General features: G+C 40.0%; 4 protein-coding genes and 1 non-coding gene across 5 annotated transcripts; 1 reads left to right on the top strand and 4 right to left on the bottom strand.

The window, feature by feature from the left end:
* Positions 1 to 19,421: 19,421 nt before the first annotated feature.
* On the bottom strand, positions 19,422 to 21,256 carry LOC133833840 (structural maintenance of chromosomes protein 4-like). Its single transcript, XM_062263467.1, has 3 exons — positions 21,206 to 21,256; positions 20,000 to 20,130; positions 19,422 to 19,910 (listed from the first exon to the last, which is right to left on the bottom strand). The coding sequence occupies exons 1-3, from the start codon at positions 21,249 to 21,251 to the stop codon at positions 19,614 to 19,616; spliced, it is 474 nt and encodes a 157-aa protein (XP_062119451.1). The 5' UTR covers positions 21,252 to 21,256; the 3' UTR covers positions 19,422 to 19,613.
* A 2,130-nt stretch (positions 21,257 to 23,386) lies between these two features.
* Positions 23,387 to 24,628, bottom strand: LOC133779700 (importin subunit alpha-4-like). The gene is made up of 3 exons (XM_062219629.1): positions 24,569 to 24,628; positions 24,002 to 24,129; positions 23,387 to 23,768 (listed from the first exon to the last, which is right to left on the bottom strand). The coding sequence occupies exons 1-3, from the start codon at positions 24,626 to 24,628 to the stop codon at positions 23,387 to 23,389; spliced, it is 570 nt and encodes a 189-aa protein (XP_062075613.1).
* An 8,982-nt stretch (positions 24,629 to 33,610) lies between these two features.
* LOC133779699 (histone deacetylase HDT2-like) lies at positions 33,611 to 36,265 on the bottom strand (the record flags this gene model as incomplete). The annotated part of the gene is made up of 8 exons (XM_062219628.1): positions 33,611 to 34,127; positions 34,222 to 34,347; positions 34,488 to 34,773; positions 34,867 to 34,996; positions 35,326 to 35,413; positions 35,526 to 35,588; positions 35,760 to 35,947; positions 36,052 to 36,265. Coding segments are annotated over 6 exons (720 nt in total), but the record flags the coding sequence as incomplete, so codon positions are not given.
* Positions 36,266 to 68,015: 31,750 nt separating this feature from the next.
* On the top strand, positions 68,016 to 69,302 carry LOC133779698 (uncharacterized). The gene is made up of 2 exons (XM_062219626.1): positions 68,016 to 68,459; positions 68,502 to 69,302. The coding sequence occupies exons 1-2, from the start codon at positions 68,016 to 68,018 to the stop codon at positions 69,300 to 69,302; spliced, it is 1,245 nt and encodes a 414-aa protein (XP_062075610.1).
* Positions 68,244 to 68,350, bottom strand: LOC133780841 (small nucleolar RNA R71). The gene has a single exon (XR_009869651.1). It is a non-coding gene; the product is annotated as a small nucleolar RNA R71 (small nucleolar RNA).
* Positions 69,303 to 72,089: the final 2,787 nt, after the last annotated feature.

Here is a 72,089-nt window from a genome sequence, read left to right as displayed (position 1 = left end):
TCATTTTGAGTTTCAGAAAATCATCGTTTGACTTGTTGTGGAACCCGATCATTGTGGTATAAATTCTTTGACCTATATTGCTATTGATTCGAGTAATTTTTATTATGTGTATTTATAATATATAATTATATATTCTAGATATATTAAATATTTTTCTGTAATTATACTGGCTGTCTAGGATTATATGTATTTCTGATACAGGTTTTGATTTTGGGATTGTCCATTTTATAGTCGTTATGCTGTCCAACTTTCTAGAAAATATTAGATATTAAATAAATTATAAAAATACATATTTAATTGATTTTCTATTAATATGGAAATTATTATGATTAATTAATTTTAATTATTATTGTTATTGTTTTGTTAAGTAAATCAAGAATATAGTTTCATGTAAATATATATATATATATATGAAAAGTGTGATTTATAGTAAACCTATTATTTAACAATTATTATTGTATATTAATATTTTAATATTAAAATAATATCAAATATTAGTTTCTTACAGTTATTGATATTTGTAAGACCAGTGAATTTTGGAGAAAGTATATTTATTATATCACTGGGATTGATATTATGATTACTTAATAATAATATAAATATTTATATTATTATGATTATATTGATTATTACAATTTTATGTTAAAAATATGATTTCTTTTATAAAATGACTATTTGAATATATACATTCACATACGTATTGTTATTGAGGTATTTTGTTATTAATATTGAAATAAGTTTATTTATAGACGATAATTATTATTGTTGTTGTGATTATTATTATTATTATTATTATTATTATTATTATTATTATTATTATTATTATTATTATCATAAGAGTACATTATCTTATGAGCAAGGTTTAAAGCATGGTTGTATATGAAGAGTTATTTGCATTACGTTGATAATAATTATTATTATCATTTATATAGTTTCTGGTATTATTAATATACACTATCAATAGTATATATTTACGATTTTGATAGAATTTAATAAATGATGTGCCTTGAATAGAATTTGTATGGATTTGATTGATTGACTCTTGGTGAGTAGTTTTAAAATAAGCTAAGGACCTAAGGTAAGTAAATCTCACCTTTTGTGCTTAAGTGTAAGATGCATGACTACATTGATTATGTATATCTGATGAGTAAGTATGGGATGATGATGATGCATATGATAAGTATGTGAAGAATGGTTATATAATTATCATAATGGTGTTGTGTGATATATAATTGATGAATTTCGTGATATGTGAAAGGTGTCTTACTTGGTTAAGATTGATAATTATGTGCAAGTATGTGTTCTTATGTTGATGAATATGTGTATTACTTTTATGTTCATAATTTTGTTATATGTTATGATATATGAAGCATTTAAGTTTTTAGGCTAGAAACCTTAGACCTGAGCCATAGCTCTACGTTAAGGTATAACAACGCCACCAACCCAAAGCTTCATGTATTATGACTAAAGATGTTTTGAGTTATATGAGATGTGATACAATGCCTTGATTGAATACCATCAAACATGAATCATGAACATGAACATTGGCATTTCAGCATCAGCATGTATGCATGGCATGTATAGTTATGTGATACATTATTATGTGATATAAGACCATGCATATGAATATGAGAAAAATTGTGAAATGCCTTGAAAAGTATTATGTAAAGTTAAATATTTTAATGACAACAAGGCTTAAGCAATGTGATAATAAGATGTTGAAAAGGGTGCCACTGTTTCGAGGAAGCAATTAAGTAAGTTTAGTAAAGAAGACGGAGGTCTATAAGACTTATAGTGGCTGCCCACTAGTGTGGGCTAGGTTAGAGTTGACCATTCAGATATGTTTGCCATGTTCCCATCTTTCTCCTCCATATGTGTAATAAGTATGGCAGCTATGGCAACGATGAAATGAGTGTTATGATGAGCCTAGCTGTGATGATGGCTAGCCGGAGGAGAACCCATGGGATTCTATATGATATGTGTAACAAGCCCTGCAGGCATTGGCCGAATCAAACAGTGTGCACAAGTGAAATTGGGCCCATAAAAATGTGAAAGTAAAAGAAAGAGCATTAAAGTAAAGTTTGAAAGTGCATGAGCAATAAATGTTATGCATAAGTATATAAGTCAGCATATTAGTATATGTGTACTTCAAACTCACGACATTCATGTGTATGTGTATGCATGAGATTTGCTTACTAAGCGTTAGCTCATTATGTTATTTTCCAGCATTTTTCCAGGTGTGACTTTAGATGTTGCAACTTGTGGAGCACGGACTCAGATGCAATAGTGGTTTAGGGTTTTCATATGGCTGCATTAAATTTAAAGTATTCATACGTGTAATAATTTCTATTAATAAGTTTAAATAAAAGTTTTAAATTTTTATGTATTTCTTAGTATCATTTTATTTAATTCATTTGGTCAAGTGCCTAACATACCCGTAAACCCTGGAATTATGAGTATGTGGCAGACGTACCCTGTCTTAGGGGTGTCACAATCACTTCCCTCGTTCAAACATCTAATCTGTAAGTATTTCTATAACCTGTTTGAATTTGAGCCTCTTATTTTTTAATAAGTTTCTTACTTTGGCCATTTCGAGTTTAATATGTGTTTTTGATAGGCCGAAACAATAGTAATAGGTCTTATTAGAAATAATGTGCATAAAATACAGGTAATTTTTTGGTTTTTGAAAGAGGATCGCCTGTGTATGTGTAGAAATTTGACGGTGTTTAGATTCAGTTCTAGGTAGCTTAAGGGTTACGATTCCCCGAGTGGTTTTGCAATAAATCGCCTTCAAATAGGTATTGTGTCTGACACGTGAATCCCAAAGTATTTGTGGGATTTCCTGATTTTACAGCGCGTGGGTACTGAACGCACGTGGACACATGCATTGTTGCTAGGAGATATCTTAGCTCGTGTGTTTCTTAGGTCGAATAAATCAAATTCAAACCCTCGGGTCGCCTTACCTTTATCGCCACAACAAGGTTTTATGACAGGTCGCCTCTAATAGGAGGCTTTGTCGTTAGGCAAGCTAGATCATGGCCCATCAGAAGAAGTCAGTCATGAGCTCCTCTACCCAAAGCAAGAGTAAGGGCCAATAAATTACATCTAAGACCCATATTCCCCACTTCGGCGTAGTAGTTGATAGGGAGATCGTAGTTGACCCCAAAGACTTTTTTGAGCCACGGGATCAAATTAGGGTCTAAGGGCCTTGTTTCCCAACCTCCGTTGGTAGGAGAGCGGTGTTGCACTCTACTTCAGGGCGACATCAGGGCCTAAAGTGATGAGCATCTAAAGATAGGTGCCTTTCTACCTTTGGACCAGTACTTCGTGGATTTTCTGAAATATGTTGAACTGGCGCCATTCTTGCTTCCCCAAAATTCATATCGGCTTTTGGAGGGGCTAAAATATTTATTTTTGAAACACAAATGGGAGGTCCTCATCCCTGTCGACATCATGTACTTCTTCTGTCTCAAAGACAACCCCGAACAGAAGGGGCGAGGTGACAACTTCTACTACCTCACAAGATTCCCTAATACGGCCTCCGTCATCGACCTCCCAAGCCACCTGAATGACAACAAGAATCAATTCTTTATTTCATACGGGTTCAAGAACTGCACCGATCAGTATTTCAACCATCCTTGTAAGTTTCTTAGCTCTTTGAACTTTGTACTTGAATTCCTTTTTAATCAAGTTTAAACATATTATGATTGAGTTGTTACTTTGTGAAGCTAAATACAAGAGAATGGAGCAATCAAAAACTCGTGGAGGTCAATATGAGACAATGTCTCGTATTCTTGCCAAGGAGGAGTTCCGGATGGTAGTTAATGATGCTACCATGGTGGCCTGCAAACTAATCTGGAAAGATCAAATTTGGCCATTAGAGCTCGAGGTCCTCCCCCCGAGATCCCTCCTTCTCAAGAAGTTATCCATGTCGTTGAAGACACTAAAGAGGAAGAAGAGGTCGTGCAACTAATGGGCAAGAGAAAGGTCCCTGAAGATGGACAACATCTTGACCCAGACTGAGCTGAATCGAGTGTAGCAGCTGACACTTACGACCAAGGTAGCCATTATAGAGAATTAAACCAAGTTTTTGCCACTTTTAGGCTAGTTCGATTCAAGCCACGACAGCTCATGAATCGACATCTGGTTGATCCCGACTTGAACGTGACCCTTCTCCAGTGTGTGGATCACTTGGTTGTACGCTAGGACCATAGCTATCTCTGGTGTACCATAGCGAAAGATAACACCCTTCACTCTAGGTCCACCATTGTTTAGGAGTACGGTTCAAATCTTTTGTCATGGCCTTCCCTACTTCACAGTGTTTTTTCCCCAGGTATTAGGTAGGTTGCGCATGAATTTAGTTCGGATGAAGAGCCTAAACCCCGTAGGACCTAAAACATAATAATATTAGAGCCCCTCCGTAACCCAAAGTCGATCATAGTAGTTTCCTCTTCTAGCTCGAAGGGTAGGGTTCTTACTCTATTCTTTTCCTTGCATTACCTTGACTAATCATTTCATGGATCTGAGTTTTCTGCTCGTACTTTTGAAGGCAAAGATATGGACCTGAAGGGTGCCTTCAAATCTGGTGGGGCTGGCACTGGCCCTGTAGTCAAGAAATCGAGAATATCAAAGAAGAGTGCCCCCAAATCTGGAGCTGCCACCGAATCTCCTAAAAGGATAAAGGTGCCAGCTCCACTTAGAAATAGCAGTGACAAACACAACCACCAGCTCTAGTAACTACAATTACCATTCTTGAGGCTCCTCATCCTCGTCCTTGTCCTTGCGATGAACCTGATGTGGGTCCCCAAGTTGTTCAGGGCGAAGCCCCATCTGTTCAGCTACCAGTCAAGCCCCTCGAGGTGGCAAGGATCCCAGAAGTGCTTCAAGGGACCATCCATGACATGGTGAACCACATGTTGGGTCACGCAAACCAAGAAAACATCAAGGACCTGAGGGCCATAGAGAACCGTTCCCCAGGGGATGTCATGGAGTCTACCTTGGGAATGAACTTGACTATGAGTTTTCTTTCTTCCCCCTAGAGTATTTCCTTTTTTTCTTTTTTAGTTTTGTGAGCTAATCCTGTGTTGTGTCTTTATTTTGTTGTCTGTTTTAGCTCAAATCTGTGGCATCGCCTGATCTGAGCTCAAAGAGAAGAGCCCAAGGCCGCCCTGGCTGCCTCCCAGGAGAACGAGCGAATAGCCAAGGACCAAGTTGTTGAGGTGAGCTAACGACAAGATCAACTGTAAGCCAAGATCGATAACCTCAACAAGAAACTTTAGGAGGTCGATTTTCTAAAAAATAAGCTATCTGAGGTCGAGGCCAAAGCCATGGACGATGCTGAGAAGGAAAAGCAAGATGTCGAGAAGGCGAAGCAGATTGCTGAACAAGCGAAGCTAGATGTTGCAGAAGCAACGAATGCCCTTGAGGAGATGATTTATCACTGTTGGGAATACAATCAGGAAGAGGATTTCTCCTTTCTGGATGCAGAGCTTTGGGGACGTTATCTAGCCAAGTTCTAGAGCCAACTCTCGCAAGAGCCCTCCGAGACCGCAGATGCTTCTGGAGCTGATGAGGGGGATGGGGATGAGGTGTCATCACATGGGTGGATTACAAGAGCTCAGTGATGTTTTAGTGCAACCTTGTCTCTCTTTTTCTTATTCTTTATATATATATATATCACTTGTATCTATGCTTTCATAAGCTGAAACAATCGCTTTTGGGCTTAGTTCGAGGTTCTTTTTCCTCGTGATATTTATATACTTGTTTTAGTCTATTTTCATTACTTTATGATCTATTTTAGTTCCCCTTTCTATAATATCTTGCTCTGCTTATGAATTTCAAATTCTTGCACACTCGCAATTATAGGGGTTATCTTTAGATCGAGATGGGTTTCTGATGGCTTGACCAATCAATTCTGGTTGATATCTTGATTATACCCTAGAATATGCCCGCCAAACAACATTATACATGTTAGGAATCAGGTCTCAAATTTGGTTATGTCTAGGGCTTTGTCTGCTTAACAACATTATACCTATTAGGAATCAGGTCTCAGACATGGTTATGTCCAAGAGTTTGTCTGCTTAACAACATTATACTTGTTAGGAATCAAGACTCGGACCTTGTTATGTCAAGGAGTTTGTCTGCTTAACAACATTATACATGTTAGGAATCAGGTCTTGCACCTAGTTATATCGAGGAGTTTGTAGTTGAATTTTGTTTAACTTAATTCGTATTTGGAATTTCTTCAAAAATTCAATCCACCTATAAAATGCTGTTGAAAAATTAATTTTCCAAATTCTAAGTTTTAAAATTTTTTTTTTTAATCACACTAAATATTTTTAAACTCATTGAGGGTTATATGCCCCCCAAGTGATAAGAATTTATGAATAGTCTAGGTCACTTTTATAAAATGAGTACGTGATACATTGCGAGAATAAGATAAACACATAGCCATACTATGTCATTTAAATAGAATGGATTTTATATACAAGCCTTACATGAAAAAATCATAGAAACATCAAAAGCTAACAGAACTGTCTTATTACTAATAATATTTTTTAAGATGAAGAGAATTCCAAGTCCGTGGTACCAACTCTCCACTTAACTGAGCTAATTTGAATGACCATTCACGTAAAATCTCCACGATCGGGTATGGTCCTTCCCAGTTTAGCCCCAATACACCATCTTTAGGATCCTTACTCTCCAAAAACATTCTTCGAAGCACCAGGTCACCCAGTTTGAGTCTATCTCCTTTTACCTTTGAGTTAAAGTAATGCATAATTCTTTGCTGATAATGGGCAAGCTGTAATTGTGATTCTTCCCGCTTTTCTTTGATTAGATCTAGGGATGCATTGAGAAATTTGTGGTTTTGATTTTGATCGAAGGTTTTTTGTCTATGTTTCATCACTATTTCTTTAATTGGGAGCATAGCCTCACTTCCAAAGGTTAAAGAGAAGGGAGCTGCTCAGGCCATAATCCCTTGGCTTCATCTATTCTTTTTTTAGCTCACCTTTATGGTTTTATTTATAGCCTCGGCCTGCCCATTAGCTTGCATATAAGCCACTGAAGAGAATCTCTTGATTGTGTCGTACTTCTGACAAAATTTTGAGAAAAGATCACTATCGAATTGAATTCCGTTATCAAACACGATCTTCTTCAGAAGCCTAAAACAACACAAGATGCTCTTCACGACAAAATCCAGGACACTCTTCGAGGTTATAGTCGCCAGAGGCTCGGCCTCGACCCAATTCATAAAGTAAACGATGGCCACAACTGCATAGCGAACTCCTTCTTTCCCTGTTGGTAATGAACCAATCAGGTCGATCCCCCATACTACAAATGACTAGGAGGATGAGATCATGCTCAACTCAATGGGTGCTGCCCAAGAAATTTTGGCGAAGCGTTGGCACTTGTCGCATTTTTGTACGTACTAGGCCGAATCCTTTTTGAGTGTAGGCCAAAAATAACCCTGTCTCAATATCTTTAGAGATAAGTTTTGGCCCTCAGCGTGGTCTCCGCAGAAGCCTTCATGTATCTCTTGTAGGATGGTCTATGCTTCTTCGATTAGAACACACCACAGGAGAGGTAGCGAATGCCCTCGTCGGTATAGAAAGCCCTTAACCATAACATACCGTGGGACTTGATATAATAATTTTCTTGTGTCCTTTCGATCATCTGGTAGTTTACCGGTTGTGAGGTATTCCTCTATGGGGGTTATCCAGGTCCGTTTTTAGTCAATCACTCTGACCTCAATCGGTTCTTCCATTATGCTTGGTTTTTCTATGAAATCCAATTGGACTATGTTTAGTGTATTCGCCTCTTTGGTGGTGGCAAGTCAGGCTTAAGCATCTGCATTAGAGTTTTTCTCGCGGGGTTCCTACTTAATGGAGTAAGACTCAAACTCAGACAACTCATCTTTAACCTTAGCTAGGTAAACCGCCATTTTGATACCTTGAGCTCAATACTCCCCTATTATATTATTAACCACGAGTTGGGAATCACTATAACATTGTATCACCTCTGCTTTCAGTTCTTTTGCCACCCTTATACCTGCCAATAGAGCTTCGTACTCTGCTTCATTTTTGGATATTTTGAACTTGAACCTTAGGGTTGTATGGAATCGATGTCCCTTAGGTGATATCATAATTATCCCAGCTCCAGCTCCGTTCTCGTTAGATGATCCATCAACGAAGAGTTTCCACAACTCTTACACTAGTTCTACTATTGGCTCGTCCAGAAAACCTATACATTCGACCACAAAGTCAAACGAGCGGTTGACTCTTGATTGTTGTGTGTGGCATATACAATATCTCGACTGGCTAAGTTTGATGGACTACTTAAGCAAACATCTCGATGATTCAGCCTTTCGCAAGACATGCCTTAAAGGTTGATCGGTTAAGTCGTAGATGGTGTGGGACTGGAAGTACGACCTGAGTTTTCTTGAGGCCAAGATCAAGCAGAACGCGAGTTTTTCTATTAAAAGATTTCAAGACTTATCTCCCACAAGTACTTTGGGCCTATAAGACCTCACATCGCACCTCCAAACTCGTCGATCGAATTTGGAAAATTGATTATTCAGCGACTTTTTATAGCTGGATCGAATTTTCAAAGAAATCCCAAATATGAACTAAGTTAAACAAAACTCAACTATAAACTACTGGATATAAGCAAGTCCAAGACCTTATTCCTGATAAGTATAATGTTGTTAAGCAGACAAAGTCCTGGACATAACTAGGTCTGAGACCTGAATCCTAACAGGTATAATGCTGTTAAGCAGACAAACTCCTGGACATAACCAGGTCTGAAACCAAATTTGTTATAGGTATAATGATGTTAAGTAGACAAACTCCTGGACATAACCATGTCCGAGACCTGATTCCTAACAGGTATAATTCTATTAGGTAGGAAAATTCCATGGTATAACCAGGATATCGACCAGAATTAATTGGTCAACCAATCAGAAACCTATCTCAATCTAAAGATAACCCATATAATTGTGAGTGTGCAAGAATATGAAATTCATAAGCATAGCAAGATAATAGATTAAGGGGAACAAAAATAGATCATAAAGTAACGAAAATACACTAAAACAAGTATATGAATATCACCAGGAAAAATAACCTCGAACTAAGCTCGAAGGCGATTGTTTCAGCTTGTGAAAACATAGTTACACAGGATATATATATACAGAATAAGAAAGAGAGAGATTAGGTCACCCTAAAACATCACTGAGCTCCAGTAACTTGACCATGTGATGACACCTCATCGCCACCCCCCTCAGTAGCCCAAGAAGCATCCACTATCTTAGAGGGATCTTGCGAGAGTCGGCTCTGAAACTTGGCAAGAGAACGTTCCCAAAGCTCCACATCGAGAAAGGAGACATACCATTTCTGGTTGTATGCCCATCACTGATAAAGCATCTCCTGATGGTGGGCCCCTTGAAGAGCTTCTGGGAACCATGCCACGTCGAGGGGCTTGATTGGGAGCTGAACAGATGGGACTTCACCTTAAACAACTTTGGGAACTGGAACAGGTTCATCGCGTGGACGAGGAGGATGAGCCTCAAGAATGGTAACTGTAGTTACTAGAGGTGGTGGTTGTGTTTGGTGCTATCGTTTTCGAGTGGAGCTGGCACCTTTATCCTTTGCATGAGATTCTGTGGCAGCGCCGGATTTGGGGGCACTCTTCTTTGATATTCTTGTCTTCTTGACTACTGGTCCAGTTCTGGCCCCACTAGGTTTGAAGGCGCCCTTCAGGTCCATATCTTTGCCTGCAAAAGGACGAGCAGAAAATTCAGATCCAAGAAATGATTAGTCAGGGTATTGCAAGGAAAAGAATAGAGTAAGAACCCTACCCTCCGAGTAAGAGGAGGAAACTACTATGATCGGCTTTGGGTTACAAACTGGACTGGTTAAAAGCTCTAACTCTTTACCTATCAAAGGAGAGGGGACTCTAATATTATTACGTTTTGGGTCCTACGGGGTTCAGGCTCTTCATCTGAACTAGATTCGTGCGCGACTTGCCTAATACCCAGGGGAAAAAACATCCTGACAGAGGGAAGGCCACGAAAAATGATTTGAACCGTACTCCTAAAATATGGTGGACCTAATGTGAAGGGTGTTATCTACCACTATAGTACACCAGGGATAGTTAGGGCCATAATGTACAACCAAGTGATCCACACACTAGAGGAAGGACATGTTCAGGTCCGGATCAACCGGATGTCGACTCACGAGCTTTCGTGGGTTGAATCGAACTAGCCTAAAGTTGCAGCAGCTCAGTTTAATTCTCTATATGGGTTACCATGGCCAGAAGTGATGGCTGCTGGCCCCATTCAGCTCGGTTTGGGTTAGGATATTGTCCATTTTCAGGGACCTTTCTCTTGCACACTAGCTGTGTGACCTCTTCTTCCTCTTTAGTGTCTTCAACGACAGGGATGGATTTTTGAGGAGGAGGGAGCTCGGGGGGAGGACCTCGAGATCTAATGGACGGTGTCTGATCTGTCTATATCAATTTGCAGGCCACCATGGTAGTGTTATTAACTACCATCAAAAAGTCCTTCTCCTTAATAAGAATACGTGAGAACATCTTATATTGACCTCCAATGGTCTCTAACTGCCTCGTCTTCTTGTATATAGCTGCACAAAGTAACAACTCAATCAGAATATGTTTAACTTGATCAAAAAGGACTTCAAGTACAAACTTTAAAGAGCTAAGAAACTTACGAGGATTGTTGAAATACCGATGGATGCAGTTCTTAACCCGTTTGTCATGAAGAATTGATCCTTGTATTCATTCGCGTGGCTAGGGAGGGCGATGACGGAGGCCGTATTAGGGAATCTGGTGAGGTATTATAAGTCATCACCTCGCCCCTTCTGTTTGGGGTTGGCTTTGAGATAAAAGAAGTACATGATGGTAGTAGGGATGGGGACGTCCCACTCATGTTTCAAAAATAATTATTTCAGCCTTGCCAAAAGCCGATATGAATTGGGGGGAAGCTAGAATTGCTCCAGTTTGACGTAGCTCAAAAAATCGATGAAGTACTGGTCCAAAGGGAGAAAGGCACCTGCCTTCAGATGCTAGTCATTCTAGGCTAGGAAGTCATCCTAAAGTGGAGTACAGTTCCGCTCTCCTTCCAACGAAGGTCAGGAAACAAGGCCTTCAGACACCAATTTGATCTCGTGGCTCAGCAAAATTTTATTCACCTTGCCCTGAGTCATTATTTGGGATTTGATGTGCTCAGCCTCAAAACAGGCATTCGAATCAACTACAATCTCCCTATCCACTACCAGGTTGAAGTGGGGAATATGAGTCTCATATGCAATCTATTGGCCCTTACTCTTGCTTTGGGAAGAGGAGCTTGCGACTGACTTCTTCTGATGGTCCATAATCTAGCTCGCTTGACAATAAAGCGGTTTGTTAGAGGCAACCTATGATAAAACCTTGCAACGACGATAAAGGTACGACGACCCGAGGGTTTGAATTTGATTTATTCGACCTAAGATACACACATGCTAAGATATCTCCTAACAGCAATGCATGTGTCCACGCATGTTCAGTAACCACGCACTGTAAACTCGGGAAAACCCCTGATACTTTGAGATTCGCATGTCAGACACAATACCTTTTTGAAGACAGTTTAATGAAAAACCACTCAGGGAATTTTCACCCTTAAGCTACCTAGAACTGAACCTAAAAACCCTCAATTTTTTATGCATACATAGGCGATACTCTTTTGAAACCTAGAAAATTACTCGTTTTTTATGCACATTATTTCTAATCAGGCCTAGTACTATTGTTTTGTCATATCAAAAACCCCTATTAATCTCGAACATTGTCGAAGTAAGAAACTATACTGGAAAATTACGTAAAACTTATTGAAAAAAAGAGTGTGAAATTTAAACCGGGCATAAAAATGCTTACAGATAAGATGTTCGATCAAGGGATGTGATGATAGATCTAAAGATAGTAGCTTGAAAGCTTATGGAGAATGAGAGAATGCCAAATGTTTCTTGAGGTAGTCTGAGAAGGAAAGGGAAAAAATTTTAATGCAAAGGTTGTGAGGCTCAGGTTTGTGTCTCCTATTTATACGTAAACTTCATTAACCAATCTGGGCCACTCGATTGGGTTAGTTCGGGATCCAAGGGCCTAAATTAAATAACCCCTGCCTAGGAAAAAAGTTGACAAGATAGTTGTCATAGTACTCAAAACCTGAACAGGCACCTATTACAGGCTGACACATGTTTAACACTTGAATAGTTGGTGGCACAATTTCACATAACAAAAGCTTAAAAGCCCCTGTTGTGCTTGTCAGATGTGACATCATGCACGAGAAGGAGCTTTGGGGGCAAATGTTGTGCCCCAAAATAAATACGAACTGAATCACTCAGCCTGGAGTACAACTGGCAGATAAGCGTATGGACAAAGTGTACAGGTAGAAAATTTAGCTAACTCTAGTGTGAGCAGCTCGAGTCAAACTTGATAGTACGACAACCAGATAATCTCTAGATCACCTCTTGCATCAACATCCTAGTTCAAGATGCGTGATGGCAAGATCGCCTTCTGGACTTAACTTGGCCCGTGTCAAGTTAGGTTATCTCTTCGACATCCAGCTCGAAGGAAGTGTTCTGCTCGTGGAAGCCTGATCATGACGCATAGTGAAGGATTCCAAAAGACTCGGAGATTCCTTATACACTCATTAATGCCCAGATTTTATTACATGTTTGTTACCCGAGATAGCAGTTGTAAATTCCATAGGCAATCATATCCCTATTTAAACAAGAGATTATTCTAATTTATTATTTACCATATTTATGCACACTGTTACCCAAAGCTGTCCAAGAAAATCCTCTATAAATAGTAGGGGAATGAATAGAAAAAGGGGTTGCTTCTTGATAGATAGAAACTCTGCTAAAATTGTAAGAAATTTTTTTACCCAGAGCCATAAAGAGATTAATAAGATTGTCTCGTGGACTAGGTTGATTTTAATCACTGAACCACGTTAAACGGTAAGTGTTTGTGATATTGATCATCTGTCTAATCACTGTTTAGTAAGAAAGCCTAATCTCTCTGTTGTCGAATTTCTTAATCAACTCTTGGTGAAAAACCAGTTTAAAAAAATAATAATTGACAAGAGTGAAATAGTAATAGTACTTACTACTTTTTTCTAAAGTGTAATTGATTTAATATAGCTTCAAAATAAAAAATAAAAAAGACCAAAAAAATTGTAAAATCATATTTTTTTTTCTAAATTTCAAATAAAAATTGAATAAAAAATTACAAAACTACATTAGAAAATATTCTTAGTAAAATACTTTTTAAAAAAATGGTTTAGCAAAATAATTTTTTTTTATTTTTTAAATATTATGCTAAAACAACAAAATTTAAAATTACAAAACTACATTAGAAATTAATACATCTTAATTATGCAAAAACCTATGATATATTTTAGAAATTGTACATTTACATTAGATATAAAAAGCCATAGAAACATTAACAAAGTGAAATTCCCATATAAATAAGTAAATGGTAAAATATGTCATATATAGTGTAAATTTCTCTTAAATGTTCATGCATAGACACGACCCAATTCGTAATAGTGATTGGGCTAACACATTAACACAAGTATGCCATGTGGCATGATATGTACAATGAATAAATTTTATTTATAAATATATATAAATTAACTGCGGATGCCAAAACTTTGAGTTTACAAATGCCTCCACCTCGTATCACTCAAAATATAAACTCGGGATTGAAACTACCAAACATAGTCTCGCACCGAGTATCTTGCAGGGGCATACACCTTGCCTCGCGAAGCCTGTGTCTCACACTAATAGAGGTGCCTCGCGCCCAAGAGGGGTGCGCCTCACACTTGCATCTCGCACTTGTGTTGCACCCAGGAAGGGCATGCCTCGCAAAGCGTACGTCTCGCACCCAGTATGGGCACACCTCGCATAGCCTCACTCCTACCTCTCACGCCTAGGAGGGGTGCGCCTCGCGAAGCATACATCTCGCACCCAGGAGGGGCGTACCTCGCATAGGCTCGCGCCTAAGCCCCCGCTAGACGGCTGCACACCCAACCTTACCAAGGCACAACCTCACGCCTGAGAACCTGTGACACAGCCTCACACCAGGGCACCTGTGAGATGGCCTCGCTCCTGACAACCCCGTGTGACCTCTCACTTCTCGCCCCTATAATCCAACTCGCAATGTCATTTTTTCCCAAGACTTTTTAAAACACGCACCTTGCAAACAAGGCCCTACCCTATTTTCTAAGGTAGGTGCAACCAGTGGGGCATGTCTCCCATACATGCCACACTCAAGGCCACAAGTTTTTTGATACTTAGCATAACACAAAGACGCTTGAGGCCTAAGCATCGCTAGGAAAGGTAAGAGCATATATCAAGTACGTGGTATACGTGTAGGTACAAAATGTATGTCCCAATCAAAGGGGTTCTTAGTATAGGGACAACATCCATGCCACACAATTAGTTGTTGTACAAGAATGGTACGTGGTAAGAATTCCCCTTGCATGCCTATACGGTTCGACATGGGACCATGGTAGGAGTACTTTTGCAGACCCGTCACATGTACTAGGACTGACCACCACTCTTCTAGCAGCATTACCTCTTGCTCTGCGTGTGCCTGCAGTCTGCTGATGAGTCCTACTGTCCCTTCGGGACCACCATGTGTTTGAAGCCAATAGTGCTCACCTATAAATAAGACCTTCCTGTACCTGAGATAGGGGTTGGAAAATTCTTGTAACAACAAACTATTCTAAGAGCAATACACAAGTTTTCTTCCATTGTTCTTCTACAATTTTTCTCTAAGTTTCTATAAGATTTTCTAAGTTCATAAGTTTCTTACTAATTCTTTGAGTTTTCTAACCTTAATTCGTTGATGAGTTCTCACTATCAACAATTTCGCGCTATCTGTGGGAAGGACAACTATCAAACCTCTATTCTTCCATAAATTCCGACAAGAAGAAATTCCACGACGTTCAAGATGCCTATAGGAATCTTATGGTGTTGAGATCCACCTTGGCAGAGACCAAATAAGAGCCTCCAGAAGAGACCTTCCACCACCTAAGATAGGAGGTATGCCAAAGGAAAATCTAGCCCCTAGAGAGAAGAAAGATAATCATCCCCAGTTGTCCAACCTAACGGAGGTCATCAAAAACCATCTTCCGCCCCCGTGGGTGGCCTGGGTATGCACCCTCCCCCTTGACCACCAACTGCATCGCACTCCAGCTACCTGGGTACAGGTCTTTCTACACGCAGGCCCAATGAGAGTCTGTGGGCACACTCTGGGAGCACCAGCTCTAGAACTCGCCTTTGTGAAGATGAGATATGTGAGTTGCACAAATAGAATCAAAGGTTGGAAACCACCCAGGAGAACATGCAGGAGGTGTTGAATGGCCTACTGCAAGGGAAGTCAAGCACGCCCCTTCCCAAGCATAGGGAGAATGAGCTTAGGAAAGGAAAGATGTCCATCTCCATGGATGATGGGAGGACCCAACTTTCCACTAGCAACACTCTTTGTAACAAGCACAATGAAGGCCTTGTCCCAGCAAAATATCCCCAAGAGCAAAGGAGGAGGGACGACGCTGGTCGTAGAAGTGAACTCGAGGTCACCTCTATGGAGACACCCCTTAACCTAAGAGAAAAGCTCAATAGTAGAAGGCTAGATGTAAGGACAACACCCCATAGGGCCCCTCTGAAGAAGAAGAGGAAAGGAAAGGCCAGCCCTTTATACTTGAGGGACTCCTTGAATAAAAGGAAGCAAGAGATAGACACTAAGATGAGGAACCTTTGAAGCAAAATAGTCACCACGTTTGGAGGGGAATATTATTGATGATGAGTTCGACTACGAGTTACCTATCACAAGAGAGATTCAAGTTCAACGACTCCTAGCCAACTTCAAAGAGCCTCGCATGACCCATTATGAGGGCAGTACGGACCCAAAGTACCATCTTGATGCCTTCAACAACTTGATGAAGTTGAGGGGAATCAATAGTAGGGCAAGGTGCCATTGCTTCGCCATCACACTGAAGGGAGCTGCATACAAGCGGTTTAAGATACTAAGGCCAGGAACCATAAAGTCATAGAATAATATTCTGGTGAATTCCTTCAGCAACACCACGTAGTACACGATTATACCATGCCAGGCACCAGACTTGCTAACGTAAAGTAAGGTGAAGGTGAAAGCTTAAAAGGCTATATTCACATATTTAACATGGAAGTGGCTAAAGGTAGGAAGCCTCACTGGAGGAGAACTGAAAATGGCAATCATGGCTGGAGTGCACCCAAGCAGCAAGCTATGGGATAATATGCTCAAAAGAGAGGTCACTAACTTAGATGACTTCTATGAAAGGGCACAAAAATACATTTGCATCAAAGATGGCCATGAGAACCTTAAGGTGGGAAGAAGTGAACTCTTATCTAAGCCCTCGACCCATGATGGCTCGAATGCTGCAAAGAAGAAAAGAACGTATGAAGGGCCAAAGGATGACCAACAGAGAAAACACAAGCATGGAGGTGAACCCAGGAAAACGCCATACACCTTCTATATAGAGCAGACAGATACCAGGGAACATATCTTCCTCACAAATAAAGATCAGGTCCCCTTCAAGAGACCCCTGCCAATGAAGAGAGACCGATCCAAAAGGGACCCCAGTAAGTATTGCCAATACTACAAGAATATTGGCCACACCATCACAGAGTGTACCCATTTGAAAGTGTAAATCGAGGAACTCATACGCAGGGGCAACTAGGCAGGTACGTCAGGATAGGCCAGCCTTATTGCGAACCCAAGGACATGCCCCAGAAGTGGAGGGAGAGGTAAGAACAGTCTTTGAAGGATCATGATTTGGAGGAGCGTCAAGGAATAGACGACATAGATATGCCAATGAAGCTAGACGAAGTCTACCCCCATGCACCATGAGCTTGGAGCAGCGAACCCCAAAGAGCCTTAAAGGGGAAAATGATTCGATAACATTCACGGAGGAAGATACATGAGGGGTGAATTTCCCCCATAGCGACCCCCTACTGCTAACCATCCAATTAGCTGATATGGGAGTGCATCGGGTCCTCGTGGACGATGGTAGTTCTGTAGATATCATATATCGCCCAGCATTGGAGAAGATGGGCTTCGGCATCAGGAACTTGAAACCCTGTCATACCACCTTATACGGATTAACTTGGGACTTGATGCAACCAATATAAACAATTGAGTTAGCCCTCACCATGGAAGAGCAACCTAGGAAAACCACCATCATGGTAAACTTTGTTGTAGTAGATTGTACTTTGGCTTTCAATACGGTATTAGGGAGACCCTCCTTGAGAGAATTGAAGGCAGTGACCTCAATATATCACTTTTCTATTAAATTCCCCACCCCATGACGAGTGGCAATCTTGAAAGGAGAACATGGAGAAGCCATGGAGTTTACAACACCTCCCTCAAAACAGCCGCCAAATCATAGGAATCTATGGCAATGATGATCCATGGGGAACTAAACCCCCAAAAATTAGACCCCAAAGTAATTGAGGAACTCAAAACTCGAGCCTATGATAGAGAGAGATAGATGAACTACGCACTAAAAACTAGAAGTTTGAAGAAACGGTGCAAAAAAATTTAGAGGTGCTTAATTGAATGGTACAAGCAAAGTCCGATGTACCTTTCGCAAACTATGTGAGGGAAGAGCAGGGAGGAAAGGAAATGAACATTCCCATTGGCAATGGAAGAATCCAACGTTCAAGGGACCACCCCCCATGCTTAGAGCCCCGTTGGAGTTCTATATCAAAAATGCGGCCAAGAAAGTGGGACTCGACACATGGTGCAAACACCCTTATACTACAAGAAAAAATGCTTTTAATAACACCGAAAACTTGTTATCAAAACATACCATAACACTTTTTGATGTGTTAAGACCAACTATGTTATCGTAGGTCAGGGTACTTTACATAACACTTTATCATTGTTATACAAATGTGTTATTATACTGTCAACGATAACACAATTTCTGTGTTATTTTAATAAATAGATAAGTGTTTAATTATGTTATTTATAGTCGATTATATAACACATTTCAATACTTATAAATTTGTGTTATACTACACTTTAGTATAACACTTTTTTTGTGTTATACTACACTTTAGTATAACACATGTGTTATATTAGCTTAGAGAAACATAATCTTTTTTTACTTACACATAACTAGGAAAACAAATATGAAAGTTGAAGCCAAATAAAATAACATAAATAGATTTTTATTAATTACTCAAATGTAATTACAATATTTAGTCTACTAGTCTAGGCTTAAGAAATCATATTACAACATAATTTATGCCCAATTCAGATTCCTTTATCACTAAATACAAAACAAGAAATGTATACAAAAATTAGTGAAATACATTCTTCCATTCTAAAGGCCTCAACTACAAATGTTGTCAAGAATTACTCCAAAGAAATCATCTCAATATACATGCACATTGTAAAAAAAAAAAGTCCTATTATTATTAAGAACATAAGACTTAAGCTAGTTTCCACCTATAAGCATATAAAGTTTAAATTAAATTTGTAATAACTCCAAAACTTGACGAAACAGCAGGGTATAGCAAGATGTACTACCATGCAAAACAACGATTGAAGCAAAAAAACATGCAACTTCAAACAAGGCTTGTGAAATGTATCAAGATAATCAAAAAGTATGTGAGTTCTAGAACTCTAAATTATATCAATATATCCCCAAAAAAATTAAAGAATAAAAACAAAATCACACTTTGACTTCTTATACAACAAAATTATAAAGAAAAACAATAAAATAAAAATGCACCTGGAAACTTCTTTAGCATCTTTAATATAAGATTTAGCCTAATTTCTGCAATAAAACTAAAAATAAATTCTGTCAATATATCCCCTGTGTGATTGCTGCCATCACACACACATAAGAGTACTTAATAGAAAATGAATTGGATAAAATGATCTTTGTAAATGTACCAGAGATATGGGACTTTATTATTTATAACTGAATAGTACAAAGATACAAAGAGAGCGAAAAAGGAGCTGGAAACCAAGAAGTGATTAACAAGAAACTAACCACACTAATCTACTAACTATAGCTGAACCTATATTACAGTTAGAGCTAACTAACTACATGTGCAAAAGTATTTGAAAACCACATGAATATAGTTAACTCATAGTATTTAGAAATCACATGAATGTTAAATTCTGCAAAGCTGAGAATCCATACAAATTTCTTTACTTGGCTGTGAGATTCATCAATATTTCTTTACATTATAGTCAAATCCCTGCATATTCAAACCTAGCCAGGTTGTCTACAATTTCAATTGTTAAATAATAATAATAACTCAATTGTTAATATTATTATAGTTGAAAAAAAAATACTATCCCAGAACAAAGTAAAAGTTCTTGCCACCACAACAACAAACTTACAGTCTTTTCTTAAATGATACATTGAAAACTTCAAAAGAAGAAAATGGAAAACTAAGATAAATACTTATCTGTTTTAGTTCAATAAAATAAGAGAGCTATCAAGAAAAAGCTAGGGAATTTTCAGATGAACAATAAAATAAGAGAGCTATCAAGAAAATCTAAGACCATAACATCACCAAACTAAAGTTCAACACCACAGAAAGATATACCTGCTGCCGCCGTGAAGTTGAGAACCCCACCAGCCAGCCCCGCGCCCAGCCACCGTCCCTGCCGAGCCCCTCCCTATACATCATTAAAACACGAACTTGTTCCACTTTATGAGCTTCCAATGCTTCGAGTTTGCTCCTTTCAAGATCACTTTGAATTTTTGTGATACTCTCAGATTTTATTTCAATAGCTCCCAATATGTCTTCCATCTGCTTTTCCGCATCTTCAAAACCTGCACGAGCAGCTTCCTGGTAGTATAAATTATAAGGCAAATGGTTATCTATTAGTGTGTCAATATACTGATGTTGAAAGTCCTAATATAAATTATTAACCTCACCTTTTCACTCAAAAGCTTATTCTTGATAGATGCAACTTCAAGTTTTCCCTTGTGCTCAATAAGTTGTTTTTCCCAAGGTTCCAATTCAACACCAACTTTTGCAAGCTCGGAGCAGTGTCTCTCTGTTTGAACTGCTTGTCAATCAATCAAATTGAAAAATATGTTAGACAATGAGTTTCCCAACCACATCAGCTCTAAGACTGCTGCATAAAGTGAATATATGTTCTTTTACACTAATATCTGAGGTATAAACGCAAAATCATATACAACAACATGATTGATTATAAACGAAATCCACAACAACATGATTGATTATAATGCTGGGAAGATTAAATCGAACCCATTAAACTTGAAATCAAATCAAACTAGCTCACTTATCTACATTGTATGACTTGATATGCCACTTAAGTGACAACTAATGTGACAATTCTTTTATTCCAAGAAGTTCAAAATTTTGGTAATACAGTTGGTACATTAGCTACCATAGAAGCCTATATATATTGTCTTCACTACTCTCATTCGGGGTTAAGAGAATCAGTAGAGAATTTTTTCAGCATTATTTTGTTCTGTTTTTTAAAGCATTTTTTTTAGAGTGTTTGTACATGGAGCAAGTCTCCCTTTGTGTAATTTTGTACTTGATACTCAAGAAAGAATAAAGTCTAATCAGCCATTATTTGAGGCTATTCTACCTTGGATGTAGGATTTTAATTGAGTTGAACCAAGTAATGTGTTTGGTGTATTTTTTGTTTTAAAGTCTTATCATTTTTTATTCTATGTTTCAGCATTACTCTTTCTTGTTTTGCTGATTACTCTTTCTTGTTTTGCTGTTCTTTAAGGGTGTAGGATTTACACCACATTTCTAAAAGAGACTTGTTTAGTCCATATATGAATAGCAATAATCTGCAAACATATCAGATCAGAGCCTAACAGAGCAAGAAAATTAAATAAATTAGACAACAAAATTTATATATACTACATGATACTTTTTAGCAGTTTTACCACTGAAGTTGATCATATAAACATAATCAAAGGTTATAGAACAATTGATACAAAAAAAAAAAAACAGTGGTACAAAGCCATATCTGAATCAAAATAACTTAAATGACATTGCAAATTAGAGATATCGCACTTAGAAAATTAGTAAATATGTTAATAAAAAGAGTCAGCAAAAAGGGTGAAAAATAATACTAGAACAATTAATAGTACCTGCACTTAAATTGTGGAGTGTCATTGCTTGCTTGGCTCCGTTCATTCCACTACATTGTATACAAATATATATATAAAAAAAAACTTACTCATTCTAGCTAGCCACCTAAACATTTTAATGCTACTAATAATATAAAACTAATAGATTTGACAAAAGTGTCAACGAGACCAAAATAGAAGCAACCCATTTTGCTAACTTATTACTCTTTTCCAATGACTTCAATTTGGTTTATATCTAAGTGACATCTCACATATTACTTGTTCTTTATTTCTTTGTTATGTTTTGCTCAGTTAGTTCCAAAGGAAAACAAACGAAATTACCAACTAAAACCAGAAAAAGCAAATATACTTACCAAAAAATTATTGAGGTCTTGACGGTCATGGTGGGAATAGTATTATCTAAGCACATCTAGTTTCTCACAAACCATACTCCTTTACTCATTCGAATAGAAGATATTCGAAGTCATCCATAAAACTAAAAATAAAAGAGTCAAACTTATCAAAGTGAAAAAGGGCACTGAGTTTTAAAGTGGGAAATTGATCAAATATACAATTCATAGAGGAATGCTTAAAGACCACAGATGACACTAGAGGGTCAACAAAAACTCATCTAAGCACAAGCTCATGTCCAACTACTCTTCAAAATGGTGCTTGTTAAAAGACTAAAAAATCTTCTAAAGCTAGCTAGGTATTTCTACAATGAAACATTCTTTAATCTCCTCCACCACTATACATAATAAAACATGACATCTCAATTCAAAGTATTACTAAATTAACTACACAATTTCCCAACATTTTCTACCCGATTAACTGCAGAATAAGCAGAGAGAAAGTCTAGATACCGTTTGCCTTCAGGATCCCATATACATGACAAACAAGCACTTTCAACTTACAACAACAAGCTAATAACAATATATATACCAAATGTGTCATTAAATAGAAATTCTTATTTCTTCAAAGTAATCAGACTATAGACAATCAATAGGCACAAAGATGTACATATATATTTATAGAAGCTAAACCCACAAAGGATAAGAAATTAAATTAAAAGCAAGAGAACAAGCGTAATTAAATTATAGCCCCTACCAACTGTCTCAATTCATTTAGCATCAAATGCAACTTCAATAGGCCCAATACCAATTTAATAAGTAAAAAAGAACACCATAAAAGAAAAGTCCCATCCTCCAGCAAAAAAAAAAGGAGAAGCCACATCATTTTTCTTTTTAACGAAACTTGTATCAATGAAAAAACACGTAGATATGAGTTGCAAAGAGAAGCCACCTCATATATACACATACCAATCATTAACCAATAAACTAATCTTATAACAATGAAACAGTACAACTTCAAATAAATAAACAAATCTATGCTATCTTCATCAGAAAAAGGGAACAAATATCAGTGCCAATAACATGTTATGGTTACAAATTGTTTAAAGTTGATTGTTTCTCAAATCATCTCAAGAAGGGAGAATCTTAACAGTCGTTTTAATAAAACATTTTGCAATTGAAATAGCCAATTGGCTTCTTGCTAGAAATCATAGAGAGATCATTTGAAGAAAAAATTGCTCATGAAACATTACCCATGGCTGGCTAAAGCATAAACATGTTAAAAAGCAAGGCAAGAACATATATATTAGCATTGCTTCTCTATACAAAAAGCATGGGATTTCCATAAATAATGAAAGTAAGAGATCTCAATTCCCAACTAGAAAATCAAAGCAGAAATATACCAACTAGAATGGGAAGCAAGGAGGATTTTTTTAAAGATGTTTAGGTAGGAACACAAGTCCTTGGCAACCTAGTAAATTTCAAATTAGTATCAAGATGATAATTAGAAACAGAACAACTTACCTAGCAGATTTATAATGGAACAAACAAACAACCAAATTGAATGGATTATAGGACCATTTGAAAAAGATACACAGTTGCCAACTTTCTTCACATAAAAGGCAAAAGGGTTACTATTTAATTTAGAAACAAGATTGCAAAACTGAAGTTTAAAGACTTCAATATAACAAATTCCATAGACGAGCCTATGTGCCATGCTAAAAATCTAGCCCCCGACAATGACATGACAAAATTCAAATGAGTAATTCATCCCAGAAAAGAGAGCAATAAATATATATATATTTTAAAAAAATCCTGATAAAAAACAGGGTAGAGAGCAGCTTTACTATTTTTACCCAAATTTGAAGCCACCAGGGGGTAGGGTAGGCTGGTTTGCTCCAAAAGGAAAACCTTGTTGAGTTCCATCCCCGTTATCCTGGATGTTTTGCTCCTCATCTTCTTCTTCTGCCCAATATCTCTCCAAGATCTTCACAGTCTTCTCATAAATCTCATGGTTGTCATGGTTCTGAAGATTCTCGATTTTATCCAATCCTTCACATTCATCAATTGCCTGACCATATATATTGACTCTGCCATTTAGTCCCATTTCTTTGTCTGCCTCACCCACCTTCAGAATGTTCTCCAGACCCTCAAGGCATACAGTTACAATCCTTGCGTCTGGACAGTTTAGGAGATCACAGAGTGGGCCAATGCAACTTTGGCTAACAAGAAATCTGCAAGGCAATGTCCATGTTAGTGAAATGTCATGCCAAATGCATTACAACTATAATAGCTATATATTAGATGAATCTTTCTACAACAGAAGTGCATCAGGACCAGAAATTCTTATATCTATATATATAAATATATTAAATTACACGAGTCAACTCAAATTTTATATATTCTCTTTTTCTTTTTTTTTAACAGAAGTGCATGTGTAAACAAGAAAGGAAGCACAAGTATATACTGGATTTGTTCATGAGAGCCACCGGAAGTGGTATTAGAGATGGTCCATGCAACCTCCTTTTTTATATCGAACTCTGAATGTTGGAGAAGATGTACAAGCGGGTGAATGATATTGGCCTCAATTACAGCCTGCAAAACCAAATTTAACAGAAAAAATTACAAGCCGATCATCCTATTGGGAGTTAAATTAGGCCAAAATAGTCACCATAATTGACAGCTTGGACTCTCCCAAGGTGCCAAATCTAAGCATATGAATTTTCCACAAAACAAACAGTTAAATTCATAAATGAAAGTGAATGAGAACAAATCTAAGCAAGGTGCTATTGCTTGTAAGGACAGAAAAAATTGGCTTACAGCCATGGATGAGGAGATGAAATCTCTATATGACAAAAATACATGGAGTTTAGTAATAGAATTCAATAAAAAGAAAGTGAGATAAAAATAAAATAAGAGTGTACATGCTTTAAATTCATCCTTAAAATACTCACTAGTAGCATCAAAGAAATAAAAGTTAATTAAATCTCAGTACTTTAAAAAGTAACAGATAAGTTTCTTAGTATGAAAGCACCTGATACCCATTCCACTCTGGATTTTGTGAAGGAACCCCTTGAGTCGGGGAAAACATCATTGGCATAAATGAAACAAGAGAAAACATTCAAATAATCAGAATGAATCAAATGAAAAAATTCACAAAACAAGAGAAAAAGATCAAATTATAACATCTAGAATTGTTGTAATTATAAAAACCTTACATTCTGACTGCCTTTCTCCATGCCAAGAGCAAACAATACAACAAAATGAGTATGAACTCAGAATCTAAAGAAAGGGTCTCAAGAGACTTGCAATGTATGCCCACTACTTCCAGTGAGACATCAGTTATCTTAGCACAAGCAGCAATACCAAGAGCTTTCAATGAATTCCCACAACCAAGAGCTAATTCAACTAAACCCGCATCTGTTAAGGCCTCACAAAATCGCAAATTTAAATCCCCAAGCTGCTTACAAGACTGTCCAACAGCAGCTAGACCATGATCTCCAACATAGCAACCCTTAAAGAAAACCATACCAAAATGATATGTCACAAAAACTTGGGAAAAAATGAGGTAAACAATGAATATATTTTCATTTATTTTAACAGAAACAGATAAGACCCACATAAAACACTTCAAATTTCAAGTATAGTAGACCAAAAAATCACCTGTAAATCTAAAGCTGTTAAAAATGAGCACTTCTTGGCGAGTGCAATTAAGCCAGAACTTGAGACGTTAGAGCACCATATTAAGCTCAGCTTCTCAAGTTTCGGAAAGCCTTCGCCAAAGCTCTAAACTCTGCTTACATGAAAGAAGAAAGTGGTATAGCCTTAAAGACGTATGTTAGAGTTCATGAATAAAAAGGCAATAATGTTTGGAGTTTAGAAACATAGGAGTAAAACATACAACTCAAATTGCAAGTGAAAAAAAGGCTGGACTTTATAACAACATACCGTATATTCCAGGTTTAAGAAAGGCCTTTCCACATCACGCAATACAAAAGGGCGTCCGTTAATGTACACTACCTGTTTGAAGAAAAGAAAGAAATTTTTTTGGTTGAGAACAACCACTTGCACTAGTGGACTATCTGGTTCAAATTTTTTGCATGGTCAAAGCATCAAAAGGCTCGTGAGTCCAAAATTTAGGTTGGGCGAACTTGAAAGCACAGCTAAAATGAAATCGCCTAGGAAATCGAATTTGGTTATAGAAATTGAAGAACCTAACAAGTAATGGATCTGTGTAGGAATTTACCGGCTCCTCGCAAAGGTTCATCCAAAGAACTTGAGCCTCCTTTCCATGAATGTGGTTGAGAACATTCCAGATCCCATCCATGGTAGGAATTACAACGCCATGAACATGTAAAGATTCGGCGTGACGGTAGTTGGGAGCGCCATCGATTTGAGGAGACAATCGTTTGTTCTGGCAGCCAGGAAAGTGGTCGCTCTTCAGAATCGTCTTCTTCCCGAGCATTGATCCTCCCCTCAGCTTCATCACTTGCTCCCGCTCCTTTGAGGAGATTTGAGAGAGTGAGGAGTTCGGAGACCGTACCAAGCCGAAGAAATGGGTCTCTTCTTTGTGTTCTTTGTTGAAGAAATGTTGAAGGAAATGAAAAAAAAAAAAAAGCTAAGTGGCGGGATGGCTAAATAAATTACCGCCCTTTTTTTCATTAAGTTCCCAATATAATACTTTTTCATAACTCTTTTTTATTAGGATTATATTCATGTGTTATGGAAATGAGTGTTTGGTGTAGTGTTACCTCTAGAAAGGCACCAGTCAATGAGGAAAACAGATTCCAACATAATGAAGAAGGGATGGGAGGAAAAAGAGTCCTCCCAAATTCTCCCATGAAGGAGATTATGACACAAGCTGCACCCACCACCAACCTCTTGAGTTCGTTGACTGCATAGAGGAAGGAGCTTGATGCGACAATACATGATCTTATAACCATGATAGCAGTCACACAACGGGAAAGGCTGAGGCCAGAAGAGTTCAATACAAATGCTTAAATCCCAAGGGAGAAACCACCAAGCCCTCTCCCGCCCCACTCCAAAGTAACGCACTCCAAAGGACCGTGCATGACACCTTATGAAAGGGATTCCTACCAGCAACACCGCGCCTCCCATGGCTACACGACACCCATGGGAACCTCGTGTATGTAAAGCAAGCTGTAGGTGAAAATTTAAGAGGGTACATTCATCGCTTCAAGGTATAAATGGTTAAAGTGGGAAGGTTTTCACAGGACGAGCTTAAGATGGCTATCACTGTAGGATTGCATCCAAAGACTAAAATGTGGGAGAGTACGCTCTAAAGACCAATTGAAGACATGGGTGACTTCTAAGAAAGAGCCCTAAAGTGCATCTAGGTGGAAGATGACCGCGACCACGTGAGAACTGGTAGGTCGGGGCTGCACTTGAAGCCAACCATACAAAACACCCATGAGCGCTCTAAGAAGCTAACAAGCCCTACAACATCCTACATCAAAGACCCAAAAAACCCTGAAAGCTTGGATGTCAACCATTGTGAGTACGAGGAGACGTAAAAGGTAGCCTAAGTGGTTCGCACCAAAGGAGGGGTACCTGATAAGATCTTATGTTTAATGTAATGAATTAAAGAGGTTGCAATAGTAAAATTTTGTTTATTTTTACAATGTAATTAATCAAAGGAGCTACCTGAGCTCGCTCCTGAACATAATGAAATTTTGTTGTTCGACAAATATGGGTGTCATTCGAAGAGTTTAACCAGCTCAATATGCCCTCATCGTGAATTCCAATTGCCAAAGGCATGTGCCACAAAAAAAATGGGAAGAAAAGGGCAATCAAAAGTGCTTAACCAAATAAATCTTGCCAACCACTTGGGGGGCAAGAGACTACATAAAAACACACATATGAAGAAACAAGGCCTACAGACCTCAATAGAAGAACCCCTCATGGTTGTAAGGATTAGCTACCCTTACAAACCTCGAAAGGGTCGGTAAGTCCCAAGGGACTCCCTCCAAAAAAAAAATAGAAAACAACAAATATAAGAAAAGGAACCCCACAAAGGGTCCTTAATATAAGTCTAGAACGACAGAATTCGACTAGCCAAAAAGGGTCACAGAGAAGACGCTTGTAAAAATAGTACTTTTCATAGTGACGAGAATGACGCTTCTTGCACAAACTAAAACGCGCGCACAAAAATATATAAAAGGATACCGAGAACCCAAAGGGTAAACGTATCCTTACAAGTAGTCAAGGTGCACCAACAGACACGTATCACATGCAGTAAAGAGGTCCCAAAGGGAACCCTTTCAAAATAAAGAGGTGCTAATAAAAAGCCCAATTAGATAAAAGAACAAAGTAGTGTTCTGTCACAAAACAAGAATAAACCATAGGAGGACTTGTCAAATTTCCTCGCGAGAAGCAAATGACCTGGAGAAACCTTGCAGGTACAATAACTAAATAGCATTACAACCAAGTCGAAATGAGCAGCTAGAAGCATCTCGTGCAATGGAGCAAAAGGTAGGGCAATAGAAAACTTCATGGTTTCTCGCTGCGAGCAATCCATTCGGCAGCCTTGGCAACAACGTGGTCACTGAATGAGGAGAGTTGAAGCCCAGATTCTGTTTCCACACTCCCTATACGATGCGCTCCACTAAATTTTACTCAACCTCTGCTAATTCTGCCTCGAGAGCACTGATCCTCTCCTGTAATGCCTCAACTATAGCTTTCACTCTCTTCTTACTCTTAGACAAAGAGGAAGCCTTTGCCACAGATGCTTCTATCTTAAGGTTGGCCTTGGCAAGTTGATTCTCAAGCTCATAAATCCTAACACTGAGTTGATTTTTCTTCGCCTCATCTGAGCACAAGTCTTTTGCTGTTTCTATTAAGCGTTGAGCCACAAGAGATGTCTGCAAAGGAAAAGGCGTATAAAAGGTCAAGACACAAGAAGCATATGTATAAGGAACCACACATAATAAAGTATTGCAAGATACAAAATTACCCAGGAAGTTGAATGCATGAGAGTCTCTCCAAGATCTGTCCTATTAAACTCTCAAGACCCCTCCACTCATCCTTAGCAATGTCCTCAACTGCACAGGTATACCTCTGCACATAAGGAGCTGGCATGTAATTCACCCATGGAACCTCGTACGAACCACGAACATCTGGATGAACAGGAATAGACGACCCACTAGCCAAACGAGGTGGAGGACCTCCAGAAATTCCATGACCAGGGAGGTTGCTAGAAGCAACATTAAACTCATCATAAGTGGGCAAGACAAAGCCCCCTAGATTGGAAGACGGAGCTCATGAATGAGAGGTCATGTCTGGGTACACAAAAGTGAAAGGCCCCCGCCCCTAAAACCAGGAAACACAAGGGTCGGTCGCTTTAACTCAGGAGAAGGTTTGTCTTGAACCCAATCATCATCTCCCTCAGAGGATTCGAGGCTCATCGGGAGAACCTTTTTCTTCTGATCCGTAATATGCCACAGCAAATTCGGATCAAAGACGTCGGAAAGACCAAAGGCATTGAGATTTGTCGTAGTAAGGGTAAGCCACCATCTTCTCCATAACATCTTCCTTACCTAGTCCTCAATGTAAAGAAGTTGTTAAGTAGATATTTTGGGAGGAGGGAGGCCCCCTAAACCACCAGCTCAATTGTTAGCCCAACAACAATGATAATAATTAAAAAAAAAACGGGAGAAATATGATGCTTACTCGGAGAAGTGCAAAAACGTTCACGAACCGAGAGGCAGCCCTTGACAAAGAAGAAATCTTGTTTTCACGAGCCAGGATTGGAGACACCACCTTCTATCAATGGAACTTGAGTATTGGCCTTCTGCAGAAAATAAATGCCCTTCGACTTGGGGTTCGGCAAGAGAGTGTACATAAAATGCACCTCCTTCACCGTAGGAGCATGATCCACACATTTCATATACGCCATGTACAAGAAACTGAGAGTCAGCCAGCTATTTGGAACCAACTGAAGTTGAGCAAGCTCGAAGTACATGAGTACTTCCACAAAAAATGGATGGAGATGAATCGTGCCTCCCGCCTTCAGTATATGCTCACTGAACGCTGTAAAACCAGTAGGTAGCTGATGAGCCTGACACTTAGAAGTGGGCACGTAGCATTGGAACTCAACACTTATGTGGTATTTCTCCATTAGTTCTGTTAACTTATTCACTGACATATGGGAGACAAGGGAATCCACTTGTAGAGGACCGTAGTCTGGCTTCTCGGGCGCCACGTTTTGATGGCCTCTCTTTGACATATCTGCAAGACCAAAAGGAAAGGGTGAGGTCTGTACAGGACATTTTACCTTCCATTTACATTCCCGCTGCAATCTGTCCACGAGAGTTTTACTCCTAGATGGTTGAACTGGAAGCATTAGAAATGGATACACTATAAAAAATGGCTGAGGGGATCCAGAGGTGGCTACAAAATCAATATAGGAAGCTTCCTCATTAAGAGGAAAGCCAGGAAGTGGAGGTTTAGGAGGAATGTTCTGTTCCATAAACGCCAGCTCCATCTTTAAGTCAAGAAGGCTTGCTCTAAGACTAGCAATGTAGTCGTCGGAGTCCCAAGAAGAAGAAACTCCTTCATCCCTCGAGACAAATTCTATCTCACTTTCAAAAACCAAAAGCTTTTGCCTAAGGTTGGCTAACCGCTCCAAGTGACACATACAAGCCTTTCATAAGATCTCGTACACATGGTGTGGGTTATTTATAGATGGCTCCGAGTTCGATGAAGATAGCTCTATGGGTTCAACACCAAGAGGTACGCTAGTCAACCCGTCGAAAGTCAAGGAATGATGCCTCATGAAGAACAAGGGCGCAAACTTGTGTGCAGTATATGATGTGCTACAAATTACAAAAGAATGGGTTTAAAACCCTTAGGCACTTATGTGTAAAAGGAGGGCTAACTATGGGGTGTGGTAGTGGTGCGTGAGGTGACATGTTAATGGACGCTAGCAAAATGCTTCACATGAGGGGGTACCAGGTCTAAAACAACACCACTTCCAAATGGTATCTTAAACTCTCCAAGTATAAGAATACTAAAAGAAAGAATAAGGGAATACCTCAAGCAGACGAGGAACCACTAGTGAAAGGTTGTAGTTGTTAGAGATACTCACAATCGTCTATACCAAAGTACCTCGCACAAAAACACCCACTCGCCAGGAACGCTGTCAGAGTATCTTCCACCAAAGCGCCCGCATGCATCACAACTACTTTGGTACCACACACCCCACGCCTACAAACATAAGAAGAAAAAGAGACAAGTGTTTAGCATCCCATCCAGATATGCATATCTTTATATATATATGTATATTGTGTAAATAAATAAATAAATAATGCATATGTAGAATGATGATGTGAATGATATAACCTTCAACGTATTAGAGTTCTAAAGGACAAGGCACCACCAAACTAAGAGGAATGAGTGTAAAGAGTGCCTTTAAGAAGAAGACCTATTTATAGAAAGCTCAAACTAATCATAGCCCTTGAATCCAATATTCAGTCCATGGTAAAAAAAATGAAGCCTTACACTCACATTGGGATCCGCACAGCCAAATGATAGGCTCACATCTCAAGGAATCACGAGGATCACCACCTCCAATGTTTGTTTCTTTACACTACCAAAGCAAAGAAACACACTAACACCACATGTGTTGTGAAGACACCATACCGAAAAGTCTACTAGAGCGCCTAAAGGCCCTCTCACAGACTTGGGGGGGGCTCACGCCTATGTATCGCGCCTATGTCTAGCCCCAAGAGGGGCGTGCCTCACGAAGCATACATCTTGCCCCCAGGAAAGGCACACCTCGCAAAGCATACGTCTCGCACCCAGGAGGGGCGTGCCTCGCATAGCCTCACGCCTGTGCCTCGCACCTGCGTTTGTGCCTACGTCTCTCGCCCAGGAGGGGCGCTCCTCGCGAAGCATATGTCTCGCTCTCAGGAAGGGCGCGCCATGCGTAGCCTTGCGCCTAAGCCCCTGCGAGACGGTCTCGCACACAAGCTCACCCATTAGATGGCCTCGCGCCTAAGCACCTATGACACGGCCTCGTGCCTGGGCACTTGTGAGATAGCCTCGCGTCTGAGCTCCATGCGTGACGTCTCACATCTCGCCCCTATAATCCGACCCACAAGTTCATTGTTTCCCAAGCCTTTTTGAAACATGCGCCTCACTGACGAGTCACTGCCCTATTTTCTAAGGTAGTGCCACTAGCGAGGTGCACATCCCATACGTGTCACAATCAAGGCGAAAAGTTGACTGATACTTAGCAGAATACAAAAATGTTTGAGGCCTAAGCGTAGCTAGAGAAGGTGGGAGTGTCTATCAAGTGCGTTGTACACATGTAGGTACGAAATGTATGTCCCAATCAACGGGAGTCTGAGTACAGGGACAACATCCAGGCCAAACAATTAGTCGTTGTACAAGAATGGTACGTGGTAAGAATTCCCCTAGAATGCCTATGAGGTTCGGCATTGTACCATGGCAGGAGTAATTTTGTAGACCCCTGACACGTACTAGGACCGACCACCATTCCTCCAGTCCACCACATCCTGCTCCTCGAGTGCCTGCAGCCTGCTGATGAGTCCTACTGTCCCTTCAGAACACCATGTATTTGAAGCCAATAGTGCTCATCTATAAATAAGACCCTCATTCACCTGAGAGAGGGATTGGAAAATTCTTGTAACATCAGACTATTCTATGAGCAATATACAAGATTTCTTCCATTGTTCTTCTGTAATTTTTCTCTAAGTCTTTCTAAGTTCATAACTTTCTTATTAAGTCTTTCAGTTTTCCGACCTTAATTCGTTGACGAGTTCTCACTGTCAACATTAACATTATAAAAAATTATAAAGATCTAATATAATTAAAAGGGAAAATTTTAATATATGTATACACTTTATTTTCCATTCCAAGTAGAACCAAAATATTACTACTACAAAATTGACATGGGACGATGGTTTTAAACTGTCGCATAGACTCTCGTACGTCAGTTCTAATATTGTCGTTCCATGCAATGTCATGCCATGTAAAGTATGAAATGACGATTTAAATAAAAGTGTCATCTCCTGTCATGTATGAGACGAAAGTTCCTATACAAATGTTGTCTCTTGTGGTACATGAGACGACATTTTTTGTGCAAGCGTCATCTACTGCAGTAAATGAGACGACAATTCCTACTCAAGCGTCATCGTCCTGCTGTACATGAGATGACAATTTATGTGCAAACATCGTCCCTTGCAATACATTAGACGACAATTTTGTGGAGACCGACGTCCCATGTAAAATATGAGAATTTTTTTATTTCTCTATTTTCAACCACTATATTCATTCATAATTTCCTGTGTAATTACAACATAGTTTAGACAGAATCAACAGGCAGAAAAAATCAATAGAACTCAATATGTTCCAAATCTAAAAATTACAAGATCAAATATACACTTGCATTATTGCAAGTGCTAACTAAAAACTACAATTAGTATATTTTTTAATTCTTATTTCAAAAGTTACTCTAGCTATAGCTCATCCACTCAAGAAGCTTGGCTGCCCATTCTTTTCGAGTTTCATTAATTTTGCCAAGTGTATATGTATTCTTCCTACCACACTACAAGACACAAAATAAAAAACTAAGTTAGAAATTAAATTAAATAGAATTATAGTTCAATAATTATAAATACACTTACATTACTAGTTAGTCATCGCATGGGTGTCTCATTCAAAGAATAGTCCTTCAATTTTTTAAACAAAATTTACAAAGTTATAACAAAATAATTTTTTAAAAGCTAAAATTAACATATTCATAACCATATGTTACAATTTTATAAACATTATTTACTAACTAAATAGAAAACTGTTACCTGTATTTTTTTTTTGTAATTTTTTTGTAATTTTGTATTTTTCTATTTTTTTTTTAATTTACAGTGTTTGCCAAAGTATTTCAATTTTTAAACCAATCAAGAAATATCACAACCCACATATAACATTCAACAGTAAACAAGCACATGTATATTTTAGTGAAAGAGATGATAAAATGGTGTCATTTTTGCCATCTATGCAAAACTAGGTGTTTTCATGAGCTGCCTATAAAAAATGGCAAATAAAGATTATTGATACTTCTCACATATAATTTTCCATATTTTCCCACAAAAATTTTTACAAGCACACCAAGCTTGACCTAATGGAAAACAAAAAACTCAAACTTATTGATACTTCTCACATATAATTTTCCATATTTTCCCACAAAAATTTTTACAAGCACACCAAGCTTGACCTAATGGAAAACAAAAAACTCAAACTTAGATACTCTACCATAGCTTTCTTTTTGTTTCAGGACTAGAATGATAACAAATAAGTTACATTGCAATGGAAAAAAAAATTAAGATGTAAAATACTTGTACTCTACTACTTGGGTTGAAAAAGATGGGAGTTGTTGCAAGCCTTGAATCTTATTAAACGAAAGAATTATGTTGAAACCACTCTTCTCGACTTTTATTTCTGCAAATTATATACTACTAGACCTTCTTTATTAGCTTCCAAAGGGCAGCCTTGGCTTCTTCTAGTGTCTGCACAGTATGTTCTTCATCAAATGAAACTCTCTGTATGTTGAACTGCATATGATAGTAAAAATAAAATCAATCAACTTACAAGTATAGAAGGATCAAAAGAATTGCAAAGTTATTGGTTTAAACAAAAAGGCAATACCTGTGCACCTTGACGAACCCAAACATTGGTTCCCTTGCTGTCTATAGATATGAGTGCAACATCATCCACTTCAGTTTCAGCAGACAACAGTTCTTTTAAAGCCTTTGAAAAAATTGCATTGAGTTCCTAAAATACACAACGAGACAAGAAATTCATAAAAGAGAACAACAATAATTGTGGACAAGAATGCAAATTTATATTTATATATATGTATAAATACACATCCACTTATATATAACTGAAAACAATAAGAATAGACTATTTACCTTTAGATTCTCCTCCCCACCATCAACTGTAATCTTATCAGGTTGAATGGCTTCATATTCCTTGACATCAACCCAAGCAACAATACCGAACCCGCCAATGAAATATGTCACTTCCAGCAAAGAGTCAGCACAATTAAGTCTAAAAGAGATGCATTTGCTGCAAAAGATTATTGTAGAAACTTATAGAAGAAAATGCAAAAGCATCCTCCCTACTTTCATCCCATTCTGAACTCAAACATGTTTCGCCTTCTAATGAGACTCGAGCACTTTATCAGAATTAAAACTCCTGATGATACATAAACAAAGAAACTAGTTAGATATTCCACTGCATAATCATATGAAAAAGAAAATATTTCAAAAATTTAATCCCAAATCTTACTTGGAGCAAGTTTTGCAAGAGACTTGGCCGGCAGATTTTGGGGTCTGTTTTGATTTATCTGTTGTGGCGGGACTCTTGGCAGCAACCTTCTTTGAAGGGTGTGGGGTTCCAACATGGGCAGCCTTCTTATCTGAAACAAAAAGTTCATTACATGAGCATATCTATATATCACTAAAAAACACATCTACATTGTCCAAATAAAATAACATTAAGAGCCTAATAATAAAAAAACAGGCACAGAAAAGTACTAAAGTGAACAAAAAACTTGAGCAAATATAAGCCAAAGAAGAGTTTTTGGAACAAGGATCTTCTGTCAAAGTCTTTATAATAGCAATTCATTGAAGATTGCTTATGCAATTATATATACCAGACTATTAAAGAGGTTCAACGCATAAAATTTAGCTAACCAAAACTCTTGACGTAAATGAAATATGAACTTCGAATCAAGGAATACATTACCAGATTTGGGAGAAGCAACTTTGGCTTTCTTAGAAGACACAGGAGTCTTGGATGCAGACTCGGTAGGCCCTTTCTTGATCATTTCCGGCTTCAAAATTGAAATCAAACACGATAAGAATAAAGACACTAAAATAAAGATTACAGTTGAAGCCAAACAAAAAAAATCAAAATTATATCAACGGAATTAAAAATTTATTTACCTTCTTAGGGGTCTCTTCATCATCTTCCTCATCGCAGTCGCTGTCATCTCCCTCAATCATGTCCTACAACAATTAAACATAAAAGCCATTAAAATGACTTTAATAAAAAATAACATTTTTCGTCATCAATTAACAGAGAAATTGAAACCTTATCTACTTTCAAGGCTAATCAAGATTATACTACAAGCCAAACCATTAATAAACAAAAGCTACATAAAAGTTACAATAATATACCTCATCAGATTCATCTTCTGAGTCCATCTCAGCAGATTCATCATCATCAGAATCATCACTGTCATCATCCTCATCATCTTTGCTTGGCTCCACAACTTTAACTTTTGACTTTCCAGAAGCTTCAGTTTTGGCAACATTACTTTTACCAACAACGGGCTTGGCTGCCTCAACATTTTCAGAACCTTTGCCTGCAAATAAGTATCAAAATAGTTAAATAAATGAAACTAATATTCTTCTTCTACAACAAACCAAAGTTAACCAAACACTTAATGTGACAAAAAGTGAAACCAACCATTTTCAACAGCATTTACAGTGACTTCTGCTTCCTCATCGGATGAATCAGTTAAATATTGTTCTGCGAATGAATCAAGTCGAACGAGGTGTTGTCCTGAGGTCGAACGACGGCTGGGCAACTGTCGTGGGTCCCGAGTTGTCGAACGGAGGTGGGAGGCGCCGCCACTGAGGAGGTGATGCGCGCGAGGTCGAACGGAGGAGGACAAAGGGGGTCACGAATGGGGAAATTTTTTAAACCTAAGAGAAGAAAGAAATCGTTAAAGAAAGTCTTTCTTAAAAAAAAAATAAAGAAGAAAAGAGTCGTTGGCAGCTTTTTTTTATTGTTCAACTTTTAATTTAGTTTATTAACTTTTTTGTTTTAAAAAAAAATAGTTTTTATTAGTTGTAAAAGAAAATATAAAATTAATACTATAAATTTTTAATGAGTATAGTTAATAAATTATTCATAATAGAAAACTATAGCAATTCTACTACACAAGACTCAACAATTTCAAGGTTGATCAAAAACAAATCAAAGAAAAACACAAGCTGAAATCAATAATGCAATAACAGAAAAGTAAAAAAACAAAATCAAGAGAACAAAGAGATTTATCCTGGTTCGGTCCTCAATTCAAGGCCTACTCTAGCTCTCTCCCAAGGAGTTTTTTCTACTATAATCAAGCTGATTACAATCTCCAATAGTTGTAGTGTACACCTCTTGAAACAATCACAGAAAGGAATCCCCAAGAACTCTCACACTCAAGCTCACAAAGCCATACAATGGCTGTTACAATTTCTCTCTTTCCCTCTCTGTTTCACTCTCGGAAAAACACTATTTTTTATCTCTATCTTTGCTCTAACCTTTATAATGAATAGGTTAGAGCTATAAATAGAGTTACAATCCGAGCTAACTAACTGAAAATGAGAAACCCAAGGTGTACAACTACCTAAAACTGATTAGTAACTAACTTAACAGAAATTGACAAAATTTGTTAAGTTATTAGAACAGATTTGATTTTCTTTGGATTACCAATCCTACAAATTCCACCTTAATCCAAAGAAGAACAAGCTAGAGAACATCACAAGGGGGAGTGGACCACCATCTTCAACCTGGTCCAATGTTAAGCAGTTCCAAACAATGTTGGAATCTGCTTATTGAGAGAGCTTTGGTCCTTGCATCAGCAGGATTTTCTTCATTAGGTACATTTTCAAGCTCTATTTCTCATTCTTCTATCTTGTCTCTGATCCAAAACATTCTTATGTCAATATGTTTTGATCTTTCATGGTAGACAGGGTTTTTACTCAAGTGTATTGCAGATTGACTATCTGAATACACAGTTGCCTTGCCTTTCATCAAACTCAGTTCTTTCAAAATTCCTTTGATCCAAACAACTTCCTTGAATGCTTCAGTTGTTGCCATGAACTCTGCTTCTGTTGTTGATAAGGCTACCACTGATTGAGACTGAGATTTCCAACTAATGCAACATGTATTCAATTGAAAACAATAGCTTGCCATAGACTTTCTGGTGTCCTTGTTTGATGAATAGTCAGAGTCTACATATCCTTCAAGTTCCACTTTAGACCCTGTCTTCTTGACCTTTTAAACCATGTGTCAAAGTTTTTTTTATGTATCTCAACAACCATTTGAGTCCTTTCCAGTGTTCCTCTCCTGGATTGGACATGTATCTACTCAAAACACTTACTCCAAAAGCAAGATCTGGTCTGGTGCTAATCATGGCATACATGACAATACCAATTGCTTTAGCATATGGTACATTTTTCATCAATTTTCTCTCTACATCTGTCTTTGGTGCTTGTTCAGTAGAAAAAACAAAATGTCCAGCTAGTGGAACACTTGCTTCCTTTGCATCAGTCATTTTAAACTTCTTGAGAACTCCTTCCAAGTATTTACTTTGAGATAGAACTAGTTTCTTCTCATTTCTATCTCTCAAAATGTCAATTCCCAAGATCTTTCTAGTTGGCCCGAGGTCTTTCATTTCAAATTCACTATTAAGGACATACTTCAACTTCTTGATTTGATTCATGTCCTTTCCCATAATCAACATGTCATCAACATAGATGAGTAAAAAAGTAGCAACTTGAGAATTCAGATTTGAAAAATATAGGCAGGTGTCGTATTTGGATCTTGACTAACCTACTTTGGTGATCACTGAGTCAAATTTCTTATACCATTGCCTTGGAGATTGCTTTAATCCATACAAGGACCTCTATAGCAGACATACCAGTTCCTCTGAGTTGGATTCCACCTTGAATCCATCAGGCTGACTCATGTAAATAGTTTCCTCAAGCTTTCCATTCAAGAAAGCTGTTTTCACATCCATTTGCTCAATTTCCCAATCAAATTGAACAGCAACTGCTATCATCATTCTTATGGTCTTCATCTTGATTACTGGTGAAAATAATTCTGTGTAGTCTACACCCTCTACCTGTGTGTGCCCTTTTGCCACCAACCTTGCTTTGTACACACTTGGTTCATTTTCTATTAGTCCTTCTTTGACCCTATAGATCCATCTGCAGCCAATTACTTTCTGTCCTTGCGGTTTTGGAACCACAATCCAAGTCTTGTTCTTCTTTAAGGATATAACTTCATCATCCATAGCTTTTCCCCACTTCTTAGCATCCTTGCAGCTTATTGCTTCCTATTAGTTCTTTGGCACTCTTGAGTTTTTCTCATTTATCAAAGACAAGGAAAAAGCTATGATGTTGGCTTCACCAAATTTTGCACACAGTGTCTGCTTCACTATACTTTGCAGGAGCTTTGATTTCCCTTCTCACTCTATCTCGAGCAAGCTGATAATTTGCAAGATTGTCATCTTGGTTATCTGCATCCTCACCAGTTTCAACTTCTACTTCAGGTTGCTCTTCTTGATAAGTTTGTGCTATTTCCACCTCAAACTGATTACTGGTTTGAGTTTTACTCTTGTCACCTGAAACATCAGATAGCATACCTTTCTCATTTCTTTTAAAAGGAAAATCTAATTCATTAAAGATTACATCTCTACTAATAACTATCTTATTAGTTTCAACTGACAGCAATCTATAACCTTTAACTCCATTTGGATAGACTATGAAAATGCATTTTTCAGATCTCTTGCCTAACTTATCTTCAATCTTATGTGCATAAGCTGCACAACCAAAGCTTCTTAAATGAGCAAGGGAAGGAGGTTTACCTTTCCATAATTCTTCTGGAGTCTTTGAGTCAATTTTTCTATTTGGACTTCTGTTTATGAGGTAGCATGCTGTGTACAGTGCCTCACCCCAAAACTTCTTAGCCAAACCAGATTCCAACAATAAGCATCTGACTTTCTTTAATAAAGTCCTGTTCATCCTTTCAGCAATGTCATTTTGCTGGGGAGTTTTGATTACTGTCGTGTGCCTTTCAATGCCATACTCCAAACACAACTTATTAAATTCATCATTAATAAACTCAAGTCCATTATCAGTTCTCAAAACTTTAATTTTTGTGTTAGTTTGAGTTTCAACAAGTACCTTCCATATTTTAAAAGCTTCAAGAGAATCATTCTTGTGTTTCAACAGAAATACCCATACCTTTCTACTAAAATCATCAATAATTGACAAAAAATATTGATTACCTCCAGAGGTTTTAATTCTGCTGGCACCCCATAGGTCTGCATGAATGTATTCCAACACCTTTTTGGCCTTATAGCTGCTGTTTGTGAACTTTATTCTGTGTTGTTTGCCCTGCACACAAATTTCACAAAATGGAAAGTTATCATGTTTGTAATTTTTAAGCAAACCTTGTTTTGATAGTTCTATCAAGCCCTGCTCTCCAATATGGCCCATCATTGCATGCCATAGCTTTGATTCTGAATTGCATTTGTCCACAGTAGCTGCTTGTGCTTGAATTACAATTTCTCCATCCAAGAAATATAGTCCATGTCTCTTGGTTCCTTTGAGAGATAGCAAAGATCCCTTGTAAATCCTCATAACACCCTTGTTCACCTTGTATTCATACCCTTCCTCATCAAGAGTTCCTAGTGAGATTAGATTTCTTTTCAGATCAGGAACGAGTCTCACTTTGGTAAGGGTTTTAAGAGTTCCATCATAACTCTTGAGTATCACTGAACCGATACCAACTACTTTGCACTTCTGATCATTCCCCATAACCACATTTCCCCCACTGATTTCAGTGTACTCGTGAAACCAGTCTCTTATGGGACACATGTGATATGTGCATCCACTGTCAAGGATCCATTCCTTCCATTCTTCATCATGTAAACCAGTGCAGACTTTTCCTTTAGTCTTGACTTGGTCTTTGACAGTTGCATCTGTGACAGTGAATATATCTCCATCTGAGCTATAGCAATCCTCAATGACATCATTTGAGTCACTGTTTTTCTCATCTTCTTCCTTCTCTTTCTTCTTTTTCCTCTTCAGTTCCCAACAATTCTTGATCAGATGTCCCACCTTTCCACAATGGTGACATTTTCTTGTTTCCTTGGGTCTTGATTTTGACCTTGAATTACCTCTGTAATTCCCTCTAGACTGTCCTCTTCTTTGAGTTCTTCCTCGAGCAAACAACCCTTCATCTGTTCTTGATTCTTGTCTTGCTGCCTTTTGCTAGTTAAGCTCTGCATCCCTCGATCTGAGAGTGCTCATAACATCATCCAAAGTTAGAGTATCCCTCCTGTACATAATAACAGTTGTCATCTCCTTGAATTGATCTGGCAAGCCATTGAGTAAAATAACAGCTTGATCTTCTTCCTTAATTGTTTCACCCATGTTAGTAAAAGCCAAAACAATTTTATTCAAATCATCTAAATTTTGCTCTAAAGAAACAGTAGCATTCATTTTAAATCCATAGAACTTCCCTTTCAAGAAAATCTTGGTTGTAGTTGATTTTGCCATGTACAATTGATCGAGCTTATTCCAGATTCCCATGGCAGTCTTCTCACTGATCACTTGCCTCAGCACATTATCAAAAAGATTCATGATAATGGCTGATCGAGCTTGCTTCATTATAGTTTCTACATCACCTTTCTTGATGCATCAGAGTCCTTCTCAACCTTCTGTGTCTTTTCTTCAAGTGCTGAATCAAGTTTCTGATATATCAGTACAACCATCATCTTCTCCTTCCACAGACTAAAGTCTCCAGATCCATCGAATCTTTTAAAATCGAATCTGGTTGATGATGATGCCATCTCAGCTGTTTTCTTGAGTTCTTGATAACCTTCAAATTAAGTCTTCGATCTACAAAACCTGGCTCTAGTACCACTGCAGTAATCCTACTACACAAGACTCAACAATTTCAAGGTTGATCAAACACTAATCAAAGAAAAACACAAGCTGAAATCAAACATAATGCAACAACAGAAAAGTAAAAAAAAAAAACAAGAGAACAAAGTAATTTATCCTGGTTCGGTCCTTAATTCAAGGCCTACTGCAGCTCTCCCCCAAGGAGTTTTCTCCACTATAATCAAGCTAATTACAATCTCTAATAGTTGTAGTGTACACCTCTTGAAACAATCACAGAAAGAAATCCCCAAGAACTCTCACACTCGAGCTCACAAAGCCATACAATGGCTGTTACAATTTCTCTCTTTCTCTCTCTGTTTCACTCTCCCAAAAACACTACTTTTGATCTCTATCTTTGTTCTAACCTTTATAATGAATAGGTTAGAGCTATAAATAGAGTTACAATCCGAGCTAACTAATTGAAAATGAGAAACCCAAGGTGTACAACTACCTAAAACTGATTAGTAACTAACTTAACAGAAATTGACAAAAGATGTTAAGTTATTAGAACAGGTTTGATTTTCTTTGGATTACCAATCCTACAAAAACTTCTTTTATTAAATATATAATAATTTAATTAACAATTGATATTACAAAGTATTAAAAATTTAAATGATTATTATTTGAATAACTCATTTTCAAAAAAAAAAAAAACTCAATTAATTAATATTTTTTTATGAATATATTTACACAATATATTAAAGTACCCATTGTCCACTTCTGTTGGTATCCGTCAGTACCCAGCCCATTAAGTCCGTTAAAAGCTGAACTTGGACCCACGTGTTAGCTCCTTATTGACCTATTTAAAAATATTTTTAAAACTTAAATTTAAAATAGAAAAAAATTATTAAAAAATAATTAATTAGTAAAAAAATTCAAATCAGTAAAAAAAATAAAATATTTTTTACTGATTTTAATTTCTTTTACTGATTAAATTAATTTTAAAAAATATTTTTAAATGGGCCAATAATGAGCTGACACGTGGGTCTAGGGTCAGCTTTTAACAGACTTAATGGGTTGGGTACCAACGGATACCAACGGAAGTGGACATTGGATACTTTTCCCACCAAAAGAAAAGAATGGGTATTAATTCACCAATTTTTCAAAACATTGGGTACTTTTGCCGCTATTTCCCATTATATTAAAAATACAAATCAAATTAGTTTTTAATTAAAAAATGTGTATTGCATTAGACAATGGTTTGAGTAGAAATGTTGTCTTGTGTTAAAAGTAGTCATGTTACATTAGTCTCACTAGAACTGTCATTTGATGTGAGTTTTAATCTGCATGACATGATAGTTCGAAAGTGACTGTTGTGTCATATATATTTTTAACATGACACAACAGTTCTACAACAAATGTCATCTCATGTGTGTCGTCTAAGTACATTTTTGTAGTAGTAAAATATTTTCTAGTAAATTTACATTTAAGACAACATATCAACCTCATTTCTATAGTCATTCATTAGGTGTTATTCAACATTGTCTCCTTTGTTACTAAAGCATTCCTATAGGGCACTTATGATGTCCAACACCACCTTATATTGATTGGTGCAATTTCATATCGTGTTCCATATATTTTATTTTAAATTAAAATATGTAAAACTCGAAAAAATTACACCAATAACAATATGCCATGTAAAGTGGTGTTGGACATTATTAAAGCCCCTTAGCAATAATCTTGTTCATATAATTCCATCTTAAGCTTTATAGAAAACTAATTTACAATTCATCCATGTTACTAGAATATCCAAAATCAAGATAAATTCTTATTTTCTTTACTAAACTTATTCACTTATTTGTGTCTTACAACATTTGTCAAAATATCACAAATCTAGAATATATGTTTTTTACTGAGTTGGATAAACAAAAATACTTATTTCTTTTAATTGGATGAACACAAATTTTTAATTTGAATATAGTTTTTAAGGTTGTTGACCACTGATTTGACCAACCGACATTAAGTCAAGTAAACGATATAAAAATGAGAATTAAACATAAGAATGTGAAAATGACACCAAGAATTATAGTGGTTCTGCCCAAGATATTGGTAATGACCTATGTCTACTTATACTTTTATCATTATAGTGAATTTTCCTAAATCCATGATTAGATGAGCCTGTGTCAACTGAGTTTTGTAAGCTAGAGAGAGTACAAGAATTTGTGTATAAAGTATGAAAACGTCTACCATTTTGTCTAGAGTGTTTAGCGTTTATTCAGCGTAGAAAATAATGATTCACTAAGCTTCTATATATAGGCTTAGAAAATTACACAGATGGACCATGGGTCTTACATGACTTGTGTGAGAAATAATAATAAAATAATTCATAAATAATATATTTTACTTTAGAAATAAGAAATATCTAGTAAATATCTCGGTGCTAACAAACTGCGAGTGTTTTTCCCGCAACATTCGACCAGCCCTGGTCGAGTATGTATCGACCAGCCTAGGAGCAATATGTTGACTGAAGGTTTGACTGTCTTGACCAGTTGTATGATGAATCTTCCTACGATTCTCTGTCCGCTAGACGAAGGTCGAAGAGCCTCTTCAAGAAATTATGTTGTTTTTTGGTTTCCATGTGCGTAGAATCCTTACTACATCATCACGCCCGTTTTTAGGGAAAACATTTTCCCCCATGTTTATCATGAAGCGACCAGCATCAGATAAACTTTTTTGAGCAACACCTATATACAATCAGTGCCTATAACCTATCAAGCAAGCTGCATTTAAAAAAAAAAAAAAACATAATTACTCTTTTTTCAAAAAGGAATTTGACGACTTCATGATTTCCAATGTGCAGAAAAGGTACTTTTTGACATCACCTTTTCATCTACCTCGAGTATATAAACCCTTTCTTCCCTTTTATATCATTTTTACATGCATTATCTCTTTCCTCGAGAACATGAAAAAAAAACTTATAAAACCTTTCTCACATCATGATCGATCCGAGCATACTTCAAGAAAATTTAGGTTGATTTCTTCCTTAATCTTCATTCCAAGTAAGTCTGCAAAATCTAGTCTTTTATCTTTTTGAATTTTCTTCAAAAACAAAATGCACGATTATTTGTGATTTTTAAAATTGTGAAATCTGTAAAAAAAATTGAATAGTTCTTGAGTATTCTTAGGTTTAGAGAATTGTATGGTAGTTTATAGGATGTGTTGGAACATTGGGTGGAATTTGTTGTCATAGATTCGTAGTTGTGGACACAAAATCAAAGTAAAACTGATTTTTCCCTTCTTGGGCAGATGAAAAGTTTTCTTGAAAAGCTTTTAATTTCACTTTTTAATCTCAAATCTTTGCTAGTCGGATAATGTGTCTTGTTTGTCCTGAAATGTTGCTAGTCGAATAAACCATTAGGTTTACTCCCAAGCAACCTTAATTTTTTCCTTGTTTATTTAAACTCTATTGGTCTTTAGATTCTTGCTTCCATTTCTTCTTCTCAGATATTCATGCAAGACTATTGGGGAGGTGAGAGAACAATAGACGACGGTCTCCTCAGGTTTCTGTTTGATGACACCAAGTAGAATACTTTTCAGACTCTTGTTCAAGAATCATCTTCTACTCATTTTTCAAAATTTTCTACTCCTATGGCACGGGTTAAGCAAGTGGCTAAACGAAAGAAGAAAGTCCCTCAAGTTGGTCGTACGGTGGCCAATGAGGAAACATCTATGGCTGAGGAATACATTTTGGAACTCGTTCTTTCTCACGCCATCATCAAATTGGGCACCAAGAAAGAACAAGTGTCGTGGTAAATTTTAGCACCTAGCAAATTATCGAGCATGGTGATGGAGAGTTACCCAAAGAAATATGGGCTTCATAGGGTCACTTTAAACAAACTAATACCCGACCAAAGGGCTAATCTCCCTGGGGGTGCTTTTAGCACCTGGTCGAGGTATAACATAAAGGTTGGTGCCACCTTGCCTCTTCATGAATACTTCAGAGGGGTTGCTAAGTACTTTGACATTGCAGCCTCCAAATAACCCCGAATGGATATGGAATGCTATCTGCATTGTATATCCTTTATCACCTAAGGAGATGGCCAACACCGACTCCTCATGAGATTAACTACATGTTCAATCTTAAATCGAACCCGAAGCAAAATAATATAGGTTTTTCAATTTCTATCGTTAAGATAATTCATGTACTTTCTTGATGGCTACAAAACCAAAGTTGGAAAGTATCGGAGAGAATACTTTTTAACGACATACTTGGTCGCAGACAACTTGTCCTTCACATAGGGAGGTAACTTTGGATATAATAATCCTCATTCTTAGTCGATCATTTTTCTTTTCTTTCGTCCTTAGCAATTTTATTTATTTCTGTAATTTAGGTCCCTGGCACCAACCAGTACCAACCTAGGGGATGCGCGACCAAATTGATATATTGGCAAACCTAATTGATGCCCAGAAAAGCTGCAAGTACCTGATTACTGTAGCGAATCTTAGGCTGGTCGGTCTTTGCAGCCTCATCAGGTTGCAAAAGATTTATCTACTAAGAGTGCCACTAGAGAAGGTACTAACGAACAGACATCCTCTGAGCAGCCTTAGAATGTCTCTCAACCGCCTAGTCCACGAACGACAGTTGTTAGCATCAGGGAACCTGGTGAGAACTAGTGACTGGCCCTTGCTCCTCCAATTCAAGGTAAGAGAAAACAAAAAATTCCTGAGAGAGTTGCCCGCATGGAGTGCTCTTCCTTAAAAGATGAGAATGGCACTAACTTTCCCAATAGTAACAGTATTTTTCATTTGAACAATACTTTGTTTGAATTTCCCCCAATCTTTACAGAGTTTCTTGATAGGGATGACAATTTTATTCCATCGAACAGTAATTATGAATCAGAGTTTCTTTAGTCAGATGAGTCTTATTTAAGAAGTAGGACTAGCTTAGATAATGTCACAACCAACATATGTAGTTCGCTTATTACTGCTAGCTAACTTTCTCTTCACATTCTTTTATCTGCTGCTTGCTATTGTTCACTAACTGTTATCTTTTATGAAGACATGTCTGATGCCTTTGACATATATGCTTCTAAAGGCGTTGCTACTAGGTCCAAACGACCAGCAATGAAAGATGTGGAAGGCTCTAGTAGGGCCTCCCCAACTAAGAAGTAGAGGATGGAGGAAACTACTCTCTTGACCAGAGAGCAAACTCACCCGTCGACCAGGGAATCCCCCTCCTCCATCTCCTCCCTAAGTATAAGCTTTCGAGTAGGTGGACTTAGCCACAATCTCTGGGCTTCTTAATAATGTGGCCAACTCGACAGTTGACAAGCTTTATAAGGTGGCAAAGCATAGACTGAGCAGTCAAGCATATTCTAGCATGCCAAATCTTGGTACCAACGAGGTTATTTGACGGAGCTTCAACACGTTTTTGAGTGTAAGTAACTTTCTTGATCTCCATGCTATATTTTTCAAATATTCTTTTAAAAGCATATACTTATCCCTCTATGTTTGCTATTCGCAGGCCCTCCTCACTCTTAACAATGGTTGGAGGAGATTTGAAAGCCTTGTCGAAGAAAACAAGAAGCTTGTCGGGGAGAAGGAGGCACTGGTCGTAGATAAGAAGCAAGTGTCAGATGATCATGAAAAAGCCAAGGGATCATTGGAAAAGGCTAGAGGCATCACCAAAGCAAACAAGGATGAAGCCTTGAAGTTGAAGAAGGAGCTCCCATAGAGTCAAGATGAGTCAAACAGGTTGGAGAAGAGAGTATTCGAGTTGGAACAGAAGATATCAACCCTCGAACAAGACAACCAAAGCAACCTTGAGCATTTCAAGGGGCTTATTTCAACTGCTTTTACATGTTTTGGAAGTGTAATCAGAATGTTGATTTTGATTATATTCCTTAACATGTAAAGCATGCTGAGGAAAATGACCCTCGTATTTCTCAAAATGAAGAGATTTCTTTTGTCACTAGTCTTCAGGCTTCTAATGAAATGGACACAGTTGCTGACTAGCATGCTTCTGCTCCTAGATTTTCTTGTTGAACATGTAATATATATATATTTTTGAGTAATTAGAAAATTTTCCCCTAAACTTATGACACTACCAGATAATGCCTCTTAAAGTATACATGTTAAAAGTCCCCCTGAACAATTTCAGGTGCAGTAATGTAGCCCTTCTGTTAGATTGTGTCTAAATCCACCCTTTAGTTGCTCATGTGGCAATATTAATTATGGTTAAAATAATAAATTAGCAATGTTTTAGAGGGAAAATATATGGTGATGTGTCACTGAGCTGAAGATTAATTGGCAAAGTTAAAGAAATCCAGTTCTTTCTAAATAAAAAAATACAAAAAAAAAAAAAAACACACGCTTTAGGGAGATTAGGCTTGGTGAGAGAAGTGGTGATCGTGGATTGTGATTGACGCTGACGTAGTGGTGGTGATCTTACGACCATGGGGAGGAAATGGACTGGAAAGAAGAAGGGATTTCCAAATAAACAAGGTCTTGTGATACTATTTTACGGTATGTGTCAAAGTTTTTTTTTAAAATTTATATGTGAGTTGTAGTCGTCTGGTATGTAGAGGTTATTTTCTTGTTGAACAAAGGATAGAGCGCACATGGTTCTTTTCTGGTAGGCAAAAAGAGGAGATTTTGCTCATTTTGTTGAATATTTTGTCTATTAACAGTGTCAGGGTACACATGGTTAGATGTTAAAAGTATTATGGAATCTTGTTTGGTGTATGTGGGTGGGGTAGTGTGTGAGTGTATCAATGGGTGTTTCTTTCTAACTTTTGGTATGAGTGAATGCTTTACACATTATATATGTTGGGAGCATCAATTTGTCTTATTTATTTAGAAATTAATTATGTAAACTTGTTTGTTTATTGTACATAGCAAATATCCACCTCATTTACAAACTTGGGTGAAAGCTGTTTGGTTGGTTTGGGGTTGAAAAACTGCTACAAATGGATGAAGTTGGACATAATTTGGGTACTGGAAATGTAACACAAGTTAATGACTTTGGTAGTGGTTTGGATGGACCTAGTGTTGGTGACTTGGGTGAGAGTAATGGGGCTGGTTTGGGGTCTGAAAAACTACAACAAATGGATGTTGTTGGGCATGATTTTGGTAGTGGAAATGTAACCAAGTTGTTGACATTGGTAGCGGTTTGGATGGGCCTAATGTTCGTGACTTTGGGGCTGATTATGAGCATGCATTGGGTGACTTTGGTGCTTATTATGATGACCCAGATTGGTCCAAAAATGAAGAGGTTGAGCCTTGTTTAATTGCTGGATGAGAGTGCTCTTTAGATGAGCTAAATTTGCCAATAAATGATCCATTGGGGGTAAGGATTTTAAGTAGACAATGGGGCTGAACAAGAATTCGCTTTTGGGACAGGTTTGTTTGTTGAATAGGATGATGATGACCTAGATGTTGGTGATACTACAGATAAACATTTGAAAGTATTAGGAAAATGGCCTTTAAATATTGACATAGAAGATGAAGGTGTCATTGAATATGATAGTGAATACATAGAACATGACTATTTTTCTGAGGAAGAATGTGATCTAGAGAATGAGGATGAGATGTCGATTTTTCATAAAAAAAAGAGGATGAATAGAAGAACTAAGCTGCCAATTCTACTTGAGTTTAGGCCTATAGCAAACATGGACAAACTAATATTCAAGTTGGGGTTAGATTTTGCTTCAGGAGCAGTTTTTAAACAAGCTGTGAGGGAATTTGCGAGGTATTTTTTTTTAAGAAGAACGACCCTCATAGGATTCAGGTACACTGCAAGGGTGTCAATTGTCCTTAGGTGTTGAATGCATAGATGACACTCCCATATTTGGGACCATAGCATATGTTAGTGAAAAAAAGTGTGCAAGAAAGAATACAAACAAGTTTGCAACATAAAAATGGCTTAGTTAGAAGTATTTGAATGAGTTTAAAATGCACGACAAATGGGCCATCGCTTCATTAATGCAAAATGTGAGTAATGAGCAAGTGCTTCAAATAACAAGGGATAAAGGTCATCGGGATAGATTTAGAAACCCTGGAAGGGACTTATGAAGAACAATACAATGCTCTTTGGGATTATGCCGAGGAGATCAAGTGGACTAATAAGGGTTCGACTGTAGAATTTCTGACAGAATCAAGTGAGGGTGGGAAGCCACGTTTCAAGAGATTATACATATGTTATGTTAGGTTAAAACATGGATTCAATGAGGGATGTAGACCAGTCATAGGTTTGGATGGCAGTCATATAAAAGGGTTACATCCAAGACAGCTACTAACAACAGTTGGCATTGATGCAAATAACTAGATGTATCTAGTGGCTTTTGCTATAGTAAAGATAGAAAACAAGGAATCTTAGAGATGGTTTGTCAACCTTTTGAGGGAGGATTTAAGAATTGAAAACTTTAACCATTGGAGCTTTCTTACAAATAAGAAAAAAAGGTTGGAACAAGCTTCAAAGGGTATGTGGGAAGAAAGGATACATGAGGCCAAGCATAGAAATTGTGCCAAGCATTTGAGAAGAATTTCATCAAGGTTTTCAAGGATATAACATTAAATGATCTATTGTGGAAGGTTGCTAGAGAAGTTACTATGTGAGGATTTGAAAGTGTTATGGCCAAGATAAAAGCTTTGAATAAGGATGCCTTCAACTGGTTAATTGCTGCAGGTCCACACCATTGGAGTACATCACACTTTAGGGTTCATCCTAAATGTGATATACTTGTCAACGATATGTGAGAGGGATTTAATGGTACGAAGTCAATATTAGCTGCACGAGATAGGCCTATATTGTAGATGTTGGAACGTGTGGATGTTTGAATTTTAGTTGCACAAGGCCTCGCCTCTTCGGCGCTCGCAAGGCACGCGCCTCTCTTACAGAGCCTCGCTTTGTGTCCAAGCTCAGGTAGGATCACCCCTCAAACCTAACGATGCATCTTGCACTGAGGGCCCCAAGGGGGCGGATATGTCTTGCTAATAATGGTCCACCTCACGCTGAGGCCTCACGAGGCACAACCTCGCGCTCACATGCCCTCGTCTCACGCAAGCGTCTCATGAGGTACGACCTCATGCCAAAATCGTGCGTCTTGTGCAAGGACCTCGCAGGGCATGGCTTCGCACCATAAGCTTCTGTCTTGCACTAACAAGCATGCATCTCATCCAAGCGCCTCGCGAGGCATGGCCTTGCGCCACCAGCTTTTGTCTCGCGCCACAAGCAGGCATCTCGCCCAAGCGGCTCGTGAGGCATGGCCTCGCACCACAAGCTTCCGTCTCGCACGTACAAGTATACGTCTCGTGCAAGTGCCTCATGAGGCATGGCCTCGCGCCACTAGCTTCTGTCTCGCGCCACAAGCAAGCGTCTCGTGCAAGTGCCTCGCGAGGCATGGCCTCACATCACAAGCTTCCGTCTTGCACCACAAGCATACGTCTCGCACAAGCGCCTCGCAAGGCATGGCCTCGTGCCACATGCCTTTGTATCACCCACATGCTATTGCGTCTCGTTCCAAGGGCCACACAAGGCATTTCCTCGCACATGGTCCTTCCCCCAGCGATGGGCATCTCACGAGACTCTAGCCTCCCATGCCTTTTGGGAACGTGTCTCCCATGATGACCCATAAAGGCTTCAACACTTAAAGGTTAAAATAGTAGGATGCATTGTGAGGATAAGAAAACCTACAAAATGACTCAAAGAGATCATACGGATACGAAGTACGTACGGGGGTGTAGTTCTGAAGAACCCAGGTGTCTGGCCCTAAACACGACGACAGACAAGTAGTGGTCGTACGAGTAAGGTACCTGAGGTGGTCCTTCCCAGCCAACCTCTGACGTTCGTACTAAATAGATGGTGGAGGTATAGCTAGGTACTAAAGTGGAGGTGCTCCCGCAAACCCTTGGAATGTACTGGAGCCACCCACCACTCTCCTGGCACCACTACCATCTATAGACTGCATATGCAGAGTCATATCCCTAGGGACCACCATGTACAGTGAGCCAATAGTGCTCTACTATAAATATGACCTCCATTCACGTGAGAAGGAGGATAATTTTTGGTGAATTTTGTAACCAGTTGTGGATGCCAAAAATCCACCAAGGAAAAAAAATCTGGTCCCTAATTGAAGTAAACGGCTAAGGGGCACCGAAGGTGTCAAGAACGTGATAGAGGCAGAAGAGGCCACACATTTGTGAGGCCCCAGGCCTCACGAAGTCATTCCATGCCCATGGGAGACAAATGCGAGATGCCCCTGTCTCACGCACATGCCTCCAAGCCACATCCCCCACGAGACGCCTCCTAGCCGTGCCCCTCGCGAGACGCTTCCATCTCGCGCGTGTGCTCCTAGCTGCATCGCACCTGCGTGGAGTCACGACCCCATCCTCGTGAGAACCTCCATCTCCCAGTTGCATCACGCCTGCGTGGAGACACTGCCTAGCCTCGCGAGACCCTCCATCTCACGCATGCGCACCCAACTACGTCGCACCTCACCTCGCCCCGTGCCTCCGCGAGGCCACCTCACCTTGCACCTCAGCAAGGCCATCTCATCTCGTGCCTTCGCAAGACCGTCTCGCCCCATACCTCAACGAGGTTGTCTCACCTCGTGCCTTCGTGAGACCATCTCGCCTCGCACCTCAGCGAGGCCATCTCGCATTGTGCCTTAACGAGGCCACCTCGCCTTACAACTTAGCGAGGCCATCTCGCCCCGTGCCTTCACGAGACCATCTCTCCTCGCGCCTCAGCGACGCTATCTTGTAATGTGCCTCCATGAGGCCACCTCTCCTTGCACCTCAGTGAGGCCATCTCGCCCCGTGCCTTCGCAAGACCGTCCCACCTCGCACCTCAGCGAGGCCGTCTCGAACCGTGCCTTAGCGAGCTCGCCTCGCCTCGCACCTCAGCGAGGTCATCTCACCCCGTGCCTTCGCAACACTGTCTTGCCTCGTGCCTTAGCGAGGCCGTCTCGCCCCGTGCCTCCACAAGGCCCACCAACCTTACACGCCTGCTTCATGCCTATGGTCTAGCGAGGACCCTCTCACGCTGATGTCAAGCTTCGCATAGAGGCTGCAGCTGCCTGGGTCAGCATGGCACATGCCTGACCAACGCCTCGCACGACATACACCCCTTGTGCCTAAGATCTCGCGAGGCACCCCTCGGGCTTCGCAAGTGTGTATCCATGAAGACCATGAGTAATCTGATGCTTAGCAGAATATAGAGTGGCCTGAGGCATAGGCACATCTTAGAAAGGTGAAAACATCTACGGGGCACATGGAACACGTAAGGGTACGGAACATGCGTATCAACCAAATGAATCCCCAAGCACCCCTATGACATTCGTACTCGACAAGTAGAGGAGGTACGACACAGTACAAAGGCAGGAGTGCTGTTACAGACCCCTGACACGTACTAAAGCCGACCACCACTCCACCAACACCACTACCACCTACGCTTCTATCCTGAGAGTGTACCCGTGTACTATTTTGCCCCAAGGACCACAATGTATAAAGGGTCATTAGAGCCCAGCTATAAATATACCTTGACCGCTCTCAATAAGGGGTTGTAAAATTCATTGTATACTCAGGCTATTAAGAATGTTTACTCCATTGTTGATATGCGCTTATTTTTCCTCAAGTCTATTCTAAGTTCTTACTTAGTTATCTGCTTACTAAGCTTTGAGTTTTCTGACCTAACATCATTGACGAGTTCTCACCGTCAATAGTTTGGCACCGTCTATGGGAAGGATGACTATCAAGCCGTTATTCTTCCATCAATTTTGATAAGAAAATGCCAAGGCGTTCAAAACGCCTACCGGAATCTCAGGATGCTGAGATTCACCTTGATGGTGGCCAACTAAAAGCCTCCAGAATAGACGCTCCACCACCTGAGAAGGGAAGCATGCCGGAGGAATATCCGACTCCTGGAGAGGAGAAAGATGCATCATTCCCGGTATTCCAGCCTAGGGGAGGTCATCGTGAAACATCTATGATCTGTGTGGGTGGCCTGAGTACACACCTCCTACTCAACCACTGATTGCACCGCGCTCTGGCCACCGAGATCCATGCCTCTCTTTGCACAAGCTCGATAACAGTTTGCGGGTGCACTCCATGAGTCCCAGCTCCAGAACTTGCTTTTATGAGAGTGACATACGCGAGTTGCGCATAAAAATCAAAGGTTGGAAGCTACAATAGAGAACATGCAGGAGGTGTTGAAAGAACTGCTACAAGGAAGGTCAAGCATGCCCCTTCCCTAGCATACGAGAAAAAACATGCACGAGGGGAAACCACCATACCCGTGGACGGTGACAAAACGCAACTCTCCACTGTTGTACCCCTCGACCAGAACGTAAGGAAGATTGTACACCAGTGGCAAAATCTGGCGCGAACCCGACCAACGGGAGGTGCGAACCCAAGACTACCCCCACAAGAGCTTCTCCTGACTTGAGGGAGAAATTTAACTTAAGAGGGTCTGAGGTAAAAATCACATCCCCTGCAGCTCCCCCGAGGGACACAACCAAATCAAGGGTTCAGTTTGAGAACCCATAAGACTCCTTAAGCAAAAAGAGGAGGAAACTAGACATCGAAATGCAAAACCCTCGAGGAAAGATTATCACCGCACCTAGGGGGACAGAGATGGCGAAGAATTTGACCATGATTCGCCCTTCACAAGGGAGATCCAGGTTGAGCAACTCCCCACTAGCTTCAAAGAGCCTCACATGACTCCATACGAGGGCACTACAGATCTAAAGTATCACTTAGACTCCTTCAATAACTTTATGAGGTTAAGGGGGGTCAATAGCATAGCAAAGTGCCATTGCTTTGTTGTTACTCTTAAAGGAGTTGCATACAAGTGGTTCAAGAGGTTAAGGCCCGGAACCATCAAGTCGTGGCAGCAATTCTCTGGCAAATTTCTTCAGCAACACCGTGCAGTCTGTGATTATGTTATGCCAATTACCAGCCCCGCTAACATAAAACAAGGCAAGAATGAAAGTCTGAGGAGCTCTATCCACATGTTCAATATGGAAGAAACAAAGTTGGGAAGTTCAACTAAAGAAGAGCTCAAGATGGCTATTATAGCCGAAGTTCATCCATGAAGCAAGTTATGGGCTAACATGCTCAAGACAGAGGTTACAAACTTAGATGATTTCTTTGAAAGAGCACAGAAGTATATACGTGTGGAAGAGGACCATAAGGACTTGCATGTTGAGGGAAACAAACCTTCCTCTAATCACCCTTCAACCAATACATCCGAAGATTTCGTGTAGAAGAGAACGTCATAATAGAGGAGTCGCTGATCAAGTTGAAAATTGGAAGAGAACTACAAAAAGGCTTTAAAGAAGAAGCTAATAGGATTCATCAAATCATCGCAATCGACCCCCATAAAGATCCAAAGAAGTCGCCTAGTTGATTCTGTAGATCTGGAATTGTCAAAGTATATTGGAGAGAACAAAAAAAAAGTACTTGGTAAGAAATATCCCACAAACCACTAAGGAGGTATCAGACCTAACCTCAACAGGCACCTAGCCATGTGCGAAATAGGTGCCTAGCCTCATGAGCCTCAACAGGCATCCCGCCTTGTGCAAATTTGGTGTTTGGCCTCGTGAACCTCAATAGGCACCTAGACATGTGCAAAATAGGTGCCTAGCCTTGCGAGCCTCAATAGGCACCTAGCCATGTGTAAAATAGGCGCCTAGACTCACGAGCCTCAATAGGTGCTTGGCCAAGTGCGTAACAGGCGTCTTGCCTTGTGACATATATATATCTAAGTACTTATAATACATATATGTGAGAGTGATGAACCTTATGAGACAACATTTAAATCTATAAGGACTAGCTACCTTTATAGAATCTAAAAAAGTTGAAAGGTCCCTCAAAAGTGACCTCTTAATGAACAAACCCATCCTACAAAGGGACCACGTCATAAAAGATGAAAGGGAAGCCCAAAGAGATCCCCAAGTCTCGATCGACTGAGTCGCCTTACCAAGGGAAAAAATTGTCTTGAAAATAGGTGTTTGCAAGGTTTCACAAGGACCATCTCCCTATAAGGGTCCCAACCCGAGGGGAGATCCACTCAAGAACCAAAAAAGGGTCTCAAAGAAGACGCTTATGAAAAGGGTCTCAAAGAAAATGCTTGCAAAAAGGGTCTCAAAGAAGACGCTTGCAAAAATAGTACTATGCCTAATGACGAGAAGGACGCTTCTCGCAGAAAATAAAACACGCGCGTAAAAATATATAAAAGGATAGCAAGAGCCCAAGGGGCCAACATATCCTTACAAGTAGTCAAGGTGCACCAATAGACACGAATCACATGCAGTAGAGAGGTTCCAAAAGGTTCCAAAGGGAACCTTTTAGAATAAAAGGGTGCTACTAAGAGACCTGCGTGCATAAAGACACATGATAATGCTCTGTCACAAGATAAGCATAAGACATAGCTGGACTCGTTACAAGTTCCTCATGAAGAATAAATTAAATCCGAAAAAATGTCTGAGGTAAAATAAGTCAATCCACATTACAACCAAAATAAAGAAGTTGCCAACACATGGGATCGAAATATGGGGCAGGAAAAAACTTCATTGTTTCCTGTCGCGAGCACTCCACTCGGTGACCTTAGCAACATTGCAGTCACTGAATGATGAGAAGTCGGAGCCAAGATTCTGTTCCATATAAGAACTTTAGGTTCTGCTCTTTTCTTAATCTTAGACGGAGATGAAGTCTTCTCTACAACCACTCCTACCTTATGTATGGCCTCAACAAACTGTTTCTCAAGTCCCCGAATCTTGGCAATAATCCAATCATTCTCCGCCCTTGCAAAAGGTATATATTTTGTTGACATCACTTATACTTCAATGGTATCAATCAACGGACAAGTACTAATAGACTTCCTAGGTGATCAACATGTTGGTAATAAAGAAGAAGTCAACAAGACAAAGGGGCTACAAGGAAGAATGGCTAAAGCACTCTTCACTTTGAAATCTGACAAGCGCTAGATATGTGTAAAACACCCAAGGTAATAGCTTAAGAGCACCATACGAAAGCAAACCCTGTCCAATCGACGCTTATTTGGCACTTCAGGTAGAGTGCCTCAAGCTTCTTCTTGTGGCCCAACATTTGTACAAAAGCGACACCCTTGGGATCTATATAAAAGAATGGTTAGCGCTAATTAAACTTCAAAAGAGTCATAAGGATCGCCACTCATGAAATATGTTTTTCCATATCTTCTAAATGGAGAAAAGCACTTGCACCATGAATGTCACAAAGATGGCACACAAAAAAAGAAAAGGAAAAAAAAGGGAGAAAAAGAAAGAGAAGAGTATACAAGAACGCCTAAAGGCCTTCCTATAGATTGGGGGGCAAGTGTAGATGCCAAAAATCCACCAAGGAAAAAAGGTCTGGTCCCTTATTGAAGTAACCGGATAAGGGGCACCGAAGTCGTCAAGTACGTGATAGAGGTAGAAGAGGCCACACATTTGTGAGGCCTCAAGCCTCACAAAATCATTCCATGCCCATGGGAGACAAATGCGAGATGCCCCCGTCTCACGCACATGCCTCCAAGCCGCATCCCCCCACGAGATGCCTCTGTCTCGCATGCATGGCTCTAGCCATGGCCCTTGCAAGACGCCTCCATCTCGCGCGTGTGCTCCCAGCTGCATCGCGCCTATGCGGAGTCATGACCCCAGCCTTGCGAGACCCTCCGTCTTGCACATGTGCTCCCAGCTGCATCACGCCTGCGCGGAGTTACGACCCCAGCCTTGCGAGACCCTCCGTCTCGCACATGCACACCAAGTTGCGTCGCGTCTCGCCTCGCACCTCAGTGAGGCCATCTCTTACTCTGCCTTTGTGAGGCCACGTCCCTTGCACCTCAACGAGGCCATCTCGCCCTGCACCTTCGCAAGACCGTCTCACCCCGTGCCTTCGCGAGACCATCTCGCCTCACACCTCAACGAGGCCGTCTCGAACCGTGCCTCCACGAGGCCACCTTGCCTTGCACCTCAGTGAGGCCATCTCACCCCGTGCCTTTGCGAGACCATCTCGCCTCAGCGAGGTTGTCTCGCACCGTGCCTCCACGAGGCCACCTCACCTTGCACCTCAATGAGGCCATCTCGCCCCGTGCCTTCGGAAGACCATCTCGCCTCGCGCCTCAGCTAGGTCATCTCACACTATGCCTCCACGAGGCCGCCTCGCCTCGCACCTCAGTGAGGTTATCTTTCCTCATGCATTCGCAACACCGTCTCACCTCACTCCTGAGCGAGGCCGTCTTGCCCCATGCCTCCAACCGTACATGAGATTTTCATCTCATACGGCTCCTCCTTTATGTACATAATAAAAATAATACATGGAATCAAAAAAATGGAAATATCCTCATTATAAACTGAGCGGGGCAAGGCCCACCTACCTTACACCACCTCGTGCCTAAGGTCTCACAAGGACCCCCTCACACTGATGTCAAGTCTCGTGCGGAGGCTCCAGCCGCCTAGGTCCACATGGCACACGCCTGACCAACACCTCGCAAGATATATGCCCCTTGCGCCCAAGATCTCGCTGGGCACCCCTCGCACTTTGCAAGTGTGTATCCACGCAGACCACAAGTAGTTTGATGCTTAGCAAAATATAGAGTGGCCTGAGGCATAGGCACATCATGGAAAGGTGAAAACATCTACGGGGCACGTGGAACACATAAGGGTACAGAACATACATATCAACCAAAGGAATCCCCAAGCACGCCTATGACGTTCGTACTTGACAAGTAAGGGAGGTACGACATGGTACAAAGGCAGGAGTGTTGTTGCAGACCCCTGACACGTACTAAAGCCGACCACCACTCCACCAACACCACTACCACTTGCACTACTATTCTGACAGTGTACCCGTGTACAATTTTGTCCCCACAGACCACCATGTATAAGGGGTCATTAGAGCCCATCTATAAATAGACCTTGACCCCTCACAATAAGGGGTTGGAAAATTCATTGTATACTCAGGCTATTAAGAATATACGAATGTTTACTCCATTGTTAATCTGCGCTTATTTTTCCTCAAGTCTATTCTAAGTTCTTACTTAGTTATCTACTTACTAAGCTTTGTGTTTTCTGACCTAACATCGTTGACGAGTTCTCACTGTCAACACCAGTTATTGCTAATGAAAAGAGATATTCAACATTCTATCCATTCTTCATTCTAGAATTCCAGCATTTACATTTGATGTTCTTGAAATCATAAGAAAGTTTGCTTGAACTTCAGTTGATTTTAGTCCACTTCTTTTACAACTCACAATGTTCTTGATCTAACTTAGTTGACAAGTTGTTCCCGTCAACTGTTTGGCAACATCTGTGGGAAGGATAAGTGTCAAGCCACTGTTCTTCTATTGATTCCGGCAGAGAAAGATGCCAAGACATCTTAAGTGTCTGAAAGAACCATGAGAGGTTGAGGTCCACCTGGACAGAGATCAGCTGAAGGCCTCCATGAGGAATCCTCCACCGAAAATTATGGATGCGTCGAAGGGGCCCATGGATCCTGAAGATGAAAGGGAGGCTTCATCCCCAGCTATCCAACTAGATGGAAGTCATCCAATATTGGCGGCAACCCCTACGGGAGGTGTCGGAGCATTTTCGCCTCCAAGGCCGCCGCAGGTACCAAACCTCGGCCGGCAAGATCCGGGTCCATCAACGTGCAGGCCCGACAAGATTCCTCGAGTACATTCCATAAGCTCGAGCTCTAGGACTCGATTCTATGAAGAGGATATACGCGAGTTACACCAAAAATATCAAAGGCTAGAAACCACCTTAGAAAATATGCAAGAGGTGTTGAACAGCCTATTACAGGGAAAGTCAAGCATGCCTATTCCTATGCGAAAAAGGGAAGGCCATGAAGTAGGAGAAACCACAGTCCCTATAGATGAAGGGAGGAGTCGACTCTCCACCAGCAATACCCCTCAGCCAAGGCAGAACGAGCGTCTCGGATAGGCGAAGCAGCCTAAGAGGCTAGAGCGGGAGAACAACACTAACCCTCATAATGAAGTGGAGGTCACTTCAAGGGAAACAACCCCATACACTTGAGAAAAGAACTCAAAAGGAAAAGGATGAATGAGAGGACCACACCTCCTGTGGCACCCCCAGAAGATAAAAGGAAAGGAAAGGCTAACCAATCCGACTTGAGAGACTCCTTGAACAAAAGAAGGCAAGACTTAGACTCCGAGATTAGGAGCCTACAAAGAAAGATAATCACCGCATCTGGGGGCACGCTGTCGATGATGAGTTTGATTACGAATCACCCTTCATTAGAGAACTCCAAGCCGTGCAGCCCCCAGCCAGCTTCAAAGAGCCTCACATGACCCCTTACGAGGGCAATACAGATCCAAAATATCATCTTGATGCGTTCAATGACCTAATGAAGTTAAGGGGAATTTCTAGCAGAGCCAGATGCCACTGCTTTGCAGTCACGTTAAAGGGTCCTGCATATAAGTGGTTTAAGAGACTCTGGCCAGGGTCCATAAAGTCTTGGCAACAATTTTCTGACGAATTTCTCCAGCAGCATCACGCTGTGTGTGATTACACCTTGCTAGGCACTAGCCTCGCTAATGTGAAACAAGGAAAAGAAGAGAGCCTGAAGAGCTATATCCATAGGTTCAATATGGAGGCAGCAAAAGTGGGATGCCTAACCCGTGGGGAGTTAAAAATGGCCATTATAGCCGGGGTGCGTCCGAGTAGTAGGCTGTGGGATAACATGCTAAAGAGGGAGGACACTGACTTAGACAATTTCTACAAATGGGCACAAAAGTACATTCATTTCGAAGACGGTCATGAGAACCTGAAGGCATCACTTTTGAAGCCCTCTGCCTTTGAAGGTTCGAATGATGCAAAAAAGAAAAGAGTGTATGAAGGTCCAAGAGATGACCACCAGAGGAAGCACAAACACGGAGGTAATCCTAGGCAAACATCCCACACCTTCTACACTGACCTAACATATACTAAGGAGCATATCTTCGTAGCGAACGAGAATCAGGTCCCTTTCAGGAGACCCCCACCAATGAAGAGAGATTTTTCAAAGAGAGATCCCAAAAAATACTCTTAGTACCATAAAGACATTGGCCACACCACAACGGAATGAACTCATTTTAAGGTGGAAATTGATGAACTCATATGCAGGGGGCACTTGGGTAGATACGTTCGAAGAGAAAATAAAAGACCAGATGATAGAACACCCTCGCCACGAGCACGAGATGTAGCCCCAGAAGTGCAAGGAGAGGTGAGGACGATCTTTGGAGGACTAGGATTCGGAGGAGAATCAAGAAAGGGGCGAGATAGATACGCCAAGGAAGTCAAACGAAGTCCACCCCCGTGCATTTTAAGCTTAGAATAACGACCCCCAAAAGAATTTAACCTTCACCGAAGAAGACGTGCGGGGTGTGCATTTTCCACACAATGACCCCTTGGTATTAAGTGTACAGCTGACTAACATGAAGGTGCATCGGGTTCTGGTAGACAATGGGAGCTCTGCAGACATCCTATACTTAGAGAAGATGGGATTAGGCATCAGGAACCTAAAGCCCTGCAACACCTTCCTGTATGGGTTTATAGGAGACTCGATGCAGCCCATGGGCATAATCGAGTTAGCCCTCACCATGGGAGAGTCACCCAGATAGACCACTGTAATGATGAACTTTGACGTAGTAAGCTGCTCCTCGGCCTTCAACGCAGTATTAGGGAGACCCTCCTTGAGATAATTGAAGGCGATAACCTCAGTATACCACTTGGCTATAAAATTCCCAACTCCTAGGGGATTGTGAGCATGAAAGGGGAACAAAAAGAAGCAAGGGAATGTTATAACACGTCCCTTCGCATAGTCATGAGACCGCCATAACCTATGGCGATGGTAGTGGATGGGAGCACAAACCCACGTGATTTCAACCCCAAAGTTACTAAGGAGACCAGAATCGATGGTTGTGCATACGCGCCTGAGAGGGAACATCAGGTAAAGCTCCACTTTTAATATGATAATCAAAAGGGTTACCATAGTCAACCCCCCAACATAGTTGTGAGTCCTCCCTTTAAAAGAAGCTATGAATTAGAGGGGTAACCTAGATGCCCTGATATTTAGTAAGAACAATGTTGCCACAAATACCTATGTCCTCTACTCATCTTCAATGAATATGTTTCTTATCGGCATGTCACACTCCTCATTTACGTGAGCACGCATTTAACTCTCGTCTACCTATCACCAATCGGAATTGTCAAAGTTCATGAGCAAAATGATTAAAGTGCCCAATGAGATAATTCTTGTCAACCACTTGTGGGGCAGAGCATACAGCCAAAAAAGGGTCCTAAAAGAGACCCTTATAAAAAAAAAGGGAAATAAGAGAGAAAACATTGCAAGGCATCTCTTGTGTTCACGATGATTAGCTACCCTTACAAACTTCAAGCGGGTCAAAAGGTCCTACAGGAAAGGCCTCCCAATAAAGGCTGATACCTCCATGAGAGGAAAGGCCTCAGGAAGAGCATCAACCAATAAGCCTAGAGCGGCCACCAAGCCGTCTAGCCAAAAAGGGTCCTAAAAGAGACCCTTGTAAAAATAGTACTATGCATAATGACGAGAAGGATGCTTCTAGCAAGAAATCACGAGCATGCGCAAAAATATATAAAAGGATGGATAGAACCTAAAAGGTCAACATATCCTTACAAATACAATCAAGGTGCACCAAAGAGACCATAACTACCGGCCCAAATAAAGTATTGACGAGTTATTAGAAAAAAGAGAGACCTATCAAACCCCTTTGAGTGGGCTCAAAAGGACCTCAAGCTTAAAGAAAAAAGAGAGACCTATCGAACCCCTTTGAGATGGCTCAATAGGGCCTCAAGCATAAAGAAATGAAAACAAATGATCACACACACACACACACACACACACACACACACACACACATATATATATAAAAGAAGAAAGTTGCGATAATGTTCCAGGATAAAGTTGGCATCAACAATAGCAGGACTTAGAAAAGTTCCTGAAGAAAAAAAAACAACCAGGAGAAACCTCTCCAGTATAATAAGGTTCGAATAAGCATACAACCAAATTGAAGTGAAAGATAAAAATTGCAGAAACGAAATCTCAAGGCCTCCCGCCACGAGCATTCCACTCGGCCACTTTCGCAACGGCGTGGTCACCAAAGGAGGAGAAGTCGAAGCTAGGATTCTGCCTCCATATTACATAAAGGGTGCGCTCTACAGACTTATACTCAACCTCTGCCAAATTAGCCTCTAGGAGAGCGACCCTCTCCTGTAACACCTCAGCCTTAGCTTCCATTCTCTCATTCTTTTTTGATGACGAAGAGGCTTTCGCCAGGGCTTTCTCCAGCTTGAGGTTGACATCAGCAAGCTGTCCCTCGAGCTCTTGAACTCTGACCACTAGACGATCCCTTTAAGCGTTGGATGAAGATAGGCCCTGTGCCAATTCCACGAAGTGTTGAGCCACCAGAGAAGCCTGCAAGGAAGCAAAAAGTGAGCAAACAAGGAACCCAAAACACAAAAAAGACCAATGTAAGACGCATGAACTCACCCAAGTTGTGGAGTGTAGAAGGGTCTCTCCAAGCTCCGCCATGGTAAAATTCTCGAGACCTCTCCACTCGGTCTCAGGAATACCCTCAGCAACTCGGGCATACCTTTGCAGGTAAGGGGCTGACGTGCGACCCACCCAGGTTGTTCTCTCCAAATCAGGAGCGCCCGGGTGAGCAGGGATAGATGACCCACTCACCGAGGGAGGAGGAGGCGTAGCATCATCAGACAAAGGGTACCTTGAATGGCCATGAATAGAAGGAACGTAAGGAAGATTATCAAATTCATCGGAGAAAGGCAGAAAGAAGCGCCCTTGCATGGTTTGTGGACTGCGAGAATGAGAATTTGTGTTGCAGTCCATAGGAGCAAAAGAGGGACACCCCCTGGAGGATGTAGATAGCCAAGTTGGACGTTTAGATTCGGGGGAAACCTCCTCAGGCACCCATTCAACATCACCCTCGTCTGAATGAGGTTTTTCCGGAATTACCTTCTTCTTTCGCTCAGAAATGTGCCATAGCAGGTCGAGCTCTGAAACTCTTGATAGACCATAATGATTAAGGTTGGCCACAGTAAAGAGATGGGAAACCATTTTCATTGCAGGGTCTGCGTCAAGGAAGACATCTACCGGCGCCGCCTCTGACTTAGGAACATCGGGGATACTGAAGCTCTCTGAACAATCAACTCAGTTATCAATATGAGTATAATTTCCACAATAGCAAACTCAATATAAAAGGAAAGACTTGAAGTACTTACTTGGGGATGAGCGAAAATGTTCGCGGACAGAAAGAAGACCTTTTACAAAGAAAAAGTCATGCTTCCAGGAACTCGGGTTAGACACAGAACCCTCTATCAAGGAGACCTGGGTGTTGGCTTTCTATAAGAAGTAGAAACCTTTGGATTTAGGAGTGGGTGTGAGATTGTACATAAAATGCACCTCCTGGGTCGTGGGAGCACGACCATTAAGCTTCACGAATGCCATATACAGGCAGCTTAAGGTAAACCAGCTGTTAGGTGCTAGCTGAAGTGGAGCAAGGTCGAAGTGATTCATGACCATGACGAAGAACGGGTGTAAGGGAATGATCCCACTCGCCTTCAAGATATGTTCGCTCATAGCGACATATCCCTAAGGGGGATTATCAGTCTGGCACTTGTTGGAGGGTACATACAGCTTGTACTCTTCGCTAATGTGGTACTTCTTGGACAACTCTAATAGCCTGTTTTCCGACACGTTGGAAATGATGGTGGACACCAATAAAGGACTGGAGTCCAGCTTCTCAGGAGCCACCTGTCATCTTATTCTCTTTTACATGTCTGCAAAACTAAAGGAAAAAGGTGAGGTTAAAACAGGGCACTTTATTCTCCATTTTCTTCTTCTTGCGTGAGTTTTCCACCGAGGCATTGAGTGTGGAAGCATCGAACAAGGGTGGATTATGGACAAAGGTTGAGGGGAACCATGGGTGACCTCGGGGCTACTATAGGGAGAAAATGAGGTAGGAGGTTTAAGAGGGAGGTTTCCCTCCATGAAATCCAGCTCCATTTGTAGATCAAAAAGGCTCACTCTAAGGCTTGCAACGTGATCATTAAGGTCAAAGGAAAAAGGGACTCCATCACCCCTCAAAGCCGAATCTATCACACTCTCCAACACCCAGATTTTACGCCTAAGCTTGATCATGCGTTCAAGGTGACATATATGGACCCTCCTTAAGGTGTCATAGTTTTGGTAAGGGTTGTTTTCGGGGGACCCCGAGTCTGAGGATAAGTCTACAAACTCGACCCTTAGAGAAATGCTAGACGACCCCTCGCATGCCATAAAGTTGCATCTTATTGGTAATAGGGGTGCAAGTGTAAGTGGAAAGGGTACTACAAAACAAAAAGGAATAAGCTGAAACCTCTATACACAAGTGCTCGAAACAACCAACTACTGGGTACAAGGGAGGGTATATGTGCAAACGGGTGCATGTACATGAATTAGCTCACGAGGAGCTCCGGCCAAGACAACCCTTCCCAAGTAACGCTAATTTAGACCTTTTAAGCACAAAAAAAGGTGAAGGCATACCTTGAGCGGGTAAAGTCGCGCACTGTCGCAGCTGCAGAAATGCCAGGGGTCCAAAGTACACGCCTACAAAAAGAAAGGAGATATATGTTTTAGTCTCCTAGCACATATACAGACATTTATATATATAAAAAAAGAAAGACAAAGTGCTCTTATGAGGGATAGAACCACTCACCTCTTGGAAGCTTTGAAGGCAGAAACACCACCAAGCTAAGAGGAGTAAGTCTAGAAATTATCCTTAAGGAGAAGACCTATATATAGGAAACTCAAACTCATCCTAACCATTGAATTCAATATTTGATCTATGGTTAAAAATGAAGTAAAATACCTACATTGGGATCCACGAAGCCAAATAATAGGTTCATATTTATCCTCAAGGAATCAAGAGGATCACCATCCCAATGTATTTTACTTCACATCACCAAAGCAAAGAAACACATCAACAACACAAACAACTTAAATGCACCATATAGAAAAGTCTACCGGAGCGCCTAAAGGCCCTCCCATAAACTGGGGGGCAAGTGTCGTGACCCTCAAAATATAGGCTCAGAATGGATATAGCCAAGACCAGCCTTGCACCTTACGCTGAAGGCCTCACAAGGCACGCGCCTCTCTTATAGAGCCTTGCTTTGTGCCCAAGCTCAAGTAGGATCACCCCTAAAAAATAACGGTGCATCTCGCACTGCGGGTTCCAAGGGGGCAGATTGTTCATGCTAATAATGGCCCACCTCACGTCGAGGCCTCACGAGGCACAGTCTCATGAGGCACGGCCTCGTGCCACAAGTGTGCGTCTTGCGCAAGGACCTCGCGAGGCATGGCCTTGCGCCATAAGCTTCCGTCTCACGCACACAAGTACGCATCTCGTGCAAGCACCTCACGAGGCATGGTCTCGTGCCACCAGCTTCGATCTCGCACCACAAGCAGGCATCTTGTGTAAGCGCCTTGCGAGGCATGGCCTCGCGCCACCAGCTTTAGTCTCGTGCCACAAGCAAGCATCTCGCGCAAGCGCTTCTCGAGGCATGGCCTCGCGCCACAAACTTCCATCTCGGGCCACAAGCATACGTCTCACGCAAGCGCCTCACGGGGCATGGCCTTGCACCACATGCCTCCGTATCTGATAACTCTAGGAATTATAGTTGTTTTTATGCTTTTAAACTTATAATTTTATCAAGAAAGAGTGGTTTAGGGTGTTTTGTAGTGTTTTAATTTTTGTTTTGTCAAATATTAAATATAATAAGATAATATTAAATATTAGTATATTGCTGGAAAAATATACCCTAAACTGTGAAATTTTGCCTTGGTAGATGGTTAGTAGAATTTTGGTCATTTGGAAAGAAATTGAAGCCTTAAATGGTCTCAGCAGGAGGGAATGCTGCAACATTGCAGCATCATTGCGTTTTGCCAGCCAATCTACTTAGATGACCCACGTGGAAGCTACCATTTAATTCTCCATCTCACTTTGGGGATTATTTAAATTGGGCTGCATGATAAATAGATAAATGATGATTGGGATTCATTTTTCCTTGGACCCATTTATGGTAAAGAGGACAAAAACAAAAATGAATTAAAAAGAAAAAGAGGCCCACGTGACCCAAGGAGGAAGTGACCTAGAGAAAAGAGTTGTCTTCTTTTCCAATTTTGAGATATACGACTGGAGAGAAGAGAAAGACCCAGCCGCCTATGCAAGAGAAAAATACCCATTTTGGCAGCCATTAAAAGAGGAAAGAAGGAAAAGATAGAGGATTCTAAGGAAGAAGACAAAAATAGAAGGGTTATTTGGGGGACACTCCATAATATTCTTGGCTTGTTTTTTTTCCCCTTCTCTCTTGGAACTTAATTCTTTCTTGCATTTTATTTTGATTTATGGATGATTATAAGTTGGGTTATTTTGTGTTTAAAGCTATGAACTAATTCTCTTAAAGTTAGGATAATTAAGAAACTTTGTTATGCAATTGTGAAACTTTGCTATTGATGCTTAATTCTAATTGAGGTTTATTCATTCAAGTAATTTTCATGCTTAACATTTACTATTGCTTGATCACCTTTAGTAAGTGATTGAAATAGTTAAGATTGCTGAAAAGGATTATAATTATTGGACAAAAGACTTGAATGGTGCAAGATTAATTTCTTTGATTTTAATTTTGTGAGGGTATAGACATGTATCTTTGCCTTGCATAATCTAATAGAATTGGTGCTTGATATGAAATTCTTGAAATTAAATTGGCTTAGACATAAGTAATTTAATTAGAGAGTTAAACCCTTTTGATTTCGACAGAAACTTATGGACTTGATTAGAATTCTTGATTAGTAAACTGTCAGTGTGCCACAACATTTTCATAGCATTGTTTCTAGTAATTGCATAATAGGGGGAATGAATTATCCTAGCTTACCATTTCATTATCAACTGATTTTCATATTGCATCCCATTAATTTAGATTGTAAATTCAGCTGTTAGTTATTTTTAATTGCATATAAAAATCAACTTCTAATTCAATTTGAGTTTGGTTCTTTTATTTTTAATCATTTTGCTAGACTTTAATTTCACAATTTTTAGCTTAAAAACAATCCTTGTGGATACGATATTGGGTTCTTATCACCTTATTACTTGTTGACAGTGTACACTTGCACTTAGTATCTATTTTGCACAACATGTTTTTGGCGCCGTTGCCGGGGATTGCTTAAAGTCAATTATTGTAAAGTTAATTACTTGCAATTTGGTTTAATTTTTCTTTCTTTTGAGCTAACTTGGGTGATTCTTGTGCAAATTTCAGGTTTATACAGTGTATGAATGAGAATCAAGACCCTGAACTACTTCCCATTAATCTAGAAATCGAGCGTACCTTAGGAAGAAGGCGAAGAATACAAAAGTCAAAAAGGGAAGTAGTAGTAATGGATGTTGAGCAAGGGGCTCAACAGGGAGCTACCCAGAGGGCAGCAAATCTATCAAGCGTCGCTCGTGATCCACCAGTAAATCTAGCAAGAGCTACTCAAGATCGAGTAGCTTAAGGGGGAGTAGCTACCAACAATGGGCAAAATGAAGTTATTGTGGCTGATGACAAAGATCGTGCTATCAGGCAATATGCTCTCCCCCTCTTCAATGAACTCAATCCGGGCATCGTTAGACCAGAAATTCAGGCAGCACAATTTGAATTGAAGCCAATCATGTTCTAGATGCCAACAGAGGATCTTCACCTTCATCTTCAATTGTTCATTGAAGTGAGTGATTCCTTCAAGCTGCCCAGAGTGATAGAGGATGCACTGAGACTAAAGTTGTTCCCATACTCCTTGAGAGATAGAGCTAGAGCTTGGCTGAACTCTTTTCCATCTGATTCTGTGACTACTTGGCAAGAGTTAGCTGAGCGGTTTTTGATGAAGTATTTCCCTCCCACTAAGAATGCCAAGCTCCGCAATGAGATTACTTCATTTCAACAACTTGATGAAGAATCTTTATATGAGGCATGGGAGCGGTTTAAGGAGTTGTTGCGCAAATGCCTTCATCATGGCATTCCTCATTGCATCCAGATGGAGACATTTTATAATGGTCTAAATGCCCACACTAGAATGGTGGTTGATGCTTCAACGAACGGGGCACTTCTTGCTAAGTCCTATAATGAGGCATATGAAATACTTGAGAGGATATCCAACAACAACTATCAGTGGCCCACTTCTAGATTGTCTACATGTAGGAAGGTAGCTGGTATTCATGATGTAGATGCCATCACTTATTTGGTAGCCCAAGTCTCCTCTATTTCTAATATGCTCAAGACAATGAATATGGGGATGAATCAATCAATGGGGCAGCCTATGGGGACACAAATGGGGCCTATGGAGAACATTTCTTGTGTGTATTGTGGTGAGGGCCATGCTTTTGACATCTGTCCTTCCAATCCAGCAGCTGTGTGTTACATGGGGAACCAAAATAGGAATAGCCATTATTCTAATTCCTACAACCCATCATGGAGGCAACATCCCAACTTCTTGTGGAGTAATCAAGGGGCTGGCCCTAGCAATTTTTCTATGCCTCCAAGACCAAATTTCCCACCAGGTTATCCCCCACAAGCACCACAACAAAGGCCACAACAACAAGGAATGCAATCTAGCTCTCTTGAGAACATGTTGAAGGAGTATATAGTGAAGAATGAAGCCATGATCCAAAGCCAAGCGATATCATTGAGAAACTTAGAAAACCAAGTTGGGCAGCTAGCTAATGAGCTCAGAAATAGACTCCATGGTACGTTACCAAGTGACACCGAGAATCCAAGAAATGGGAGCAATGAACATTGTAAAGCCGTCACTTTGAGAAGTGGGAAGGAGTTGGAGAATTCCAAGGAAAATTCTTGGCATGAGGATGAGCCCTCTTCAATCCAAATAAATGAGGAAATTCAAAAAGACGCTGAAATTCCTAGTGTAGAAAAATCTGCCTCTGCCCAGAATGCTTCAGGAATGCCACAACATTAGCTCCCAGACAGCTCAAGTACAAGGCAACCACCTCCATTTCCCCAACGTTTTCAAAAGCAAAAGTTGGACTCTCAATTTAAAAAGTTCATAGACATTTTGAGGCAGCTACATATTAACATTCCCCTTGTCGAAGCCCTAGAGAAAATGCCTAACTATGTGAAGTTCATGAAAGACATCCTTACAAAGAAGAGAAGATTGGGGAATTTGAGATAGTGACTCTTACCAAGGAGTGTAGCTCATTCTTGCAAAACAATCTGCCATCGAAGATGAAAGATCTTGGGAGTTTCACCATTCCATGCACCATTGGTAATTCTTATTGCGACATGGCTTTATGGGATTTGGGTGCAAGCATTAACTTGATGCCAATGTCTATTTTCAAGCAATTGGGGATTGGAGAAGTTAGGCCTACTATAGTTACTCTTCAACTAGCAGATAGATCTCTTGCTCATCTGGATGGGAAGATTGAAGATGTATTGGTAAGGGTAGAAAAATTCATATTCCCTGCTGATTTTATTTTGTTAGACTATGAGGCAGACAGAGAGGTGCCCATTATCTTAGGGAGGCCATTTCTTGCGACAAGAAGAACTTTAATAGATGTGCAGAAGGGGGAGCTGACTATGAGGGTCCAAGATGAAAAGGTGACTTTTAATGTTTTTCAAGCTATGAGATTTCCTGATGAGGTTAAGGAATGCTCAGTGGTTTCAATGGTAGATACTTTGGCATCAAGGGAGTTTGAGACGAGTAATGTTGGCGATCCATTAAAGAGGTTATTGTTGTTTGATTCACTCAACGAGGAAGATGAGGAGGACTACTTAGCTTGGTTGGAGGCTAATTCTCAAGGGTTAAGAATAAGAAACCGATTTGATTCATTGGAGTTGTCGTCTAGGGAGTTCAAAGCTCCTAAACCATCCATTGAAGAGCCACCTGAGTTGGAGTTGAAATGTTTTCCATTGCATTTGTAATATGCCTACTTGGGTCCATCATCCACTTTACCTGTTATTATTTCAGCGGAGTTGAGCCATGATCAAGAAGAAAAGTTGCTCGAAGTATTGAGAAAGTTCAAAAAGGCCATTGAGTGGACTATTGCAGATATTCAATGTATTAGTCATTCTTTGTGTATGCATAAGATCTTGCTTGAAGACAGTGAAAACAGTTCTGTTGAGGGGCAAAGAAGATTAAATCCTATCATGAAGGAAGTAGTGAAGAAAGAAATCATCAAGTGGTTGGATGCTGGCATTATTTATCCTATCTCTGACAGTTCATGGGTGAGTGTTGTACAGTGTGTACCTAAGAAGGGTGGGATCACAGTGGGGAAGAATGAAGACAATGAGTTGATTCCTAATAGAACTGTGACTGGATGGATGACTTGCATGGACTACAGGAAGTTAAACAAGGCCACTAGGAAGGATCATTTCCCTCTTCCTTTCATTGATCAGATGCTAGATAGACTTGCTGGGAGAGAGTACTATTGCTTCCTTGATGGGTACTCTGGTTACAATCAGATAGCAGTGGCCCCAGAAGATCAGCACAAGACTACATTCACTTACCCCTATGGTACCTTCGCATTTAGAAGAATGCCCTTCGGTTTATGCAATGCTCCTGCTACGTTTTAGCGATGTATGATGGCTATCTTTACTGATATGGTTGAGCAGTTTTTAGAGGTGTTCATGGATGATTTTTTAGTCTTCGGGGATTCTTATGATGATTGCCTGAATAACTTGTGTAAGGTGTTGAAGAGATGTGAAGAGACAAACCTAGTCCTTAACTGGGAAAAGTGTCACTTTATGGTTAAGGATGGAATTGTTTTGGGGCATAAGGTATCTAAGCAAGAGACTGAAGTTGATAAGGCGAAAATTGAAGTTATTGAGAAGCTACCACCTCCTAATTCAGTGAAGAACATTAGGAGCTTTCTTGGGCATGCCGGTTTCTACAGAAGGTTTGTCAAATATTTCTCTAAGATCTCCAAACCACTTTGCAATCTTTTAGAGAAGGATATAACTTTCCACTTCAATGGAGCATGTTTGAAGGCTTTTAAAGAGTTGAAAGAGAGATTAATTTTAGCCCCTATCATTATTGCACCGGATTGGAGTTTGCCCTTTGAATTGATGTGTGACGCTAGCGATTATGACGTTGGGGCTGTGATGGGGTAGCGAAGGAACAAGGTGTTTCACTCTATTTATTATGCCAACCGCACCTTGACAGGAGCTCAATTGAATTACACTGTAACTGAGAAGGAGGTACTAGCCATTGTCTTTGCTTTTGACAAGTTTCGCTCCTATCTTGTGGGAACTAAAGTGATTGTCTACACCGATCACTCAGCCATAAAGTATTTGATTGCCAAGAAGGATTCAAAGCCAAGAATGATTTGGTGGGTGCTTTTGCTTCAAGAGTTTGATGTTGAGATTCAGGATAAAAAAGGAGTAGAAAACCAAGTGGCTGACCATTTATCAAGAATGGAGTGTGAAGAAGATTCCAACTCTCTTGTCCCCATCAAAGAAACATTCCCCGATGAACAAGTGTTTGGGGTCAACCATTCTCATGAGCTCCCTTGGTTTGCTGATTTTGCTAACTATTTGGCTAGTGGGTTGATGCCACCAGAGATGACTAGCCAACAAAGGAAGAAATTCCTGCATGATGTCAAGTCTTATTTTTGGGAGGAGCCCTTTCTATATAAGCAATGTGCAGATCAGATGATTAGAAGATGTGTAGCAGAACATGAAATTAAGGGTATTCTTTTCCATTATCATTCATCTCCATGTGGTGGTCATTTTGGGGGAGCACGCACTG

Source organism: Humulus lupulus, chromosome 5 (genome assembly GCF_963169125.1).
Source record: "Humulus lupulus chromosome 5, drHumLupu1.1, whole genome shotgun sequence".
NCBI lineage: Eukaryota > Viridiplantae > Streptophyta > Magnoliopsida > Rosales > Cannabaceae > Humulus > Humulus lupulus.
The sequence above is the reverse complement of the archived record's forward strand: the minus strand, read 5'-3'. Positions and strand labels throughout refer to the sequence as shown.

Excerpts from the sequence above, each read along its gene's own strand:
- LOC133833840 (XM_062263467.1), bottom strand. The coding sequence starts at position 21,251 with ATGAACGGAGCCAAGCAAGCAATGACACTCCACAATTTAAGTGCAG. Across the intron at positions 20,131-21,205 it reads ACTCCACAATTTAAGTGCAG|TTCAAACAGAGAGACACTGC; the intron begins GTACTATTAATT and ends ATTGACAAGCAG. Across the intron at positions 19,911-19,999 it reads ATAAGCTTTTGAGTGAAAAG|GAAGCTGCTCGTGCAGGTTT; the intron begins GTGAGGTTAATA and ends TTATACTACCAG.
- LOC133779700 (XM_062219629.1), bottom strand. The coding sequence starts at position 24,628 with ATGATGTTTTCCCCGACTCAAGGGGTTCCTTCACAAAATCCAGAGTGG. Across the intron at positions 24,130-24,568 it reads CAGAGTGGAATGGGTATCAG|GCTGTAATTGAGGCCAATAT; the intron begins GTGCTTTCATAC and ends TTGGTTTTGCAG. Across the intron at positions 23,769-24,001 it reads GGCTCTCATGAACAAATCCA|ATTTCTTGTTAGCCAAAGTT; the intron begins GTATATACTTGT and ends ATTGCCTTGCAG.
- LOC133779698 (XM_062219626.1), top strand. The coding sequence starts at position 68,016 with ATGCCAACAGAGGATCTTCACCTTCATCTTCAATTGTTCATTGAAGTG. Across the intron at positions 68,460-68,501 it reads TTGCTAAGTCCTATAATGAG|TGGCCCACTTCTAGATTGTC; the intron begins GCATATGAAATA and ends AACAACTATCAG.